Source organism: Lynx rufus, unplaced genomic scaffold (genome assembly GCF_022079265.1).
Source record: "Lynx rufus isolate CCGP_SWC_20201006 ecotype Redwood Valley unplaced genomic scaffold, mLynRuf1.p SCAF_12, whole genome shotgun sequence".
NCBI lineage: Eukaryota > Metazoa > Chordata > Mammalia > Carnivora > Felidae > Lynx > Lynx rufus.
In genome coordinates this window covers 26,823,940-26,896,028 of record NW_025814826.1, presented here as the reverse complement: position 1 = coordinate 26,896,028, position 72,089 = coordinate 26,823,940, and the positions used below count along the sequence as shown (strand labels likewise).

Here is a 72,089-nt window from a genome sequence, read left to right as displayed (position 1 = left end):
CACACACACACACACACACACACACACAGTTAAGTATGCTATGGATGTGTTATTTAATCTATAGTCAAATCATCCCATTGTTTACTTTAAATAGATAAAATTTTATTTGTCAATTATAGCTCAATAAAACTGAAAAATAAAGAAAACTCTATCTGAGTAACATTACCATCCAAAGCAACAAGAGAACACAGGAGACCAGAGATTTTGTAAAGTCATAAACCAATAAATGACCATGGGGCTTCAGAGTAAAAGAAAAATGATCTTTATAGATACTTTTGAATAGCAAAGATTGGGATACATTTTGTCACCAAATAAAAGTTTTTAGCTAGTTGATATCTTTGGAATATCTTACATAACAGAAAGAGTCAATTAAAATTATTATCTACTGAAATATCTCTTGGTTAGCCAATTGATGACACACTGAATCTAAAAATTTTCACCATATACACCCTGCCAACAAAATAACAACAAAAAATTATTCTAACTTCCAAGTTAGCTTACCATTTCTTCTTCTTGGTTTTCTGCTTCCATCCACAAGTTTTAGTTAAGTTCTCAATAAGTTAATAATCTTAGTACATTTACTCCTCTATAGAAATGCAGCCAGCGCGCCTGGGTGGCGCAGTCGGTTAAGCGTCTGACTTCAGCCAGGTCACGATCTCGCGGTCCGTGAGTTCAAGCCCCGCGTCAGGCTCTGGGCTGATGGCTCAGAGCCTGGAGCCTGTTTCCGATTCTGTGTCTCCCTCTCTCTCTGCCCCTCCCCCGTTCATGCTCTGTCTCTCTCTGTCCCAAAAATAAATAAACGTCGAAAAAAAAAAAAAGAAAGAAATGCAGCCACTAAAAGAAAAATTTTTGTTTGCTTTATTTTTGTTTTTGGTAGTTTGGAAACATCTATGAGATATATATAGGGATTCAGTTACTAGATTCAGTCACTAGTCACTAGTCATTAGATGGTAAGCTAATACATCGAAGCTAACTCCAAGTTCCATTAAAAATATATCTAACTCTGAAGAACGTGGTATATTAGGATGGAAGAGTTGCTTCTATGACTAATTTAAAATTCTCTTTACTTGCTTCCCAAAGAATATTTTAAAGTCCTAACTATTTATATAACATTTCTTTGGTTAGTGCTTCCCATGGTAGTTCTTCAAGGGATGTCTAATTAAAGTCTTAATGATCATAAACTGAAAGAAATCCTTACAATGGAAAATTCAAATTAAACAGAGTAACACTCATGCCTTAAGACGTGAGCTAACATAGGGGTGCCTGGATGGCTCAGTCCGTTGAGCATCTGGCGTTGGCTCAGGTCAGGATCTCGCGGTTTGTGAGTTTGAGACCCGCGTCAGGCTCTGTGCTGACAGCTCAGAGACTGGAGCCTAGAGCCTGTTTCAGATTCGGCATCTCCCTCTCTCTGCCCCTTTCCCACTCACACTCTGTCTTTGTCTCTCAAAAATGAATAAACATTTTTTAAAAATAAAAAAAAAAAAAGACTTGCGCTAACACCTGAGATGTTTTTCTCTGTTTCTTAGGTTTGAATTGTTGCCACTCTTAGTTGTTTTCATTGATGTAGTCATTAATTTATCTGTTTTTGAAGGAAAAATAACACTGTGGCAAAGTCATTGAACCCAGCTGATAGACCATTCCATACTGTGAATGCATATCTCAAGTACCTGAACAAATATTGTATGAAGTAGAATTGAAAATAATTTTCTCATTTGTAGTTTTCCACTGTCTTTTCTTATTGGGCATTTTAACATTAATTTCGTGCTTCCCTTTTCTTTGCCCAGGTCTTCTCTGTCTCTCTCTGTCTGTCTCTCATAAAATAATCACAATTACCATTTATACATTGACAGAACCGAATTCACTTAAATATCTACCTGTTATTATATTGTATCCATCTGAGTCCTTAAGCCTTTTTTTTTCTGGTAGGATCAATTGTCATACTTAAGGTATTTTCTCTGCATATTGTTGGAAATAAAATTTTAAGTCTACCTTTATAACCCATTGTTATAATTCGCTCTACTTGTTACTCTACAGTTTAAATCAAAGATTTTTATCTGATATTTCTAAATTTCCTTTCATCACCTAAATTATGTACAAAATTTGGGGTTGTGGTCACATAGTATGGGCCCATTACTTTCATGGGGCTTTAAAAGTTTTTAGTTGGTTGACCTTTTATCAATATCTTATATAACAGGCAGGGACAACTAACAAAATTATAAACTGAAATGGCCTTTGATTAGCCATATGATCACATACTGAATCTAGTAATTTTAATCATACACACTTACCCAAAAAAAAACCCCACAAATTATTATTCTAACATACACATTGTCTCTGTTTCCTCCTATTGATGTTTTCTCTTTAAGAAGTGGAAAACCACAGGTTAGTATGCAGCAAATATTGCTATCAATGATACTGAGTTCTTAAGAAATTACTGAGGATATGGATAATGAAGAAAATAAATAAAAGGAAACAGAAATATTTACTTAATTTTGCTGAGAACTTTTTAATGATTTATATACTACCATAAAAGTTCATTTTGGGGGTCCATGTATGAGCTATTAATGGTTGCCGCATTTTAAAAATATATGACAATCTCATGGACGATGTTATTTCTTCCATTGGAACTCAAACCATTAAATCCATTATCCATTTTTTGTTTCCTTGTCAATGCAATCGGCCTCTTTGCTTTGCCCCTATTAATGCCACATTGAAAAATTGAATCTGTTCCTTAAGTTAGTCTCTAACCTCTTTTATTATTTGAAAGAGAGTTTAGTGCTTGGGAACTTGCTCAGGGAAATAGAATTCCCTTCCTAAAATTTTCCACAGCACAAACATCAGTATTGCAAGCATGTTCACCAGTGAGCCCCTGGCCTGCTTTTGAAGAATTGCTGAACAAAATGACTGAGGTCAATATGGGGCCTCTCAGAGGCTCAACTAACTCATATGTTACAGGTGACAATGATCCCCTCAGACTAAGAGAAAAGCCACTGCTTTCCAAAGTCCATTGTATGTGGGGGGTATAGTAATGGCAGGGGGCAGGCGGAGATTGTTTGTCTGGTTTATGTGCTTTCTGGACCTAAAGAGAAAAAGCCTTAATAAATTCAATGCCAGTTTCAGATACCTTAAAAGCACATTCCTTTTCTAGTCCAAGCTCGATTCTGGGTTTTTGTATTATTTTATGACTTGACAAAATTATTGATGATTATTAAATATACTTTATATATATTGGATTAGCTACAATAATTTGAGTGCTCAGCATTGAACATGTACTGTGCATGAGGTCATCTAAAACCCAAATCAAGGGTTTTTTTCTCAGATGTATGGGGGAAAAGATAAGACTAGCAAATTTCAGCCATCTGAGCTGCCCTGAATTCTGATACCTGCCTTCTGGCCTCCTCAACTCAGTGAGACCACTTTCGTCTGCTTCAGAGTCCTCTCCCTACATCATGGTCTACAGGGATTGGCTGATTTCTCCACGCAAAGAGCCGAGGTAATTGTAGGAATTACATGACTTTTTTTCTTTCTAAGGCATCACAAGCCAGCACTTTCAGCTCTTCAATGTCTAAAAACAGCAGTTGCATTTACTTTGTCCATTGTCTTTTTATTTTATTTATTTCTTTTTTATTTTTTTACAGTTAGGAGAACAAATCCATTCTCAATGACTTCCTCAGGACATGGAACAGAAATCCCTACATCCATTTTTGAATTATAAACTCTTCAATTGCTGAGTAGCCCACATATAAAAAAAAAAGTGCACAAATCGTAAACACATAGACTAATTTCAATGAAAGAAACATCCATGTATATAACACTCAGATTAAAAATAAAACATCACCAATAGCCCAAAGCCTTCTGCATGTCCCTTTTCAACCACTATAACCACTCTTCTGACTTCTAATAGCATTTACTCGACATTATGTTTTTGTGATTAACTGTGTTGTTGCATGTGGTTCACTTATCTTATTGTTGCAGAGTATTGTAGTCTGTTCCATATACATACCACAATTGGCAATCTCTAGCTCGAAGCTATTACTGGTGGTGCTATTACCATTCTTGAAGAGCTTGTTTTAAGAACATATGCACATACCCTGTTAGGTATCTACCTAAAAATTAAATTGTTGGGACATAAGGCATTTGTTCATTTAACAGAAGTATATACTGAAAAATAATTGTCTCTCTCCTCTTTTTCATTCTTTTCCTTCCGCTCTTACTTCTCTTTTGAGTGGTACTGCATTGATATATAGTAGTATGGGAATAATTGAAGTCTTAACACTTTTGGGTCTTCCAATCTTCATGTTGGTGTCTCTTTCCTTTCTACTTTTTCTCACAAATATGTTTAGTACTGATTATATAGGTCTTGCATATTTTTTATGTTTTTCTTAATTAAACTTGGGTATTCCTATAAATGGAATGTTTGTTTTATTTCCCAAATTTTACTTGATATTATACAGGAATTTTTTTGTTTATTTTTATACTGATGTCTGATGACATTTATTTTTAGTTCTAGTAATTTCAGCAATTTCTATGTATGCAATCAAGACATCTGTAAATAATGACTGTCTTCTTTCTTTGTAGTCTTTATGTCATTTTTTTCTCTTTCTTACTTTAATGCATTGGATTTAACTTCCAGTACAATTTTGAATATAAGTGGCAAGAGTGGATATTTTTTACTAGATCCTCAAGAGGAAAACAATGGGTATTTTATTATAGTTTTCAGATTTGAGGAAGTTCCACTCTATTTTTCTGAGAGTTTTGAAATTAATTTTATCAGTTTTTCTCTGTATCTCTTGAGATTATCAGATGAGTTTCCTCCTTTATTCTGTTAATGTGCTGAATTACATTTATTAAATGGTAAAACAACCATTCCTTCCTGGAATAAACTGCTCTTCATCATGATATATTACCTTTTGATATATTGCGGGAGTTTATTTGATATCATTTTGTCAAGGATTTTTGCATCTGTGTTCATGAAAACTATATGTCTGTCAGCTTTTTTTTTTTTTTTCTTTTTTCTTTCTTTTTTTTTTTTTTTTTTTTTTTTTTTTTTTTTTACTTAAACGGTCCTTTTCAAAATTAGGTCTCAGGATTATTCTGCCTTCATAAGGAAGCTGGGAAGCATTTTGTTATTATTCATTTTCTTAAAGTTTTGCACAAAGTCAGTCATATTTCTACTTTAAATGCTTAACAGAATTTGCCACTGAAGCCACCTGGGCCTGGGAGAAGTCTTCACATTAAGAATTCAATCATTAAGAATTCAATCGTTTTGATAAATATATGGTTACTTAAATCTTATAGTTCTTATGACTATTACATATATTTTTAAAAGAAACATTTCTTATAAATTTTTTTATGTTACCATAAAATGTTAATGCTTTTTGCATATTTTAATGTATGAAGAACTTATATTGATAACTATTTGTTCTTTCCTTATGTTGGTAATTGGTGTTTTCTCTCTCTTTTTTTTTTTTTTGTTGATTATTCTCTAGGGGTTTATCAGTTTCATAAATTTTTTCAAGAATAACTTTTTACATATATTATTTTTCTTGAATATTTGTCTCCTCTTATTTCATTTATTTTTCTTCTTCCAATATTTGTTATTTTTTCTAATAATTTTGGGTTTATCTTATGTTTCTAGCTTCTTACAGAGCAAGTGTACATCTTTGATGTTTCTCAACATTTGTTTTATAAAACAAGTATGAAAACTATACATTTTCTTCTAAGCACTGTTTTAGCTACATTCCACAAGTTTGGACATGTTAAGCTTTATCAAATTTCAGCAGAAATGTTTTCTAATTTTCCTTGTGATTTCTTCTTTGACCCAAGGGTTACAGAAGCATGCTGCTTAACTTTAAATATTTGTGACTTCCTAGATATGCTAATTTTATTGGTTTCTAATTTAATTTTGTTGGAGTCAGAAATCATATTCTATATGATTTCAGAAATTTGAAAATTATCAAGACATATTTATGGTACCACATATTTTTTATCTTTGTGAATGGTCCATCTGGTTTGGAAGAGTGCCTAATCTGGTTATTAGGTGTAATACATCTCAATTAAATAAAATTGGATCATAATTTTGTTTATATCTTCTATATCCTCACTCATTTTTGTCTATTTCTCATTTTGTCTCTATAAATTACTAAAAGATGAGTCTAAAACTTCTCTAACTTTGGCTGTGAATTTGTCCATTTCCCTCTTTGGTTATCAATTTATTTCTAGTTTTTAGCTCTATTATTACATAATGCAGAGTTATGATCATTACATTCTTAATGAATTGAGTCTGTTAATATTACAAAATGTCCCTTATATTAACATAGTCAATAATTTTGTTATTGAATTGTTTAAGAATATTTCCATCTTTGGGGCCCCTGGGTGACTCAGTTGTTTGAGTACCCCATTCTTGATTTTAGCTCAGATCATGATCTCACAGTTTGTGAGATCGAGCCCCACATCCAGCTCAGCACTGACAGCGTGGAATCTGCTTAAGATTCTTTCCCTTTCTCTCTCTGTCTCTGTCTCCCTCTTTGCCCGTCCCCTGCTCTCTCTCTCTCTCAAAATAAACACACATTTTTTAAGAAAGAATATTTCTGCCCTTTATTTTTAGTACATCTGTGGCTTTATATTTAAAATATAAACAACATTTAGCTGAATCTTGCTCTATATCCAGTCTGAGTATCTCTGACTTTAAATGTTTAGTTAATTTATATTTAAGGCTATTATTGATGGGTTTGTGTTTAAGTTTACTGTCTTGTATTTGTTTCTTTACTTATCCCTATGTTCTGTTCCCCTCTTTTTCTCATTTCTGCTTTACTATAAGTCAATTTAGCATTTTTAAGGATTCCATTTTCATCTCTATCATTTTACTTACAGCTCTTTGTAGCACTTTCTTTTGGTTGCTCTAGGGATAAAAAGTACTGGCTGTGTACAATTCCTCTGAAGCTGAATGCCTGTCTTTCAGTTAGTTAATGCAACAAATATTTGTCCATGTAAGCTACCTTCTCTGTAACTCTACTAGAACAATGATGAATACATTAGACATGGTTTGTTGCCTCATATAGCTTTCACATTCTAAATGGGAGAGGGGGGAAAGCAGGGAAGACAAATGAACAAATAATAAAATAATTGTTCATGGAGATACATTTTTGGAAGCACTCATTATTCTGATGATAGGGAAGATAACTCAGAGGACAGAGTCAAGGAGAATCTCTCTGAAGAGGTGACATAGGGGCACCTGGGTGGCTGAGGTGGTTGAGTGTCTGACTATTGATTTCGACTCAGGTCATGATCACAGTTTGTGAGATGGAGTCCTGTGTAGGGCTCTGTGCTGACAGTGTGGAGCCTGCTTGGAATTCTCTCTCTCCCTCTATCTCTGCTCCTCCCCCACTTGCTCTCTCTAGCTCTCTCTCAAAATGAATAAATAAATATTTTAAAAAATTGAAGAGGTGACTCAGAGCTGACACAGGAACTATTAATAATATGTTAACCATGTGAAGAGTATTCTGAATAAAGAAAACAGCATGGTCCAAAGCCCTAAATATCACTAATCAAGTGTCCAAGTTTATAATTTGTTGAGGTGTTTTTCTGTGCCAAAAACAACTCTTTCTAAAGCTATTTTAAACAAACCAAAATATCTTCACTTGCATGAATTACAATTACATTTATTAAAATGTAACTGTAAAAAATATAACTGTAACTAATTGTCTTCCTTTTAATACTTATTGCTACTGAAATTTCATGACTTTTTAGCTGCTCAAATGCACAAGTTGAAGAAATAATTTTGCAATTTTTCAGGTGGTTTCCTAGGGGAGGCTGTTCTTTGTATCTGACCTTATCTGGGAGTCAGGAGACAGACTGTCTTGGCCCCAGAGTGAATTGCTGTGAATACTTGGCCAGATCTCAAAATCCACTCTGAGCTTTCTGTAATTATGGAAAATTCTCAGCCTATAGGAATTAACTTAGAGTGATTCTCATTTATAGCTCTCTTGCAATTGCACCTGTGTAATTATTTATGGCACGTAGGGCACCAAGAGCACAGATTATGTCACTCAGACTGTCTGGATCTTAAAGATTGCCACATAAAATTTGAACCCTTGGGGTGTGTACTTGGGGTCATTCTGGCTACCTGGTTCAGGTGCACCATTAATTCCTGGATGAGAATTAACCACTTCCTTGCATGTCTATCATTTCCTTTTCAGCCAGGAGATTCTTATATAATAGAAATATGTATTAAAGTAGATATTATGTATCCCTTTTAAATTATTGTTTATAAAGTCAAAAAGCATTTTGTTATACAATATACAAGCAATTGTTCAATAATTATGTTTCAACTCGTGTTTATAAAATGTTGGTCAGTAAGTTCTTGGCTAGTTTATGTAATTCCTTATTGCAATGCTTTACCACAATATGAAAATAGCATTGTCATATTAGAGTACCATATAAAAAAAGGAATATGTAATATGTTTAAGAACTCCTTGTATATATTCAAGCTATGATAAATACTAGATTACGTGGATCACTTTTAACCTGAGAATTTATTTAACTGGTTAAAAAAATGGATTTATTGGAGCTCCTGAGTGGCTCAGCTAGGTAAGTGTCCTTCTCATGATTTTGGTTCAGGTCATGATCTCATGGTTCATGTGCTGATGGAGTGGAGCTTGCTTGAGACTTTCTCTCTCTCCCTCTCTCTCTTCCTCTCTCTCTGCCCCTCCCCAACTCTCGCACACACTCTCTTTCTCTAAATAAATAAATAAATAAATAAGTATTTTTTAAAAAAGGATTTATTCAGTTAAGCTCTTGAAATTCACATTACAGCATTATTAAGATGATTTACCATAAGTAGTATGAAAAATAACTTCATTATTTTCCAAGACGATATTTTAAAGTGAAATTTCTCCAAAATATGTTCTAAGAAACTATGGGAAGGAATATGTAGATGCTAAAATATACTTAAGAAAATATTTAATACTTGCATTGGATCATGATTTTGAACTAATCATTACAATATTGATAATCAGAAATCATTGATTTTTTTAATCTGTGCTCTCAGACCTTGTGTATACCTTAATAATACTTGCTAGTATTATTTTTTACTGTTTACTAAGCCTCAGATCCCATGATAAGCACATTTCATAAACTTTCTCAATTCATCCTGATCATAGCCTACCTGATGTTAATAGTACAATTACTCTCTTGTATTTGTTGGTATTTGTCTTGTTTTATTTTGTTTAAAGACGAGTAAATTGATACTCAGAAAGAACTTGCAAATAATTTTACAGATATTACACACTAGAATCTAAGCTAAGCCTAAATTCTCCTTCATCTCTATGGTAGACTGCATCCTAACACTTACTGCTTTCTCTGCTATAAGTATTAATAACTTGTCAATCTTCCTCACTAAATTTCAAACCCCTTGAGAACAGAAATGTATTTCCTTCATTTTTGTTATTCTGACTAAATTCAGCTTAGTAAATTAATTCATTTCCTGAACCCGGTATGTCCAAAATAAATATTTGTGAGATATTAAAACGCTTATATGAGGGGCGCCTGGGTGGCGCAGTCGGTTAAGCGTCCGACTTCAGCCAGGTCACGATCTCGCGGTCTGTGAGTTCGAGCCCCGCGTCAGGCTCTGGGCTGATGGCTCAGAGCCTGGAGCCTGTTTCCGATTCTGTGTCTCCCTCTCTCTCTGCCCCTCCCCCGTTCATGTTCTGTCTCTCTCTGTCCCAAAAATAAATAAACGTTGAAAAAAAATTTTTTTAAATGCTTATATGAAAATTCCCTTTAATCTTATTTTAATTCAAGAATTATCATGATATGTTTTATTGTAAAAGTATTTCCTATACATTGATAAAGATCTATTGCAATTCCATAGCATAAACACTTTAATTATGCTGCAGAAATACTGTCATGTTGGGTGTCTTGTGATGCTGTTAGAGGTCATTTCAGATTTTCCTTTTTTAGACCAAGCAATCCAACTCTAGATTAAGATCAGTGTTTTTCTAAACACACACCACTACATGTTTTGATTTGTGTTTCTGATCTTATTTATCTGCCAGATAACTGCTCATTAGATCCTTACATTTATATTTAAATTGAATTATTATACAGTGCAAGGGCACCAATGACTTATAAATAAAATAATCAATAATATAACCTAATTTCATTTCTCTCCTTTACTGTCATTATTTTACTGTATTACATTATTCTCTCCTTTACTGTCATTCACCAATGGGCTTTACATGTTTTTCCTAAGTTATCAGTGTGTTAACTCCACATCATTCTGTAGCTTTAAAAAAAAAATAAACAGGCAATATTGTAACTATCTACTAACCTTCCTGTACCACTAATGTCTAGTATAAGCAGGTAAATGGCTTGTGTAAATTACAATTTAGACTGAATGAGCACAAACTCCCAATGTATTATTTAAAAAAACCTTTTGTGTTTTGGGGCACCTGGGTGACTCAGTTAAGTGTCTGACTTCAGCTCGGATCATGATCTCACGGTTTGTGAGTTCAAGCCCCACACTGAGCTCTTTGCAGACAGCTTGGAGCCTGGGGCCTGCTTCAGATTCTGTGTCTGCCCCTCCCAGGCTCATGATCTGCCGCTCAATAATACACGTTAAAAAAAAAAAAAAAAAACTTTTGTGTCTTGATGCTGTTTTTTGTCCTATAAAATAAGTTTTGTGAGGCAAAAGTTCTTTTTAACAAAGTTTTTGTTATAAAATATGAAAAATAAGTTGTTGAAATCTGTGCTAAAAACATATCTGGGTGAATATTAGGGGAGGAGCCAAGATGGCAGAACAGCATGGAAGCTTTTTGTGTGTCTCGTGTGCATGAAATACAGCCAGACCAACACTAAACCATCCTACACACCTAGAAAACTGACTGGAGGATAAACACAACAATCTGCACAACCTGAACCACAGAATTCAGCATGTATGCGGCACAGAGAACTGAACTTGGGGAGCAAGAAGCCGCGAAAGGTAGAGAACCGCTTTTGAGGGAGGAGAGAGGACAGAGACGGGGGGGAGGGGGGGAGAATATGGGAAAAGCACCCTTCCCCAAAAGCAGCTGGAGAGAAGGTGGAAAATTGGGAACAGCCACAGGGACTAAACTAAAAAGGGAGAAAGGAGAAAGGAGAGAGTTTAAATTCCGTTAAGACTGTAAACAAAGGGAGAACAGAGGCTGCAACTCCGCAGCTCCATACCTGGTGGTGCTCTGGTGGGAAGGGCGAATCCTCAGGAGCAGAGTGGGGTCCGGGAGGTTCTCGGGCCACACGGGGAAAAGCGGTTCCACTGCTGGAAGGACATTTGGTAGAGACTGTTGAAGCCACCTGTTCCCAGCAGACCCCAGAAAACGGCCACATTCGCTGATGCTGGGGTGAGGTCGTTAACGGTGAAGCCTGGTGCCAGATGTGTGTTGTGATTATCCATAATCCCTGAAATGCTGCTGCTACACTGTCTCGCGAACTTTTTCTGGGGCGGCTGGCACCTGGGCGCAGTCTCGGGGCACTGGCAGCAGCAGGCTCCAGAAAGTGTTCCTGGGTGCAGCTGATATTCGGCCATTGCTCAGTGAGACCCTCCCACACAGGGGCGGAACGGGGTCAAAGTGTCAGTCCTTCGGAAGTAAGGAGCCAGGGAAAACAGCCGCATCGGAGACAAAACTTGGGAGAGAGGTATTGCCTGGGGACTGGTCACGGAGAGTGAAAAAGCAGGGAGTGGAGGAGAGCTGAAGACAGAGGGACGGGTGCACGATTGCTGATCCGGAAGAATAGATTGGGAAACTGGCTGGCGCCATTTTCAACAATCCCGCGCATGTGCAAACACACCTGCGAGCCCCGCAACAATCCACCCCAGTAGGCTAGCAGCGCCATCTAGTGGAGAGCGGAGTTATTACACTGAGCTCCGCCCAACTGGGCCAACTTCCCTCTTCAAGAACACAAGTCTCACTGCCCGCTTAACTTATGGACTATAAAGAGCTACATAGACTGACTTCTAGGGGAAAACAGTGATTTCAGTCCTATGTCAATCTGTTAGTAGGTTCATCTATTCAACTTTCTTTCTTTCTTTCTTTCTTTCTTTTTTTTTTTTTTGTTTTCTCTTTTGGGCTTCTTTTCTTTTTCTTGAATAAAGAAAGAGAAAAAATTCATTTTTATTTTCAATTTTTGTTAAAAATATTTTTCTTTAGTTCTTACTACTATCTTTTTACTTTTGTGTAAATTTTTTCAAATTCTATTTTACTTCCATCATTTTATTCTAGTCTATTTCAGTGTATTCACCTTTTCAAAATTTCAAACAATTTCTTTCTTATTTTTTCTTTCTTTTTCTTTTATTCTCTTTTTTGTTTCTTTTCTTTTTCTTGAATGCAGAAAGAGAAAAAATTGATTTTTACTTTCAATTTCTTAAAAATATTTTTATTTAATTTTTTACTATATTTTTGTTTTATGTAAATTTTTTCAAATTCTATTTTACTTGCATCATTTTATTTTATTATACTACAGTGTATTTCCTTTTTCAAATTTTCAAGTGATTTCCTTTTATTCTTTCCTTTTTTAATCTTTTTTCTTTTTTAATTCTTTTCTTTTTTCTTGAATGCAGAAAAAGAAAAAATTCATATTTATTTTTAATTTTTATTGAAAATATTTTTCTTTAATTTTTTTCTACTATATTCTTTACTTTTGTGTATATTTTTTCAAATTATATATTTACCCCCATCATCTCATTTTCGTCTACTTCCGTGTATTAATTTTATCAAATTCTCAAACGATTTCCTTTTTTTTTCTCCCCCCCACCCTTTTTCTTCTCTAATCTGTCAAACCACTTTCAACACCCAGACCAAAACACACCTAGAATCTAGCATCACCTATTTGATTTCTGTGTGTGTGTGTGTGTTTTAATTTTTAGTTTTAATAATTTTTAATTGTAATATTTTTTAATTTCAATTTTTCTACCTCATTAATTCCTTTTCTCCCTTCAAAATGACACAACAAAGGAATTAACCCCAAAAGAAAGAGCACGAAGAAACAACAGCCAGGGATTTAACCAACACAGATAAAAGCAAGATGTCTGAACCAGAGTTTAGAATTACGATAATAAGAATACTAGCTGGAGTCAAGTGTAGATTAGAATTCCTTTCTGCACAGATAAAAGAAGAAATGCCCAAATGAAATTAAAAATGCTATAACTGAGCTGGAATCATGGATGGATGCAGCAGCAGCAAGGATGGATGAGTAAGAACAGGGAATCAGCAATATAGAGTACAAACTTATAGAGAATAATGAAGAAGAAAAAAAGAGGGAGATTAAGGCAAAAGAGCACAATTTAAGAATTAGAGAAATCAGTGACTCATTAAAAAGGAACAACATCAGAATCATAGGGGCCCCAGAAGAGGAAGAGAGAGAAATAAGAGTAGAGGGGTTATGTGAGCAAATCATGGCAGAAAACTGCCCTAACCTGGGGAAAGTCACAGACATCAAAATCCAGGAAGCACAGAGGACCCCCATCAGATTCAGCAAAAACCGACCATCAACAAGGCATATCATAGTCAAATTCACAAAACACTCAGGCAAGGAGAGAATCATGAAAGCAGCAAGGGAAAAAAAGTCCCTAACATACAAGGGAAGACAGATCAGGTTTGCAACAGACCTATCCACAGAAACTTGGCAGGCCAGAAAGGAGTGGCAGGATATATTCAGTGTGCTGAATCAGAAAAATATGCAGCCAAGAATTCTTCATCCAGCAAGGCTGTCGTTCAAAATAGAAGAAGAGATAAAAAGTTTCCCAGACAAACAAAAATTAAAGGAGTTTGTGACCACTAAACGAGCCCTGCAAGAAATTTTAAGGGGGATTCTCTGAGGGGAGAAAATATGAAAATATATATATACATACATATATATAAATACCCAAAGCAACAAGGATTAGAAAGGACCAGAGAACACCACCAGAAACTCCAACTCTACAAGCATCATAATGGCAATAAATTCATATCTTTCAGTACTCACTCTAAACATCAATGGACTCAATGATCCAATCAAAAGACATAGGGTAACAGAATGGATAAGAAAACAAGATCCATCTATATGCTGTTTACAAGAGACCCACTTTAGACCAAAAGATACCTTCAGACTGAAAATAAGGGGATGGAGAACCATCTATCATGCTAATGGTCAACAAAAGAAAGCCAGAGTAGCCATACATATATCAGACAACTTAGACTTTAAAATAAAGACTGTATCAAGAGATGCAGAAGGGCATTATACCATAATCAAGGGGTCTATCCACCAAGAAGACCTAACAATTGTAAACATTTATGTGCCAAATGTAGAGCACAAAAAATATGTAAATCAATGAATCACCAACATAAAGAAACTCATCGATAGTAATACCATAATAGTAGGAGACTTAAACACCCCACCCACAGCAGTGGACGGATCATCTAATAAAAAAATCAACAAGGAAACAATGGCTTTGAATGACACACTGGACCAGATGGACTTAACAGATATATTTAGAACATTTCATCCTAAAGCAGCAGAATACATTCTTCTCCAGTGCACATGGAACGTTCTCCGGAATAGACCATATGCTGGGACACAAATCAGCCTTAAGTAAGTACAAAAAGATCCAGATCATACCGTGAATATTTTCAGACCATAATGCTTTGAAACTCAAAATCAACCACAAGAAAAAATTTGGAAAGAAAACAAATACTTGGAGACTGAAGAACATCCTACTAAAGAATGGATGGGCTAACCAAGCAGTTAAAGAGGAAATTAAAAAGTATATGGAAGTCAATGAAAATGATAACACCACAACCCAAAACCTCTGGGACGCAGCAAAGGCAGTCATAAGAGGAAAATATTAGCAATCCAGGCCTTCCTAAAGAAGAAAGAAAGATCTCAGATACACAACCTAATGTTATGCCTTAAGGAGCTGGAAAAAGAACAGCAAATAAAATGCAAAACCGGCAGAAGACAGGAAATAATAAAGATTAGAGGAGAAATTAATGCTATCAAAACCAAAAAACCAGTAGAACAGATCAATGAAACCAGAAGCTGGTTCTTTGAAAGAGTTAACAAAATTGATAAAGCACTAGCCAGTTTGATCAAAAAGAGAAAGGACCCAAATAAATAAAGCCAAGAATGAAAGAGGAGAGATCACAATCAACACAACAGAAATAAAACCAATAGTAAGAGAATATCATGAGCAATTATATGCCAATAAAATGGGCAATCTGGAAGAAATGGACAAATGCCTAGAAACATATACACCACCAAAACTGAAACAGGAGGAAATATAAAATTTGATTAGACCCATAACCAGTAAGGAAATAGAATTAGTAATTAAAAATCTGCCAAGAAACAAGAGTCCAGGGCCAGATGGCTTTCCAGGGGAATTCTACCAAGCATTTAAGGAAGAGTTAACACCTATTCTCTTGAAGCTGTTCCAAAAAATAGAAATGGAAGGAAAACTTCCAAACTCTTTCTGTGAAGCCAGCATTATCTTGATTCCAAAACCAGAGACCCCACTAAAAAGGAGACCTATAGACCAATTTCCCTAATGAACATGGATGCAAAAATCCTCAAGAAGATATTATCCAACCGGATCCAACAATACATTAAAAAAATTATTCACCATGACCAAGTGGGATTTATACCTGCAATGCAGGGCTGGTTCAGTATCCACAAAGCAATCGATGTGATTCATCGACAAGATGATTCATTCATCGACAAGAACCACATGATCCTCTCAATAGATGTAGACAAAGCATTTGACAAAATACAGCGTCATTTCTTGATAAAAACCTTCAAGAAGTAGGGATAGAAGGATCATACCTCAAGATCATAAGAGCCATATATGAAAGACCCAATGTTAATATCATCCTCAATGGGGAAAAACTAACAGCTTTCCCCCCAAGGTCAGGAGCAAGACAGAGATGTCCACTCTCGCCACTGTTATTCAACGTAGTATTGGAAGTCTTAGCCTCAGCAATCAGACAACACAAAGAAATAAAAGGCATCCAAATCGGCCAGGAGGAAGTCAAACTTTCACTTTGCGCAGATGACATGATACTCTATATGGAAAACCCAAAAGATTCCACCAAAAAATGGCTAAAATTGATTCATGAATTCAGAAAAGTTGCAGGATATAATATCAATGCACAGAAATCAGCTGCATTCCTATACACCAACAATGAACAACAGAAAGAGAAATGAAGGAATTGATCCTGTTTACAGTTGCACCAAAAACCACAAAATACCTAGGAATAAATCTAACCAAAGAGGTGAAAAATCTATACACTGAAAACTATAGAAAGCTTATGAAAGAAATTGAAGAAGACACAAAAAAATGGAAAAAGATTCCATGCTCCTGGATAGGAAGAACAAATATTGTTAAAATGTTGATACTACCCAAAGCAATCTACATATTCAATGCAATCCCTATCAAAGTAACACCAGCATTCTTCACAGAACTAGAACAAATAATCCTAAAATTTGTATGGAAGTATAAGAGACCCTGAATAGCCAAAGCATTCTTGAAAAAGAAAACCAAAGCAGGAGGCATCATAATCCCAGACTTCAAGCTATACTACAAAGCTGTAATCATCATGACAGTGTGGTACTGGCACAAGAACAGACACTCAGATCAATGAAATAGAATAGAGAACCCAGAAATGGACCCACAAACGTATGGCCAATTAATCTTTGACAAAGCAGGAAAGAATATCCAATGGAATAAAGACAGTCTCTTCAGCAAGTGGTGCTGGGAAAATTGGACAGCGACATGCAGAAGAATGAACCTGGATCACTTTCTTACACCATACACAAAAATAAACTCAAAATGGATGAAAGACCTCAATGTAAGACAGGAAGCCATCAAAATCCTTGAGGAGAAAGCAGGCAAAAACTTCTTTGATCTTGGCCGCAGCAACTTCTTACTTAACACGTCTCTGGAGGCAAGGGAAACAAAAGCAAAAATGAACTCCTGGGACCTCATCAAAATAAAAAGCTTCTGCACAGTGAAGGAAACCATCAGCAAAACTAAAAGACAACTGACAGAATGGGAGAAGATATCTGCAAATGACACATCATATAAAGGGTTAGTATCCAAAATCAATAAAGAACTTATCAAACTCAACTCCCAAAAAACAAATAATCCAGTGAAGCAATGGGCAAAAGACATGAATAGACACTTCTCCAAAGAAGACATCCAGATGGCCAACCGACACATGAAAAAATGCTCAACATGACTCATCATCAAGGAGATACAAATCAAAACCACCATGAGATACCACCTTACACCTGTCAGAATGGCTAACATGAACAACTCAGGCAACCACAGATGTTGGCGAGGATGCGGAGAAAGAGGATCTCTTTTCATTGTTGGTGGGAATGCAAGCTGGTGCAGCCACTCTGGAAAACAGTATGGAGGTTCCTCAAAAAACTAAAAATAGAACTACCCTACGACCCAGCAATTGCACTACTAGGCATTTATCCAAGGAATACAGGGGTGCTGTTTCAAAGGGACACATGCACCCCCATGTTTATAGCAGCACTATCAACAATAGCCAAACATGGAAAGAGCCCAAGTGTCCCTCGATGGACGAATGGATAAAGAAGATGTGGTATATATATATATATATATATATATATATATATATATAATGGAGTATTACTCAGCAATCAAAAAGAATGAAATCTTGCCATTTGCAACTACGTGGGTGGAACTGGAGGATGTTATGCTAAGTGACTTTAGTCAGAGAAAGACAAAAATCATATGACTTCACTCATATGAATATTTTAAAGGACAAAACAGATGAACACAAGGAAAGGGAAACAAAAATAATATAAAAACAGGGAAGGGGACAAAACAGAAGAGACTCATAAATAGGGAGAACAAACAGAGTTACTGGAGGGGTTGTGGGAGGGGGGATGGGCTAAATGGGTAAGGGGCACTAAGGAATCTACTCCTGAAATCATTTTTGCACTATATGCTAACTAATTTGGATGTAAATTTTAAAAGATTAAAAAAACATATCTGAGAAAAGATCACAAAATACTACAGACAAGGATTAAGTGATAATGTTTCACTGATAAAAATAATTTGATGTTTTTTTTTACTATTTTTACTTTTACAAATTAATATGATAAACTGTCTTGTAGAAATAGTTACCATTATCTAAAAATAATCCATTGAATAAGAGGTAAATATGCTATTTTTATCTTCAGTTCATTTCCTTCTTCAGCTTTACTAACAAGAATTCATAGTTGTGACTATTCTCTTGTCTAATTTAGAAATCACTATTGATCACCTATTAATTGCTGGGAATTCTGTTGAATCTTTGGAATTCAAAAGGGACCCAACTGGTACCGGCTCTTCTGGGGTTCATTCTGACAATAAGCAATAATTAAAGCATTGAAATAAATGGTAAAATAGCAGTATAAACAACAAATAATAAAACATGTAAGGAAGTCCTTAATTTTACCTGAGAAAGTTTTAAACATGCTCACAGAAGGGTGAAGGTGATATATTAATGACATTTTACAAGACACATGGGAACATGCCAAGAGAGGAAAAAGAAGAAGAAGAAGAAGACCCCAGCAGAAATATAAATAGCCTGTGAAAAAGGCAAAGCTGGAAGTTTGTCATCTGGGACTCCTCTTTTACAAAATCTGTGAGTATAATAACTTTTTCTAATGGAATCTCTGGTCTGGCCAGCCTTTTCATTTTCATGTCTATTTCCATACATCTGTAACTCTACTTCATCAACATCCTTGCCTTAATCGGTGCCTTAATTTATCTGAAGATAAATTAAACTTTCAGAAATGCCTCAGAGTTTTCAGCATTTCAGTGTAACCCTTTTAATTAGGTTATTTTTTGTAATTTGACTTCTGATGATAGTGTAATCGATGCTTCATAAATCTGATTTTCACCAAATTTTTTGATGATATGGTAAGCCATATGGTTGATTAATTTCATTTTACAGTTACCTACATTAGCATATAAGTATAAATGAATTCTATAGGTTGTTTTAGGTGGGTTACCTAGGAATCAGACTCTGAAGTTAGCATGTAGCATACTCAGCAGGGAAGACTTTAAGGGTGCATATCCAAGAGGGAAGATGGAAGCCAACTTTGGCGGAAGTTAAACTATGATGCACATTTGGTGGAGATAGTTCTGCCATTAAGGCTTGATGTTCTGTCTAGCACACTGAAAATCTCGTGCCAAATCTTTCTGGCCTGCCAAGTTTCATAAGAGAGATCAGTCACGAGTCTTATAGGTCTCCCTTTATATGTGAGGGCACGTTTACCCCTTGCTGCTTTCAGAATTTTCTCTTTATCCTTGTATTTTGCCAGTTTCACTATGATAGGTCGTGCAGAAGATCGATTCAAGTTACGTCTGAAGGGAGTTCTCTGTGCCTCTTGGATTTCAATGCCTTTTTCCTTCCCCAGTTCAGGGAAGTTCTCAGCTATTATTTCTTCAAGTACCCCTTCAGCACCTTTCCCTCTCTCTTCCTCCTCTGGGATACCAATTATGCGTATATTATTTCTTTTTAGTGTATCACTTAGTTCTCTAATTTTCCCCTCATACTCCTGGATTTTTTTATCTCTCTTTTTCTCAGCTTCCTCTTTTTCCATAACTTTATCTTCTAGTTCACCTATTCTCTCCTCTGCCTCTTCCATCCGAGCCGTGGTGGTTTGCATTTTGTTTTGCATTTCATTTAAAGTGTTTTTCAGCTCCTCGTGACTGTTCCTTAGTCCCTTGATCTCTGTAGCAAGAGATTCTCTGCTGTCCTGTATACTGTTTTCAAGCCCAGCGATTAATTTTATGACTATTATTCTAAATTCACTTTCTGTTATATTATTTAAATCCTTTTTGATCAGCTCATTAGCTGTTGTTATTTCCTGGAGATTCTTCTGAGGGGAATTCTTCTGCTTGGTCATTTTGGATAGTCCCTGGTGTGGTGAGGACCTGCAGGGCACTTCCCCTGTGCTGTGGTGTATAACTGGAGTTGGTGGGCGGGGCCGCAGTCAGTCCTGATGTCTGCCCCCAGCCCACCGCTGGGGCCACAGTCAGACTGGTGTGTGCCTTCTCTTCCCCTCTCCTAGGGGCGGGATTCACTGTGGGCTGGCGTGGCCCGTCTGGGCTACTTGCACACTGCCAGGCTTGTGATGCTGGGGATCTGGGTATTAGCTGGGGTGGGAAGGCAAGGTGCATGGCGGCAGGGGGGGCAGGCTTAGCTCGCTTCTCCTTAGGTGATCCACTTCAGGAGGGGCCCTGTGGCAGCCGGAGGGAGTCAGATCCGCTGCCGGAGGTTTGGCTCCGCAGAAGCACAGAGTTGGGTGTTTGCGCGGAGCAAGCAATTTCCCTGGCCGGAACCGGTTCCCTTTGGGATTTTGGCTGGGGGATGGGCGGGGGAGATGGCGCTGGCGAGCGCCTTTGTTCCCCGCCAAACTGAGCTCTGTTGTCCGGGGGCTCCGCAGCTCACCCTCCCTTTGTCCTCCAGCCTTCCCGCTTTCTGAGCAGAGCTGTTAACTTATGACCTCCCAGACGCTAAGTCGCGCTTGCTGTCGGAACACAGTCCGTCAGGCCCCTCCGCTTTTGCAAGCCGGACTCGGGGGCTCTGCTTGGCTGGCGAGCCGCCCCTCCGCCCCGGCTCCCTCCCGCCAGTCCGTGGAGCGCGCACCGCCTCGCCGCCCTTCCTACCCTCTTCCGTGGGCCTCTCGTCTGCGCTTGGGTCTGGTGACTCCGTTCTGCTAATCCTCTGGCGGTTTTCTGGGTTATTTAGGCAGGTGTAGGTGGAATCTAAGTGATCAGCAGGACGCGCGGTGAGCCCAGCGTCCTCCTACGCCGCCATCTTCCTGTCAAGGCTTGATGTTCAAATGTTAACCCAGTAATTCATTTTTGGAACAAAAAGCCCACTTGAGTATGTTATGTTATCCTTTCATTATAGCACTAAATTTAATTTTCCAGTATTTTGTCTAGACATTTTGCAGTTATATTCATAAAAATTATTGGCTGGTGGGGCACCTGGGTGGCTCAGTCGTGAAGCCTCCAACTTTTGCTCAGGTCATGATCTCACATCTTGTGAGTTTGAGCCCCACGTCGGGCTCTGTGCTGACAGCTCAGAGCCTGGAGCCTGCTTCAGATTCTATGTCTCCTCTCTCTGCCCCTCCTCCGGCTTGTGCTCTGTCTCTCTCTCTCTCTCTCAAAAATAAATAAACATTAAAAATAATATTTTAAAAAAATTGTTGGCTTGTACATTTCTTTGTACTTGCTCCATTTTCTTTAATCAAAATTTCATGTAATTTATCACTTCAGAGCACTAGTAGCTGGACTTATTACAAATTATATATTTTTTCTATTTCTTAAGTTATATGTTTTTACTTTCTTATTTATATATTATTTTCTACAGCATTATGTTTATTTCTTGCTGTTTTTGTAATTAAAAAAATGTTTTTAAGTTTATTTATTTTGAAGGAGAGAGAGAAAGAGCAATGCACAAGTGGGGGAGGGACAGAGAGAGAGGGAAAGAGAGAATCCCAAGCAGGCTCCACACTGACAGCACAGAGCCAGGCATGGAGCTCAATCTCATGAACTTTGAAATCATGACCTGGATCGAAATTAAGAGTGGGATGCTTAACTGACTGAGATACCCAGAGCCCCTGTAGTTTTTAAATAATACAGTTAGTATATTTTGTTTTTGTGAACTTTATTGAGATATACTTTATATACAGTAAAATACACACATTTAAATGTTAAGCATACAAATATGACCATCACCAAAATAGATATGCAAAGGTATCATTCCCCACCTCCCACCCACAAATTCCCTCCTGCCTCTTTGAAATCAGATTCAAGCCTTGGCAATAATTGATTTGCAGTCTCTCACAATAGACTAGTTTCCTTTTTTTTTTTTTTTTAATTGACAGTATATACTTTTGTGTCAAAAAACTTCACAGGTCCTTATTTGACACATATTTTCTTTCCTTTTTTATGTTTATTTATTTATTTTTAGTAGTGGGTGAGAGGCAGAGAGAGAGAGGGAGAGAGAGAAACCCAAGCAGGCTCCATGCTCAGTGGGGAGCCTGATACAGGGTTTGATCCCACACCTCTGGGATCCCCTGGGATCATGAGTTGAGCTGAAGACAGGAGTCTGATGCTTAACTGACTGTGCCACCCAGGTGCCCCTTGACACAAATTTTCATTTCTTTTGGCTCCTACTGGTAATTGTGTGTTTAACCCCCGTAAGAACATGAACATTCTTTTCAAAGCAACTACACCATCGGATATACCAAATATCAAGTTTGGAAGTTCTATTGTGTCTGCTTCCAAGCGATAGTCATATATATTAGTATATATTTGGTAGCATATATTTGGTACCAAACTTGGTACTCTCATCCTAATCCAAAATACAGACATCTCTTCTTACTTCCTTTTAAGGATGATGTTTCTGCTCCAACTTGACTCATTTCCATTTAGCAGAGGGATCTGTTCCAAAAAATCAAATTGGATCATGTTCCATTCTACTTAAAACCATTTGGTGAATCACATGGATATAGTTAAACTAAAACCTAAAATACCATGGCCCCTGTCATCTGCCTCCTGTCACCTTCATAACCTCAGGTTTTGGCCCTGTTTTGTTCACTGAGCTTTACTTACAGTCTTCTTTCAGTTTTTTTCTGAGAGCTCTTTCCTGATCTAGAAGTAAATTCATCTAGGAAACTCTCAGAACATCTAGTTCTTGGACTAGAAAGTAATCATTGGTTATCTTTAATTATTTGTATGATTATGGCTTAATGTTTTTCTGCCTCAAAATTCCATTAGAAACTTGAGAGCTCCAATGTCTATAAATTTTTGCCAAAGTGTAGAGGTTTAATATATACATATTGGATAATGCATAAATGTCACTTACTGGATTGCTTTGTAAAGATTTATGTACTAAAGAATTATGTAAAGAATTATGTAATAAAAACAGATGAATTTGTATTCTAATCTAATCTAAAAGTAATTATATGGTACTAAGTGATGTTTTTAACTTATAAAAGTTGATGAGATATCTGAGTTTTGTCATATATCTCTCATATTATTTTTAGTTATGTTTCCTTGATAATTTTTCTTTTTTCTTTTTATTAATTTATTTTTGAGAGAGAGAGAGAGACAGAGCATGAGTGGGAGAGGAGCATAGAGAGAAAGAGGGAGACACAGAATCCGAAGCAGGCTCCAGGCTCTGAGCTGTCAGCATAGAGCCTGATGCAGGGCTTGAGTTCAGGAACCGCGAGATCATGACCTGAGCTGAAGTCAGATGCTTAACCAACTGAACCACCCAGGTACCCCGATAATTTCTTTTTTAAAAAAACTACTTGTTCACCAGACTGCTCAATTTTCCTTATTCTTTTTTTTAATAGTGTATTTTTTGAATCTTATTTTTGTTCTATTAATGGTTATCTATAAATTCATTTTTAATTGCATTTATTTTATGAAATATCAAGAGGAAATACACACACACACATATAGTTGTACCTTGTTATTTGCAACCTATGTAAAATTAGAGTCCTGGTATAGTTTCTTCTTCCCTCTCACCTGTCCCTGGACCCTCTTCGAAACACTTACTTTTTGTCTTATAGGGCAAACTTTGCATTTTCTAAATGATTATTTTTCCAGATAAGGGATCAAACTGGATATAAGATAGAGCACTGGCTACTTTTGAAAGATGGTCACAGCAGGAAAGGTTACAGATTTCTTCAGTAACTGCTAATTTTCAGAGTTTCCGTGTCTGAGTAGGTAGATAGAATTGTCTGTCCTTCATCCTATCCAGTTGCATCCTATCCACCCAAGGCATTACCTCTACTTAGATAAGCCTATGTATATCAAAACCTCAGTTATCTGTGTCTATAAGGAGACTCTCGGGGGGTTGACAGGTGGGGGGAAACATGATAGGGAGGAAGTTCACTACTGAATTGAGTACCTTCTTTCACGAGATTATTAGAGTACTCTGAAGTCAGGATCTATCTCTTCTGTAACTGAATCCGACTCTCCTAATTTGGAAATTGTTGTGGCCCCGACCCTCCTTCACTGATCAAGCCATCTGCCTCAAGGGAAATCAGGTGAATCACATAGTGAGTCTTCCACAGTGGGTCACCGCTGTAGCTCCTTACGTCCTTTGATTTGACATTCATTGACTATCACATGCTCTTATCTTGGTCTTAGCCTCTTGTGTTACAACTTTGATATTTGTTTTTAAAAAGAGAAAGAGAGGTTGAGTGCATGCACAAGCTGGGGAGGGTCTGAGGAAGCAGGGAAGAAGCAGAGAGAGAGAGAGAGAGAGAGAGAGAGAGAATCCTAAGCAGGCTCCATGCTCAGCACGGAGCCCAATGGAGGGCTTGCTCCCAAGACCCTGGGCTCATGACCTGAGCTGAAATCAAGAGTCGCACACTCAACCAACTGAGCCACTCTGGTGGCCCTGAAGATTTAGAGGGCTCTATTTGTGGAATTTCATATCACTTTCGCAGCAGCACCATTATACTCATGGTTAATCATGGACAAGTCTGCATTTCTTTTACTCTGATGTCATCTGCCTTATATTTTGCAGAAAAAAAAAATTTTAATTTAGTTTAAAATTTAAGATATAATTTCAGGAGATGTATAGATGGTTCTTATTTTTTAAAAAGTCTTTCTCTGGGCAGTTAGTGAAATCTTGGAGGGAAGGAAGTGACATAAAAAGATCAGCTCAAATGCCCAGGTTGAAATGGATGTCAAATTGCACTTGACTATAGAGTAAAATAAACCTTATTACTAATACATGCAATGTTTTATCTTTATTCTAGGTTGCAATCTTCCTGTGGCCTAGAGCAAGAATTCTTCTTTCTCTATTAAATTAGAGTATATTTCTTGTATTCTCCACAAAGATACAAAAATTACATGCTTTCATATTTTAAAACATGGTAGGCAATTAAATATGAACACAGGACAACGGCAATTAAAACATCTAGGTTAAAAATGTATTGCCAGAGTATATGGATACAACGTTTAAGCCAAGCTAGCTCATTTATTTTAATCACTATCACAAAACTTTAAAGAATAACTACATCATAAAGCTCAAATGTGAGGATTCTCCCTTCAATCAGTAGCCAATTCTATGATTATTTGGAGATGTGCTAATTAATTTTGCTCTGGCCTCTAAAGACCAGTATTAGTGAACTATATATGGATTTAATTAAATGTCCATATAAAATATATTATCCATATCTCTAAAAGTACAAAATCATTTTAAACAATAATGAAGCACCCTACTTCAGTTTTTTTTCTCAATTTTTATTTAGAAAGTTCAGTGAAACAACATATCACAGTTTAGAAATATCTTAATCTCACTATAATTTACACTTAAAAATTTAGTAAGTTTTGATTTTCAACAATAAAATTTATAAAAATAATTTTACATTTATAAAATGAATCATTATTTCACAATAAATTATTCATATTTACCACCTGAAAAAGTTTTGTGCTATATAAAAGCAATAAGTTTCATTATCAATATTTTGAAAATACGCTGAAAACTTCAGTTCCTCTTTGTCCAGCATTTTTGGCAGTTAAGTATACAAAAATATTATATTAAAAATTCCCTGACCATAGTTATTAAAACAAAATCGTTAGCAATAATTTCTAAAACAAAGCTGTTTAGTAAATATATGCAGATAAGTTAAAGGGTTCACTAAAAATGAATTTTTTTAATATCTACTAAAAGAACAGCACAACAAGTAAAACAGAAACCTACAAAAGTATTTGTCATTCATAAAGATCAAAAGCATTCTTATACATGAAATTGAGATGCTAGAGTAAATTTCCAAAAAATAAGAGTGAAGTAAACTTTCCTCTTCCCTCACTCACTCTCAAAGATATATTTTACAGTTTTCAGGTACCAGCTACTGAAGGAATTTTGATTTTATTAAATCCATTATAGCTTCCAATTAACCATTTTTCTACACTGACTTAATAAGTTAGTTAATATTAACAGAACCTTTTTTATTCGTAGGGTGAATGGGGGGTTATGAAATCTTAGAAATTTTGAGAGATTCTGTAAAAATCAGTTAATTTAGTCTCTTACAAGATGGGACACTTTTTTGTATCACTCATAATTACTCAGTGATATTTCCTTGCTTCTGTGTGCGTGTGTGTGTGTGTGTGTGTGTGATAGAGAAAGAGAGTGAGAGAGATCACTATTTCTTGAGGTGGCCCATCATGCATTGTTTTCAAATACACTTCAGCTTTAGATGATATCAAATAGGGCTCCAATGAACTGTACTCCTCAGTCCACTGGAGTTTTGAAAATCCGCTGAGCCAGTGATTTGCATTTGTGTTTTCATCATAACCTACCTGGTATGTCTTTTATTTCCTTTAATTTGTTTTAAGGTTTTGTTTTGTGTTTTTGTCTTGTTTTTTTTGTTTTTTGTTTTGGGGGGAAGACATTAAAGCTACAACAGTGGTTTCTTATTCATGCTGCAACAAATTTACACTCATTGATTACATGTAAATATGTGTTACAGGTAACAAGATGGGCAGGATTCAGTCATCACATCAACTGCATATATTTAAAAACCATAGTAAGAAGCTCACATTTTTCATTCCACACCAGATTTATTCTCCTTAGAGTCAAGCAGATCTGGGCGTCAAGGTGGCTGTCCTGCTCTTCAGGTTTACAAACTTCAGTTATGTACTTCAACCCTCCAAGCAATAGGTTTCTTCATTTATAAGGGAAAGACAATAATACCTCTCTTACGGGGTTGCCGTGAGGATTAAGTGAGACACTGTGTGTGTGACAATGGCCATTTTGTCTCCCAATATCAGCCTCCCAGAGTGGTGCCGTTTTAGTTGGCACAAGGCTTATCACTTAAAGACTGCTCTTGCAGGGTCCCTGGGAACTAGAGGCAGGCATATGCTAAAATTCAAGTCAATGGATGACTACCAGATTGTTTCAGGAGAGAGAAGGCAGGGTTTCTCTTGGTTGAGACACTGTGTTAAGGGTTTCCTTTTTTACCATTTATCCTGTATCTTGATTGGTAAAACAAACATGTTTTATGTTAAAATACATCTTCAAATATAGGCAGGATTACAAGGAATAGCCAGTCAGCCTAGGAATGACTATAATTTTCTAAGCTTAAGATAGAGGTGTATTTAACTGTGGGCCAAAAAGATGCTTCTTAGCCACTGGATATCCACAAGTGATTCTTCAAATAAATATTTCCTATTTTATAGCAACTGCTTTATTTTTCTAACTTGCAAGTTTGAAATTGATAAAAAAAAAATGGTTCAATTCCACTGATCTGGAATTGCTGATCTACCTACCATTCTTAGTCACAAAAGAACACTCAGTTCTGCATCACATCACAATGAAGCAATTATTTACAGATTTAAATTAATATCGAGACAACAAATGAAAGTAGTACATAAGATTCAACTGGTTCCAGAGCAGTGCAAGGGAAGTTGGAAAAATATACTATACAAACATATTGAAACTCAGATATACATTATTTGCATCTGAAAGTTTTACACAATAGCAACAACAAACAAAATGAGCATATAAACAAGAAAAGAGGATACCATCTTACAACAGCACCATGAAGAAGCCTTGGCTAAGAGTTTGCCAAAAGTACTATCCTGAGTTATTTTAAGACCAACAAGTTTTCACATTTACGCAGTGCCATTCAGGAGTAAACATATTCTCACAATTGCTTTTGTTTGGAGAGAGGCTGGTGTGAAATCACTGAAGCTTGGTTTGCGGCTATTTTGTACTGTTCTTGTCCAGAGCCTTGTGGTGGGGAAGGGAGTGGGGTCTCAGGAGTTGCTAAAAAAGAATCAGAGAATTGTATGTGATGGTGACAGTCACCCTGGCCCGGCCTAGTAAGCCCTGCATGACACCCATATGCATTATTCCACTTTGGAGATATTATCATATATATGAAGATCATATATAAAGTATGATTATCTAATCCGTTATGAGCTCACTGAGGTGCTATTGGAGTTGCACTGCCCTCTTCCCTCCCAGATAGCATCCAAACGGAATAGAGATGCTTAAACTTCTTCATAGTCACTCAACAGTCACGTACTGTCTTTCTTAATAGCATTTATGAGCATTTGATTCTCTCACAAACCCAGCAGAAAAAAAGTTAATGAAGAGTATGAACAGAATGCCAGGTTGTTGTTTTTTTTCAAATCTTTGAAAACAACTGTACAATTTTTACAATGAAAAATGCACATAAAATATATTTGGTTTGGATTCCACTGACTCAAACATAATAGACGACATAAAAAGTTAAGACATTTTGCAAGTGCTTTGAAACCTATATCGGAATTAAAAACATCTGAAAAATACTGGCATTTTGCTTCAAAATTATTCTATTACAGTTGAGCTCACCCATCCCTTCCTCATCAAAGAGCAAGCCCAAGTAATTGAAAAAAGAAGTTACAGTGTGAATACTTCATTGTCTAGAATAGTATTTCCTCCTATTGCAAACTTTTACTATATTATAAAATAATCTGGGAGCTATCTTAGATTTTTAATTTTTTAAAACTTGAAATATTTTAATATTCACATTGATTTTAATTCCATATTTAACAGAACGAATAGAAAATGTTTGATAATCAGCCTGAGGCACTGCAAACTGTATAGACTTTTTTTTCAAAATAGCTTTTAAAAATTGATACAAAAATAAGAACACTTCCTTTTTGCCTGATCTTTCACATATTGACTTTATATTATTAAATATGGTTGGAAACAACATATTTACATACAGTTTAATTAACAAAAGAATAACCATATTTGCTTTAAAATTTTTTTCTGGATATTTGGGATGAATCTAAGACTGCCAGGACCTGCTCTAAAAGGCCAGGAAAATACACATGAACTTAAATTTATTTTGTGTGTATGTGTAATGTTTTGTTTTGCATAAAATATAAACTATTCCAAATAGGTGCTAACAGAGGAAATTTTTCCTTTACAAATGGATTCTCATAAATATTGTGTTGAAAGAGGTAAAATAAAAATGAAAAATGTGATGTGATTTTAAATAGATTAGGGTCAGCAAATATGCTTTTAAAAGTACTAGAAAACTGGGGCGCCTGGGTGGCGCAGTCGGTTAAGCGTCCGACTTCAGCCAGGTCACGATCTCGCGGTCCGTGAGTTCGAGCCCCGCGTCAGGCTCTGGGCTGATGGCTCGGAGCCTGGAGCCTGTTTCCGATTCTGTGTCTCCCTCTCTCTCTGCCCCTCCCCCGTTCATGCTCTGTCTCTCTCTGTCCCAAAATAAAAAAAAAAAAAAAAAAAAAACGTTGAAAAGGAAAAAAAAAGTACTAGAAAACTAACATTTAAAAAGTACAAGATTCAACCACGAGCAGAATTGTTAAACGTTCTTGCCAGCCAATGCCTATAATGTTTAATATGTTGTTAAAGTGTTTTGTTTTCTGGGTTTATGAATAACTAATCCCTAAGAGAGATGACGTTGGACTCGCCCTGTCTGCTCTTGACTATGAAAGGAACATGGTAACATTTGCTTTGCAAGGATGGTCCCAAATTGATGTCTTTCAAACACATTTCAAGTTCTGTTTCCATAATATGAGTTATGTTTTAACAATTATATTTCTGCCTTTATCATGTAGTCAAAGAACTTTGTGTTTCGGACACTATTTACACATAGGTTTACCAGGGGCTGTATCTAAAAGGCAACAGGGATAATACCCATTTCTGTGGCCTCCACTTTCCCTACACCACTAGGTAGCAGTCAGGTGGTACTCACTAAATTGTCACATTTGTTTGAACATTTCCATGAAACCACACTGTAATTAGTTACTGAGGGCTACTGTAAATTCAGTAGGTAATACAGACACACATAATAATTATATCACAATAACTCAAGGAATCTCAGTGAGTTAGCTGGTTTAGTGTTAAGAGGAGATAGATCAAAGGTAAATGTGGGAATACTAAGTATAAACTCAGAAACAATCCTAGGTATTTTGTCAAATACAGATTTTTATCTCTGGAGTAGCTTATGAAAAATAGAATTTTTGTTAAATCTGCAATATTATCATATTAACTTTGCTACTAACCCCTACTATTTATGTAATCATTTTAGTTCCAAAGTGTTTTCCCAGTGGCCCTCACTTTGCACAAATCTGACATGCATGGATTTCAGTTATTACAGCTTGGATAAATAGCACCAGTCTGGCAAAAACATGGCTCAAATTTCATTTAGCATGGTAACTCACAATTAACTGTGAGTAACTGCATAAATACAAACTTCACTGCTAACTCTTCGGTCTACATGAATCACCTCAGTAACAGATGTGTATTGTGATCAGTAACCAATCACATCACATCTTTAAGTCTGTCTGGGATGTCACTGAACATATTTTATTCAGTTCATGTACTGACAACTAAGTGTGTAGTTGTGTTGCCTCCTCATCTCCTAGTGATAAATTCTCATGACATTTTGCAAAAAAATGGACAATTAAAACAGAATTGGCAAAAAATAAATAAAAGAAAAGAAGCAAAAAGTGACAATGCAGGAAGTGAATGGAACATGGATGGAGCTGCAGAAGAAATAGTTCCCCTGGGAATGCAGACACTGCTGCTCTTTGAGTCTCTAAATCTGCATTCTGTGAAATCTTGCTGTTTGCAATAACATGGATGGAGCTAGAGTGTGTTATGCTAAGTGAAATAAGCCAATCAGAGAAAGACAAATACCATATGATTTCATTCATATGTGGAGTTTGCGAAACAAAACAGATGAACATATAACATGGGAAAGTGGGGGGAAGAGAAGAGAGGGAAACAAATCACAGGAGACTCTTAATGATAGAGAACAAACTGAGGGTTGATGGGGGGTGGGGACATGGCTAGAAGGGTGATGGGTACTAAAAAGGGCACTTGTGATGAGCACTGGGTTTTGTGTGTAAGTGAGGAATTACTGAATTCTACTCCTGAAACCAATACTGCACTGTATGTTCACTGAAATTTAAATTAAAACAATAAAAATAAATCTGCATTCTGGGTCTTAGTGAAGGTAAAGTGATGGACATTAGTGAAAAAACTTCATATTAAATAATTTCTCAGAGATATTTCAGACATGGAAATTGAGAAGGGTAAAATCTTGGAAGCTGATCCAAACTTCCCAAAAGAGTAAAATTCATCAAGGCATAGAAAAGATGCTCACTTCCACTTGCAATTTAGAACAGAGGAAAGCAGGACGCACTGTTGAAACTATACTTCATAATTTTTTTACAGATTTTTAAAAAATGTTTTTTTATTTATTCTTTTTTTTTTAAATTTTTTTTCAACGTTTTTTATTTATTTTTGGGACAGAGAGAGACAGAGCATGAACGGGGGAGGGGCAGAGAGAGAGGGAGACACAGAATCGGAAACAGGCTCCAGGCTCCGAGCCATCAGCCCAGAGCCTGACGCGGGGCTCGAACTCACGGACCGCGAGATCGTGACCTGGCTGAAGTCGGACGCTTAACCGACTGCGCCACCCAGGCGCCCCTTTTTATTTATTCTGAGAGAGAAAGAGGGGACACAAAAGGGGAGGGGCAGAGAGAGAGGGAGAGGGAGAATCCCAAGCAGGCTTCATGCTGTCAGCACAGAGCCTGACGTGGGGCTCAAGAGTCAGACGCTTAACCAACTGAGCCATCCAGGCACTCCTTCTTGATAATTTTTTAACAAACAAACAAACAAACAAACAAAAACATGTGAATTCTCATTGTATCTAATGCTTACATTACAGTGTCTTAAATAGATATTAGGATTATTATTATTCAGCTTCACTATAGAGTTACAACCTGTAGTTAGGAGAGTTCTTAATGTCTCATCAAACACTTTTATTTATTCATTTTTAAATGTTTGTTTTAAGATAGAGAAAGGGAGAAAGCATGAGCACTCACACACACACAGACACACACACACACACACACACACACACACACACACACGTGAGAACAGGGTAGGGACAGAGAGAGAGAGGGAGAGAGAGGATCCCAAGCAGGCTCCGTGCTGTCAGTGCAGAGTCCAACATGGGGCTTGATCTCACAAACCATGAGATCGTGACCTGAGCTGAAACCAAGAGTCTGATGCTTAACCAACTGAGCCACCCAGCCACCCCGGCAAACATTTTTAAAGGTCACAATCAACTATAATTTTCCTATTGATTATTAAGATTTCCTTGCACACTTCCGGCTTGCACAGTCCTCTTCACAGCCCTGCACTACCAGGCCAAACCAGGACTGCCTGTACATTCTGTTTTATGCACTCACATCCAATTTTAGGGAGCAAACCCATGATCCCTAGGAGAACAAGGAGTTGCTGAATATCACAATCTCCCATAGTGGAGTCCTACAGAGGAAACTGCGCCTAAATTTTGCTACTGCTGGGTACTGATAGATTCTTTCCCCAAATTCCACTTTTTCTTAATTAAGTTTAAAAAATATTATGGTTGGCAAAATACTTACAGATCTGGTCTGTATGAACCAGTGTTGACATGGGACCTAAAAGTATAGTTTGTCCAGTTAATGGATCTTGAGACAAATGTGGGTGCACCGGATGATGGAGATGGCTGGCGTCATTGGAAGCACCTACAGAAGATAAAAAGATGCTTGCGTTAGTGACATTTAATCAGCGACAGCAAGTTTACCTTGCAACGCATGCTTTGATTGACAGCTGGAATATTGCTATTTTTGCAAAGTGCTTTTTGGGATTTCAAAAATAAATTAATAGAACTGCTGCCATATTAAGGACAATGTCAGCTTTCACTGTGCATTGGCTAGATTAATGTTGTATCATGTTATGTTGTATATTAATAATGGACCTTGTGTGCTGTTTCCTGGAATCATTAGGTTTGCTGCCTGTTGTTAAGGCAATTCCAAGAATCACTTACCTCAAGTTTATAGTATTTGGGATCACACTAATAGCATAAACAACTTTTATTTCAGAAAGATGTCATTAGAAACACATTAAGCACCAGAAAACTAAAACTAAAATAAAATAAAATAAAGTGATTTTACAAGGAAATTTAATTTAGATCAGAACACAAAATAAATGATTTCTTAACTTATTCCTGACATTTATTGCAGCAATGAAATCTCATTTTTCCCTTCTCATTGTGTTATGTCAATTAATTATTTCAGGAGCAAAGTGTTTAGTTTTAAGGTATTTACTAGAAATATTTTTAGGTTCTGTTGCAATGCTGGTATCCTTGAGCTTTTAAAGGAGTCATGGCATAGAAAAATAGAATACACCCCTAGGAGTCCTAAAAATAGAAAATCCATTTCTATTCACCATATTTGAAAGGACAGAAACTGAGGCAAGAAGAACTGCATGGGACAAAGACGGCAGAGACTAGTAAGAATGAGGATTTCAATATGTTCAAGTATTTTTGTCTCCATCAAATGGGTTTTGCAGACTTTCTAAATGTTAAAAAAAAAAAAATGAATCCACTATGTCACAGACAAAAAATAAATAGATTCTGCTCCAGAAACCAATACTACCTATGTATGCTAACTAACTTGAATTCAAATAAATAAAATAAAATAGAAAAACTTGGAAGAAGATAAACAAACAAACAAACAGGCCAACCTATTACAGACTGCAATGCTAATAAATAATAAATTCTTAAATGTACTCACCACCCAGTAACATTTCCTGAAGTAAGTTGTCAATTTTAACCATCCCAAAAAGTTTAACGAATTGTATTTGCTCAATCATTTGCCAGGTGATGCTCTGCAGCGTGGGCAGGAGCAAGAGCAGCTCTCCAAACCTCCCCCGGGAGTCATATTGCCTGTCATTGATGTAGTCCTCCAAACTCAGCTGCACTTGGAACCGCATGTTCTTAATCTTTACCGGGTCGCTTAGCCCTTTTGCATCTAAGAAAGGAAGAAAAGGGGCAATCTAAGAGATCGCATCTTGCTAGAGTGTGAGAGAAAATATTCCAATATTAAATAATGGTTAATTTTCATTTTAATTGTTGTTTAATGGAAATCTGAAAACAAACCTGGATCAAAAAATACAATTGCCTTCAAACAAGCATATTCATTGTCATCAATCTGAATTTCTTGAAATGGTCGTACCAACTCGTCTAGAACCCGGTTGGCCACGCGGCTGATCTCAATTTCACTGCTGTTGCGGTGAATTACGTAGTTGTTTCCTAGGAGGAAAAAAAAAAAAGATCAGCGCACCCCAACAAAAGATTGTCGGATATGATTTAAGTTTTCACAAATAAATATTTTAAACGGTTCTTCCCTTGAAGGAATAGGAATAGTACTTTCTTTCAGTAGTGGATTGGAAGAATAAATATTGTTAAAATGTCAATACTGCAAAGCTCTCTACACATTCAATGCAATCCCAATCAAAATTGCACCAGCATTCTTCTTGAAGCTAGAACAAGCAATCCTAAAATTTGTATGGAACCACAAAAGACCCCGAATAGCCAAAGTAATTTTGAAGAAGAAGACCAAAGCTGGAGGCATCACAATCCCAGACTTTAGCCTCTACTACAAAGCTGTAATCATCAAGACAGCATGGTATTGGCACAAAAACAGACACACAGACCAATGGAATAGAATAGAAACCCCAGAATTAGACCCACAAAAGTATGGCCAACTAATCTTTGACAAAGCAGGAAGGAATATCCAATGGAAAAAAAGACAGTCTCTTTAACAAATGGTGCTGGGAGAACTGGACAGCAACATGCAGAAGGATGAAACTAGACCACTTTCTTACACCATTCACAAAAATAAACTCAAAATGGATAAAGGACCTGAATGTGAGACAGGAAATCATCAAAACCCTAGAGAAGAAAGCAGGAAAAAACCTCTCTGACCTCAGCCACAGCAATTTCTTACTTGACACATCCCCAAAGGCAAGGGAATTAAAAGCAAAAATGAACTATTGGGACCTCATCAAGACGAAAAGCTTCTGCACTGCCAAGGAAACAATGAAGAAAACTAAAAGGCAACCGACGGAATGGGGAAAGATATTTGCAAATGACATATCAGGCAAAGGGCCAGTATCCAAAATCTATAAAGAACCCACAAAACTCCACATCCAAAAAACAAATAATCCAGTGAAGAAATGGGCAGAAGACATGAATAGACACTTCTCTAAAGAAGACATCCAGATGGCCAACAGGCACATAACAAGATGCTCAACATCACTTGTCATCAGGGAAATACAAATCAAAACCATACTCAGATACCACCTCACGCCAGTCAGAGTGGCTAAAATGAACAAATCAGGAGACTTATAGATGCTGGAGAGGATGTGGAGAAACGGGAACCCTCTTGCACTGTTGGTGGGAATGCAAACTGGTGCAGCCGCTCTGGAAAACAGTGTGGAGGTTCCTCAAAAAATTAAAAATAGATCTACCCTATGACCCAGCAATAGCACTGCTAGGAATTTACCCAGGGGATACAGGAGTGCTGATGCATAGGGGCACTTGTACCCCAATGTTTATAACAGCACTTTCAACAATAGCCAAATTATGGAAAGAGCCTAAATATCCATCGACTGATGAATGGGTAAAGAAATTGTGGTTTATATACACAATGGAATACTACGTGGCAATGAGAAAGAATGAAATATGGCCTTTTGTAGCAACGTGGATGGAACTGGAGAGTGTTATGCTGAGTGAAATAAGCCATACAGAGAAAGACAGATACCATATGTTTTCACTCTTATATGGATCCTGAGAAACTTAACAGAAGACCATGGGGGAGGGGAAGGAAAAAAAAAAAAAAGGTTAGAGAGGGAGGGAGCCAAAATATAAGAGACTCTTAAAAACTGAGAACAATCTGAGGGTTGATGGGGGGTGGGAGGGAGGGGATGGTGGGTGATGGGTATTGAGGAGGGCACCTGTTGGGATGAGCACTGGGTGTTGTATGGAAAACAGTTTGACAATAAATTTCATATTAAAAAAAAAAAGAAAGAAAAACTTAAGAACACGTCAAGGATAAATGACATTGATAATATGATCACATGCATTTTAACAGACTCAGTCACTAGTGATAACACGAAAGTGCAGACTAATAACAAGCTAATAATTGACAGGAGAGAAACAAAATATAATGATTACCCTTCCACTATGTCAGTTATCTATTAGTGTCTTAATCATTAATGAGTGTAACACAAAACCTAAAGAAACTTTCTTGCTTACAGTGGATAAAAAGAGGACTCCTTTAGTGGTCTAGGTATATGTAGGTGTAACAACTTTTGAAACACAACTTTAACAGGCCTAAGTAGATGAATTCAAGAAAGTTCAGAAATTGAACAGAGACTAGACTCCCTAATCCCTAAGGACGCTCCAATTTAGAATGTCTCTGGCTGTAAGTGACAAATAGTATAGCTTTGAAAATATTAGAAACTAGAAGTTATTAGAGCTCCTAAGATAACAGCTAAATTGTTATTTTCTGATTTTATAAGAAGTCAATATTCTGAATTCTTTCATTGCAGGCAAAGACAATCTTCAGTGTAACAACATGTAAAAAGATCTAAAAAAATATAGTCTTGCTCTTATGAAAAGTTAGTTTACCTAATTATTCAGGGTAAAACAATTTACAAATAGGTAGCAAATACATTTGAGTTTTTAAGTATACTGTATTCAATCTATAATGAGAGCAGTATTATAGCAGTCTTATAAATGCAGGAGAGTGTTTAATAGAATCTAAGAGCATTGTCTCTGCAGTCACATTATGTGGTTTAGAATCCTGGCTCTATCCCTTACTAGCTTTGTGACCTTAAGTTAACTTTCTCTGCCTGCATTTCTTCACCTGCAGAATAAAAGTACGTACCTATCCCTTAGGGTTATCATGAGGATTAAATGAGATAGCATGTATTTATATGTAAAGCACTTAGAGAATGCATCTTGCATAGTAAGTCCTCAATAGATATTAGCTATATCTATTATATTAGCTATATCATATTATATGTGAAAAATATATCATATTTTATTTATTCCTATAATTGGGTTAAAATATCTAACACAAAGACATATTGAGCAATCTAGTCATCATTTCACACAGCCAGAGAGAAGTGGAGATAATAATCATTACAGCTATCTCAACTCTCTCAACAGGAAAACTAATTTTAAAAGGTAAGTAAGGTGGGTGGATGGAAGCAATTGCTTAAGGAAGACAAAAGCTTTCCCTTGTGTCTTCTTCTCCCATTCAACCTGCCATCCTACTTTGTCTCTTCCAGCATTACTACTTAACTATCAGGATTTTCAGACATAGTCACCAAATAATTTTTTTAACTTGGGATTTTGCATCATATCATAGGCAATGAGATCATAGGAAATAGACATGTTCCTTGGAAGTGTATAAAACAAGTTACAAGTATTAAGCAGCCACTGAAGGAGTTGGAAACAACACTGAGACTCCAATAAAGTGGTCACATAAATCACCAGTTATCTGTCCTGATAGGATTTAAAGATACTTCATTATTATGTTTATTGAGCAACATTTCTCTTTTATTTTTAAATCTTTTCCCTCCAGTTTTATTGAGAAATAATTGACATACATCACTGTATAAGTTTAAGAAGGACAGCATGACGGTTTGATTTACATATATTGTGAGATGATTACCATGGTAGGTTCAATTAATGTCCATCTTCTCATGGATACAACGAAAACAGAAGGAAAAAAATCCCCTTGTAATGAAAATGCTTAGAATTTACACTCTTAACAATGTCCACACATATTATACTGCAAGTGTTAGCTCTAGTCATCATGTTGTACATCATATCCATAGTATTTATTTGACTTGTAACTGGAAGTTTGTACCTTTTATTTTTTTAATTTTTTTTAACGTTTTATTTATTTTTGAGACAGAGAGAGACAGAGCATGAACGGGGGAGGGGCAGAGAGAGAGGGAGACACAGAATCGGAAGCAGGCTGCAGGCTCCAAGCTCTGAGCCATCAGCCCAGAGCCCAACGCGGGGCTCGAACTCATGGACCGCGAGATTGTGACCTGAGCTGAAGTCGGACGCTTAACTGACTGAGCCACCCAGGCACCCCAAGGAAGTTTGTACCTTTTGACCACCATCTCCAACTTATATTTTTAAAAATTTTTCATGTTTATTTATGAGAGAGAGAGTCAAAGTGTGAGAGAGGAAGGGGAAGAGAGAGAGGGAGACACAAAATCTGAAGCCGGCTCCAGGCTCTGAGCTGTCAGCACAGAGCCCAATGTGGGGCTTGAACTCTCAGACCACAAGATCATGACCTGAGCCAAAGTCAGATGCTTACCAACTGACCCAACCAGGTGCCCCTCTCCAACTCTTATTTTTAAATGTTAATGCACCCGAAACATCTCAATGCCCTCTGAACTTCGCTGCAATGAAGTCAAGGAAACATAGGGTCTTGAATGAGGATACAATTAATTAAATCCAATTTGTGAAATGAGAATACCATTTGACAGTGTCTTGAATGCTTGCTACATACAGAATAGATCCTGTGTAAAGATGAAGCATGCATAATTTCTTCTTAAATTAAAAAAAAAAAAAAAACTTACCCAAAAGCAAAATATCTTTATACACCATGGATCTCTTTGTCGCTCCAAGCAGTAAATGTTCCCCTGCGTGAGCTCTCAACAGTGCCACCTTAATGAAAAATTTCAAGTTTAACAATTAATTATAAAATATAATGATTAAAAGATGGTATAATATGTATCTGATTAATTCAGTGCTCTTTAAGCCTGGGACCTTTTTTTTTGGTTTTAATAAACTATAATATTCATAGATGCTTGCCATCATTAAGCCTTCTATTTTTCTATTTCAGCATGTCAATAGAGTTTTACTTTTCATAATTTCTAAAGCTTAGAAGTCAATACAAGCAAACAAAATAGATCTGGAGTGAAATAGAATCAAACAGAGTTCAAATGCTGCCTAGTCATACCTGTTGAATCTTAGATAAGTTAACCAGTATGTTTGGGACTCAATTGTTTTCATCTGTCAAATGGAGGTAGTGATAAAAATCTCAAAGGTAGTCATGAGGACCAAATAAGAAAACATATGTAAAAAACACTCTGTTATTACACATAATAGGCTGAATAAACAAAAGCAAAGCAAGGACTTGTGGCAAACTAAGAAGAGGATGGATAACCTCATTGCTGACACTTTGTAGACTGAAGCTAATTGCACTAAGCTTTCAACTGAGCTTTATGCATATGTTCAACTGTCTACTTGCCATCACCTCTAGGAAGACTAGGAAGCATTCCAAATATAAAACATCAAAGTAACGTTTCTCCAATATCTTCATCATTTTACTAAATGGTCTGCTCATCCAAAATGCTTGTTCACGTCAGAACCCAAAGCCCATTTTGATTCCTTTCTAGTTGTACAGCAAATCCGGGTACTGCTTCTCCATAGCTACCACCCCAGCCCGAGCCTTTGCCATTCTTCATCTTGCCTGCCACAATGCGCTCCACAGAGCTAATAGGTTGATTCTTGCTTCCCTTCTGGTTCCTCCATCCTAAATCCTTCTTGACAGAGCTTCCCAGATAACTTTTATGAAACAATAGTCACTTACTATCATCCCTCTCCTGAAAACTCCTCACTGGTTTCTAATTGCCTTTACAATAAAACCCAAAGTCGTTAACAATGGCCTCCTAGGTAACAGCACAATGGTTTGTCCTCCCCCGCTCCTTCCCCTCCCCCCTTCCCCTCCCCCCTCCCCCTCCCCTCCCCCCTTCCCCTCCCCCCTCCCCCCCCCCCCCCCGCCTTCTCTGATCTCAGCTTATGATATCCCTTGTTCTCTTGTTCTCTTTTCTCTGCACTCATTATCTCAACTTGCCTCAGAGCATTTGAACATGCTGTTCCTATCCCTGGAATGTCTTGTCCTCAGATGTTGGTATGTTTGGTCCCTTGTCATTCAGGTCTCAGGAAAAGTCGCTGATCCCCAATTTAAAGTATGTCTTGCCATTCCAACACAGTCATTCTACAACTCACCCCATTCCATTTTATAGAACTTATCCCCACCTAGAATTAACTTACTCATAATCTGTATCTTTTTTATTGTCTGTCTCTCCCAAATAGAGTGCAGACTTTATGAGAATCATGATGAGTCTGTATTTTTACTGCCAGATCGTCACAGAACCTAAAATGGAACTGTAGTCCCAATAAATATTCGTTTGATGAATTTTCTGAGTGAATTTAACTGATCTAGGATCAGTTTTAAAAATTGTTAAGTGGAGATAATAACATTTATGTCAGAGGTCCTGAGGGGATTCAATAAAATAATGTAATATTTAATGCAACTGAAAGCTACTTCTCTAATGCCTTAACCACACTGGACATTTGCCCGTCCAAGGCTAGTAATGTTATATTGTTAGTATTCAAGCGTCATTTAGCAAATAAAAACCATTTTTGACAGGTTACTAGATTTTAATTTTCCAATTTTTAAATCATTGCCTTCACACATAAGTCAGCAACTTTTAAAGAGGAGTGATAATAAAAATATAAAACTGATAAATAACGTAACCTACTTATATGGCTTGGGGTGAGACACGTATGTTTTAGCAATTTAGCATTATTCACTCTGAAATAACCTTCTGAGCTTAGCTATCTTTATGACATGTCAATAACCATGACTCATACCAGGAAGGCAGTTACAGAACATTTTAAGAATGATTTCAGAATTCATAGTACTTTTTTATTTTTTTATCTTTTGGTCACCAGGATTTCACCTGTCCTAGAAATATAACTTCTGACTTCCTATGATCACTTTTTGTTCTGGTTGTATAAATATTTTGCCCTTCTCTGATTTTTAAACAATCAAAATGCACCTTTCCCTTTAATTGTTTGTTTTTGTATATCAGTGATAAAGAACATGGCCAGAGGGTATAAAAATATACACTGGGCATAATACATATCATGGTTTACTCAGTGTGGGGAATTAAAAATTTTCAAATTATATGCATCTACAAAATATTATAAACTATTTAAATGGAGGCATTAAAAATGAATCTGAAGCTAATAATCTAATTTTCACAGACTAGGAAATTAAAATTCTTAACTATTCATTAAAATGTCTTAATGTATATATGACAAAATACCAAAATATATGTATTAGGAAAAGTTTGTTGTGTCTGAAATACTATTGAAATCTGTAGACTTCAGAGCATGATTCTAGAGATGTTTTTGCCGAACCCATATTTTTATACAGTAAATGCTAGGATAGAATTGACAACATGAAAGGCAAAATTTTATGTTAATTGCATAGAGTTCCTACCAAGACACCAACACAACCTGTGAGGTTTCTGTCTAGGAGTGGCCTGGTATTTCCATGGAATTTTATATGGCGCCTTCCAAGATACACCAAGACAGGAGAGTATACCTTTTCCCTCCCAGACATTTGTCTCACAATGGCAGTTACTTGCTATCCTGTTTTTCTTCTTCACTTAAGCTTTTTCAACTCCAAGAGGGAAGATCAGTGTCTTCCTCAACTTCACCCAATCAATAAATTTGCAAGACCCCTAACACAGAAGTTAAACAGTTGTGCCTCTTAATAGAACAAGGTGACTGAACAAGAAAGCCAATCTTTCCCTCACAAGATAATTTAACTTGTCAACTATGGTAAACCTATTTTAAATATAATTTAAAAAACACATAAACTGGGCAAAGTTCAAAAATCATTTCTGAAAGCATTCGTAAAATCTTTAACTTATACCTGGTCATCCAGCGGTAACTCACAGAAGGCGGGGATATATTTAGCCCATTCCACCAAGACTAAGAGCTGCTGCTTCATAGATTCGCAGACATCACTGATACTTGCAATTTTCTTAACATTTATGTCAGTGCTTGCTCCAGGGCTTGAGACTGAGATCTGGCATTAAGAAGATTACATTAATTTATCATTTCAAATAACACCTGAGTACCATTTCTCTTTTTTCTATGATTCCAATAAGTAAACACCTTTGAAGTGGACACTATCATTGCCACAGTATCTTGAAATATATGAAACATTTTAAAATTGAGAAAAAAAAATACCAACCAGTACAAGTTAAATTGAAAACACAGTACCATGGCTCTGGGAGCACTACCTTCTTTTACTGGCACACCCATAAAATAAGTTACTCAACTTTCAGGGAGTTTCCTAATTCAAAATGACTATACAGGAAGATATGCAGCATTCACCTGAAATACACTCTGCGATTTTATTTTTAATTAAAAAATGATATTTCCACTAAGAAAGCCCACCTTTAACTTTTAAAAATATCCGAAGAAAACGTTTCCAGTGGATACAGTTTACCAAACTGAGGAGAAAAGATTTAGACGAGAAGCCAGAACTGCAGTAAATAAAAGCCCATCAACATAAAACTAAGAAACCAACTTTTGACTCAGCAACATTGAAAAGCTTAACATGGAATGAAAAAGTTTTCGAACTATATATAATTTTGAACTATATAAAATATAAGTGGCTTCAAAATGCTTTTCTACTAAAGAAAATCTCTTTCTAAAAGTCCTTATAAACTTAATTTTTGAATATGTGTCTCTGTGGTACACATGTCTTTCTATGTGTATGTTTATTTCCTCCCAGCTTCCCTTTAAGCCATTTCATAAATGCTCTATACGACTATCAAGTAATCTTCAAATACTGATGATAATGGTGATGTTAGCCTGATCATACTACTCTCATGCTATTAAAAACGAAAGTAGTTGCACTGACTCGTTATAGGACCCGATTAATAGTTAGCTATTTCATAATTTGCTTTACAATAGAAAAATACCATTAACTTTTCTAATGCAGCAATGCCAAAATAAACTGTCTTCAAAAGGTTTCTTCATCTTAATTTTAAACGATTTATTTTTATGTATATAACTAATGACAGACATTTTTTAAACTTTGGAACTGATATTCTCATTCTAGAAGTTTAAAATAATAAACTCTTTCTCCATTGGCTTCTGAATTCTGGCTCTTCTCTTAAATACTTGTTTCCAAAGCTGATGCCAAGATGAGTTCTTGAGTCCAGAAACCATTTTCAAGGAAGCAAGCTCTGATGATAGGTCTCAACCAAACTCCCAAAAAGCCACAGTAACCAATTTTACAGATTTAATCAGTGAAACAAGACAGTGCCCCCAGAACACTGTGCTCCTCATTCAGAATTTTAAATCAATCTCATAAGCTAACTTTTACTGAACAATAGTGCACTGAAATGCATTTTGGTTTTTCTTTTTTTTCTGTTTAAAAACAGGAAGTTGTCCAGGGAAAGTCAAAATTAAGTCAACAGTCCACCTAATACTTTCAAAGTAAAACTGCAACTGATTTAAGTAGTGAGCACATGTAAAGGAACGTGGATTATTTTAGAATTATGCCTAAACAGACATTTGATTCTTTTAAACAGGATTGAGTACCGGTGTGCATTGCATACCTGGCGAGACCGAATTTCTGCCTGTGCCAGTGTGTTAATGGAGGGGATGTTGCTGCCATCAAATGTGCTCCTTCTGGTGCTTATTCGATCACGTTCATTTTGCACAGCTAGGGAAGAAAATCACAGTATTCACTGGTCAGTTCTCTTCAGTCCACGTCAGGACATACAGTTTAAAGATTAAAAAATAGTAATAAAAAGTAAAAATGGATATTTCTTAAAGACCGGGGAAGGGGTTAAGACAGAGGGGGAAGTATGACTGAAAATATGTTTCATTCTGTACTGCTTTCAAAAAAATAGAAAGCCAGGCCTGTCAATAGAGCTCATAAAATACTGCCTTTTGAAACTTCATGGTTGCATGCGTGTCACAAAGTGTTGGGTCAGCCAGTTAGCCACGCTGTATAACAGGATGACTTTCCATTCTCTCAAAGTTAATAAAACCATAAGATAAGTAGATGAAGAGTATCGCCATAAGATTGACCAAGTCAGAGAGTGTATCCACTGTTAGAAGATATGAGTCATAGATTTTGAAACTTCCATATTCGTTTTTTTTCCTTAAACACTAGCCAAAATGGAAATTAAATTTATTTAGTGAAGGTGAATTTAAGCTTGCAGTCTTACAATCTCTTGTGAAACCATGTCCTTGGGACAGTTTACTAACATTAATAAAGCAAAAGTTGCAGTAAGGGGTCTCTCCCGAGAAGAATGAGGTTTTGAACATCAGCATTTTGGAAAGATGAAGACTTCTTAAGTATTATACAAAAAGCTTCTAAGAGAGAGCCAAATTCCTTATTGAAAACTACATTTTAAACATAAGGAAGAGTGAACAAGGGAGTATTACCTTGTATACGTGTCATACAAAGAAAAATACAAGTCAAATATCAAAGTTAGTGTTTAAAACTTAGTAGATAAATTTATCTTCTGTTAACCAAAAAGAACAAAAACAAGGCCTATAGTCCTTAAATCTTTTTAGATCAATATGCTACTCTGTATTGCTGGAGAGCTAAGACATTAAACTATTCGAATTTTTTATGCAATTATTCTCCTTAATACTAAAGAGATTCATCAGTTCCTATGCCAAAATCTACTATCTACCCAAACGTACTATTAACCACCAACTCATTAATTTGGAAGAGAATATACTGGACTTTTGCCTTTAAGAGTGAGTAGTGTTTAAGTTGGAGTGAATCATTAATATTTTATTTTAAAATCATATTTACTGGTAGCTTACTCCTTTTTTTCTCCCACAGAAATTGTCATTGATTTGTAGCCCAGACTGACTCATGTGGAAATGCATATGTGGAGATAAAAAATTAAAATGTAAGCTATGATTTTATGAATTTCATTTACATGATCAACCCATGGAAACATGCCAAAAGAAATTCTGAACATTTGTCATCTTCTTACTGCTATCATTTTTGACATAAAACCATGTTTATATATGTTTCCATCTAACTAACTTTGATATTATGCTATTACTGTAAAGAAGAGAAATATATCTACTTTGAAACCCAAAAGTTACTTCCTAGTCTATTTAGGAAAAAAAAAAACAACAATGCATTATTCTATGAGCAATAGAAGACATGATTTAACTATTTTTGAAAGTAATTTTATTTCAAAACCTGTACACTCTTAAAGGAAATACAGGATGGAGACTTGCTTATACTTTTGTAGGAGTAATGCTAGGGTTCATGTAGAAATAGGTGAAGTTGACTGACAGAGTATATAATTAATCCCATAAACTACTGAATATGCCATTAGAAATAAGTCATTTTGTAATGACAAAGTGCTTCTCCCTTAGTTCTGTAAACTTTACTTTGCCTTTTTTTTGAGATTAGCAGTCTGAATGAAACTAATGGAATTTTTTGTCTCTTTAAAATATTGTGACAAAGAAAAAATGAGTTATGTTCAAGATAGGTATACTTCTGTAGTGTATTAACCTGATTTAATTTTTATGGTTTGTAAAATAGTTCTGAAAAATATTTCTTCGTCTATGATAGGCATAAGCCTGTGACAAAACTGAATAAGCATAAAATCTTGCAGAGGCTCATCCCAACAAATCCCCCAGATTTGTTTCTGAATTAACCATATTTAGGGGGTGTGCCTGGGTGGCTCAGTCGGTTAAGCACTGGACTCTTGATCTCTGCTCAAGTCTATCTCACAGTTGGTGAGTTCAAGACCCATGTTGGGCTCTGTGCTAAGGGAGGCTGCTTGGGGATTCTCTCTCTTTCCCTCTCCCTCTGCCACTCCCCCATTTGTGCTTGCTCTCGCTGTCTGTCTCTTCTCGAAATAAATAAACATAAAAAATAAATAACCATATTTAGGATGTAGGATAGTATAATCAGATTATTTACTATGTTTGAAATGCAATTAATGCACACTAAAATAGAGTGTCTACTCCATTGTCTCTGTTCCTCAATAGAATGTAAGCTCCCTGAGAGGAAGGACTCTTTTTTTCTGTTATGTTCACCGCTGCAGCCTTAACGCCATGAACAATTTTTAGAAAGAAGTGCTCAATAAATATCTCTTAAATAAACAAACGAATGAGCAAAAAGCTCATGTTTAGTCAATGTTGATGAAATGAATAAAGATATTCAGTTGCTATTGACAATAAATATGTGTTTAAAAATACATTTGTAACTTCAACCTATTAATCAATTTTGACATTTATCTTTGGAACGTGGTATTCGAATATTATTTAGATGATAATTTTGTTTCCAGGGATAAGACAGTAATAGAGATAATAGTTTCTAGAATCAGACAGCCATCAGAGACTAGGTGTCAGTGTTCTTGGGTAAATTCTTACACTCAAGGAATTATAGATTCTTCATTTAGGCAATTCAGAACACAGGTGAAAAGGTTATTGTGATTAAATGAAGATGTATATTTTTCAACACTTTTGCTTAAATAATTGTCATTATATATGTTATTACATATATATTATATGTATATATATATTATTACCTTCTTTTTTCATTCCTGCTCTAAAACACTTTCTTAATCGACAATATCTACATTGATTCCTTTTGTCCTTGTCAACAACACATTGCCGACTGAACCTATAACGTCAAACAAAGAAAGATTAGCTTGCAGACAACTATTTATTTATTAAAAAAACACACAAATAAACAGATAAATAAAACTTGAATAAGTATGGTCAAGTGTGGCCCAAAAGGAAGAATGTATAAGAACAATTACCTGCGACATTTCCAGTCAGTGATCAGCATGCGCATGGAAATGCCCACCAGCTGATGAACAGATCAATAAAATGTGGAAATAAAGGCCTCACCTCTCATGCAGTCTTTACAGTAAAATAAAACCGAATGATATCTCACTTCTCCCCGGTATACATTATCACTTCAATCATGAGTCATGAAAGCCATCTGGTTTTAAAATCTTTGACATGTGAATTCTAATTGCTTATTACTAAATGGTTTCAGTGTAATGGAGAATATATCAGGACTTCATTCCTCTGCTCCTTTCATGCTTTGCTCTCTTTAAATATTTTCCTATTAATTTTAAATGTGCCTCACATGCAATTGAAATTGCTGTAACTGCTCAGTTACGTAACCAGAGGCACAGCATTGAGCGTAGTCTCTGTATAATTGGGTACTACCTCACACTCACTAAAATGGCTATAATGGGGGAAAAAAATGAAAAAACAGACAATAACAAGTGTTGATGAAGATGTGGGGAAAACTGGAGCCCTCATACTTTGCTTTTTTTTTAATACATTGCTTTTTGTAATATAAAATGATGGAGCTGCTTGGGAAGAAAGTTGGGTAGTTTTTTGAGAAAAGTTAAATGTTAGAGTTACTCTATGACCCAGCAATTACACTCCTGGGTATATACACAAAAGAATGAAAGCATATGTTCACACAAAAACTTGTACATAAATGTCCACACCACCATTATTCATAATAGCCGAAGTGCAGGGACAGACCAAATGCCCATCAGCCGATGAACAGATCAATAAGATGTGGTACACAGACACGATACCTATTATTGTTCAGCAATAAACAGGAATGGAGGACTGATGTATGTTACGACACAGATGAACTTTGAAAACACTATGCTAAGAGAAAGAAGTCAGACACAAAGGCTACATATTGTACCCAGGCATACATGAGACAGGCTGCTGTTTCATACCACCACAATAAAGCAAGTATCATAATAAAGTGAGTCAAATGAAATTTCTTGCTTTCCCAGTGCATATAAGAGTTATGTTTACACTATACTGTAGTCTGTAAAGTGTGCCACAGCATTGTCTAAAATAGCGATGTAGTACCTTAATTAACAATACTTTATTGCTGAGGCGCCTTGGTGGCTCAGTCGGTTAGGCGACTGACTCTTGATTTCAGCCAAGGTTGTGATCTCATGATCCGTGAGATTGAGCCCCGCATCAGGCTCTGCACTGACAGTGTGGAGCCTGCTTGGGACTCTCTCTTTCCCTCTCTCTCTGCCCCTCTCCCACTTGCACTCTCTCTTCCTCTCAAATAAATAAACCTAAAAAAAAAATACTTTATTGATAAACACTGCTAAGCATTATCTGAACTTTCAATGAGTTGTAATCACTGATCACCATAACAAATGTAATAATCATGAAAAAGTTTGAAATATTGTGAAGAATTACCCAAATGCGACACACAGACACAAAGTTGGGAAAATGGTGCCAACAGACTTACTCAACACAGGGTTGCCACAAACCTTCGATTTGTAAAAAACACAGTATCTGTGTAGCACAATACAGTGAGGTGTGTCTGTAATTTAATTTATATCAAATGTCCAGAAAAGGCAAATCTATACAAATAGAAAGTGGATTAGTAGTTGCCTATCATTGGAGGGGAGGGAGTTAGGGAAATGGGGGGGGGGGGTGACTGCTGAAGGGTATATTGTCTCTTTGCATGGTGACAAAAAGTGTTCTAAGTTGGTTGAAGTGATGGTTACACAACTCTGGGAACATACTCAAAACTGTGTTGTACACTTGAAAAAAGAGAAAAATACAGTCTCTGGAATTAGATGTGAGCTTGATTCTCAGGTCCATCATTCACTCTCTTTTTTTTCTTCAAGTTTATTTATTTATTTTGAGAGAGAGACAGAGATAGTGAGTGGAAGAGGGACAGAGAAAGAGGGAGAGAGGATCCCAAGCAGGCTCTGTGCTGTCAGCGTAGAGACCGACTCAGGCCTCGAACTCACAAAGAGTGAGATCATGACCTGAGCTGAACCAAGAGTCAGACGCTCAACTGACTGAACCACCCATGTGCACCCACCATTCGCTCTTGGTAGGACTTGGGGATATTATTTAACATTCCCAAATTAATTTACAGTTGTCCAATAGGAAGGAGCTACAGTAAAAAGTTGTTGTGAGAAGGTATTTTTAAGGCTTTGGGACAAATATCAATCATATAGTAAAATAATAACGTTTTCTAATAATAATAACAAAATGATAAAATAATAACAAAATTCTATCATAAAATTGCCCACATGTATTGGTATATCACTGATTATTTGTGGCTGTTTATTAATGATGGGAATAAAAGAACTATTTTGTGATCAATAAAAGAAGATATTGCTTCTGAAAATGATGGGTAGCTACTTTAAACCGAATGAATATAAAGCCTACTATAAATGAATTGAGTCAGAAGACAGATATTTTCAGAGTGAGAAGAAAAGAATTGTTCACTTGGGAATGCATGGCTGAGGAGGCTTCAGGAGAGGGAACTGGATTAGCAATAAATACAAGAGGAAAACACACCCAATTAACATTAGTGAAAAAATTGAATAAACATTTTTATTAAACACCTGTACAAGATCCTGGTGTAGGGAGTTTAAAAAAAGGAATATTACCTGTCTCCTCTATTCAGGGAAACTAGAGTCTAACAGAGTATACATACAAATTTGCAAATAGCCATAATAAAACAAAACAAAAAATTAAAAAAAAAAAACCAAAACAACCATAATGTGAGAAGTATTGAAACAGTAATTTAAAGTGCTTTGGGAGGGGAGTGCCTGAATGGTTCAGTCGATTAAGCATCTGATTCTTGATCTACCTCAAGTCTTGACCTCAGGGTTGTGAGTTCAAGCCCATATTGGGCTCCATGCTGGACGTGGAGCCTAATTAAAAAAAACAAAACAAAACAGGGGTGCCTGGGTGGCTCAGTCAGTTAAGCCTCTGACTTGGGGTCAGGTCATGATCTTGCAGTTTGTAAGCACCAGCCCCGCGTTGGGCTCTGTGCTGACAGCTCAGAGCCTGGATCCTGCTTCAGATTCTGTTTTTCTGTCTCTGCCCCTCCCTCGTTCACACACTCTCTCTCTCTCTCAAAATAAATAAACATTTATACACACACACACACACACACACACACACCCATATATATATATATATATATATACAAAACAAAACAAAAACAAAGTGCTTTGGGAGGGAAAGCCCAACTTTAATGTAAAGAAGAGTTAAGAGTGGAAATGAAATTTGCACATCTGAGGAAACGGATAAATTTGAGACCAGCAAAATCTGAGCTTAAGAAACCTTCATGGTCCTACACTTTCATCATTATAATAATAACTATTTTCCAAATGGAAAATCACAGCATTTGCTTAATGCCAAAATATGTAAAGAAGGCTAAGTTGGCAGCAATACTCATGTTGGGAAGGTGTGAGGAGTTAAACTCTATATGTGGTGGGAATATTTTTTTAAATTCCAAAAGTTGCTACGGGAACACTCCTTTCTCACTTTTCCCGTCCAATAAGGGAGGGAATCTTGGAAGCCCGTGGTGCTGATGTTCTTTGATTCCTACAAGTCTGTTGGATCACACCATTTTTCATATGTATGTATTACACCTTTAACAGAACACATGACTCAAAATATATTGTAATTTTGATTACAATACGTGTAATTTTGTATTTATTTTAGCTGTTAATTTTGTAAAAGCACTCAATATTTAATGTAATCAGAGAAAAACATTTTAATGAAGGAAATTTACTTGGTCTGCTTTTTACCTCTAGAGTTTTGAAATATATAAAAGCAAGAGTCATCTAACTATGTATATATTTTTGTTTATCAAGAAGATTTTAAAGTAGGGTATTCACATTTTTTAAACCAACTTTAAGCCCTCCTGGAAAAATTACTGGAGAATACTAGTTAGCTATTCAGAGAGTTATTAACTTTTTCCAGATCCCTAGAAATCAGGTTGCACCATATTGTGAGAGAGTTAATTTTTTCCTAAAGGTCTAATTTTTCCTAAAGTAACATAGCTTTTCTATACAAGCTTTTCATCAACAGAGCAAGCATTGATATTTTTCTCTTACCATCAGCCATTCTTTAATAGTTCACATTTAAGAGACCTAATCTGCACTCAAGAACTGTCATTCTTGGGGTGCCTGCATGGCTTAGTGGGTTAACCATGGCCGACGTCAGCCCAGGTCATGACCTCACAGGTTGTGAGTTTGAGCCCCACATTAGGCTCTGTGCTGACAGCTCAGAGCCTGGAGCTTGTTTCAGAGTCTGTGTCTCCCTTTCTCTCTCGCCACCCCTCCCAGTTGTGCTCTCTCTTTCTCTCTCAAGAATAAATAATAAACATTAAAAAAAAAAAAAGAACTGTCATTCTGAACACTCAAGGTGGAACATCTAACCCTAACTTGTACTATGATGTTAACTAGATATTACTTTTTTAAAAGCCTACTAGAAATATGTGACATATACAGTACAGTTAAATATGTTTTAGACAAAACATTAAATTCAATGGCAAAATTGTGGCATGACAAATATATTTAAAATTTTGGGACTGAAAATTTAATTTCATTCACTGACATCAACAAACTACCAAAATCATCTGCACTTTTATAATTTTGTTTTAAAAGACTCAGGCTGTGAGATGTTGAAAATAAAATTATTACGCAGAAAAATACACAGATTGGGAATCCATTTACATATAGATTTAAATATGTCTATTGGTATGTGAACATGTGGTAAAACAATAAAGAAACACAAAGAAAAGCCAAACACCAAATTTCAGACAGTAGTCACCTCTGGGAGAGAGGAGAGAAAGAGAAAGTGATAGGGGAGGTCGGTTCAATAGATGCTTCAACTATATTGATCTAGGTTGGGTGGTAAGTATGTGGGTTTTTTTAATACATTTGTGTCTAAATAATGTTTCATAAAAAAGATCCACGCTGTAGGAACGCATCCTGCACAGGCACCCACATATCCTCTTTTCTTAATGAATTCTTAAAAAAAATTTTTTTTAATGTTTTGTTTATTTTTGAGACAGAAAGAGAGAGAGACAGAGTAGGAGCAGGGGAGGGGCAGAGAGAGAGGGAGACGCAGAATCCGAAGCAGGCTCCAGGCTCCGAGCTGTCAGCACAGAGCCTGACACGGAGCTCGAACTCACGGACCGAGATCATGACCTGAGCCGAAGTCGGACGCTTAACCAACCGAGTCACCCAGGCGCCCCAAGAATTCTTTTTTTTTTAAATGTTCATTTATTTTTGTGGGAGAGAGAGAGCATGGGAGCATGCACGTGCATGAATTGGGGAGGGGCAGAGAGAGGGAGACAGAGGATCTGAGGCTGGCTCTGTGCTGACAGCAGAGATCCCAATGCAGGGCTGGAATTCATGAACCATGAGATCATGACGGTGAAATCAAGAGTCAGAAGATTAACAACTGAGCCACTCAGGTGCCCCCACATATTACTCTTAATGTAGCTTACAGATTTTGTTTGTAGAGTTACAGAAATATGAAAGGACTCATCTTCTTCCCTTCCTTCTTGCACACCATTTTGAAACGCCTCTAAAGATAACTTTCTTAAAAGGAGCATCTCAAGTACCTGCAGGAATAAACGTGACTCTTGCGTATGCTGCGTCTGAAGAAGCCCTTGCACCCATCACAGCTTGACGCTCCATAATGCTTTCCTGTCGCTCTGTCCCCACATATAGCACATAGACAGTTGACACCATTGTCTGTGGTATTCATACTTGTTGTCTCTGGAGCAGAGCTCTCTGTTGAAGAAAAAGCAGAGTAGCCTTCAAGTTAATACTAAGTATTTCTTTGTTTAAATTACCCTACTAATGATTCACAGGCTCAAAACAGTCCATTCCTTGGCTTCTTGGAGTGCACCAGGGGTGTCCTTTTAACTGCTGACCACTTCTGCCAGTCTCCATTCCAGTTTCCCTTCTCATATTTCTGAACAGTAAGCTTTGGGATACCAGAGGTCTCAGTCCCTCCAAATATACTCTTTCCCAAGGAAAGCTCATCCAGTCACATGATGTCAAATATGTGTATGATGAAAAATCCCCAGATTTTATCTCTAGCCTTGATGCCTTCTGTGAGTATCAGTCTGAAATGCCCAAATACCTATTTAACAACTTCACTTTGAAGTTTAATAGGAATTGCAAATTAATGTATCAAAAAGACAACTCTTTGTTTTTCCCCTGAACTTGTTCTTTTTCAGTCTTCCTTATGTCAGTTAATGGTACCCAGTACTTGGGATCAATGACATGGTAGTCTTCATTGGATTCTCTCCTTCATTGTTCGTATCCAATCTAATAGTCCATGTTTGGAACACATATCAAATCCACGACTTTTCGTCCTTTCACCAAGGCAAGTCGTAAGCGATCGACGATCATCCTTCACTTGGATTACTGCAATAGCCTCTTATCTAATTTTTCTATTTCCACCCTTGCTCCCTCCTCTACTGTTTGTTACCCCAAAGTGCTCTTGGAATGAGAAATTTGCCTCCTATTAGCCTTCTGCACCCAACCCTCAGAAACAGAATAAAGTTTATACATCATGTAAAGCCCTGCATGGTAAAGCCCCCTCCTACCTCTCTGATCCCATTACTTGGTACTACTTTTCATCCTGTTCACTGTTCTCCAACAATGTTGCCTTTTTTACTCCCTTGAAGTCTGTTCCCATCTCAGTCTTTACATTTGCTGTTCCTTCTGCCGCCAAGAAACGTTCTTCCCCAAGGATGCCTGTGAGCTGCTCCAATCTCACACTTTTCTGTGAAATAGTCTCTGAACACCCATCTAAAAGAGTTAGCTCTAATCTGCCCTTCAAGTAGAATCTAGAACCATGCTTATTTTTTTAAATAGCTGCTTCGTTTTTTAAAACTATATTACGTATGGGTCTCTTCATTTATCGCCCCTCTTTAACTACAGAATATAAACTTCATGATGTTAGAGAATGCAGATCTGTTGTAGGCACACACCCCCATCTTCCAGCTCTCAGAACTGTGCCTGGTGTAAAGTGAACACTTAATGCATAGTTTTGAAGGAAAAGACTTAAAAACCTCCACATAAGTGTTTTCATTTAAGTATTTCTTAAATAAATCAACATAAAATTGTATGAAAATATCAACATAGTAACAGCTCATCATGTTTTGAATATAACAAAAGGTAAAATTAAAGGTTGTGACATCCGATTATATTCTGTGAAAATACATATATTCTACTTACTGATACTTTTGAGTAGAAAGACATCACCATATATAATTCCCACCAATGAGAATAGGTTTAAGGGTTAATCATGTGACATTACAGAGTTTAAATCTAGGAACTTTTCTTTTGGTAACATAAATAAAATAGATATTAGGAATATGGCAGCTAGAAGTATCAGGATTGATTATATTCTAGGAAGCTTTTGGAAGTAGGAAAAAATTCAACTCTTGTTTCCAGTTTAATGCTATACTTAATATATTGTTAACAACATTATTCTAAAACAAACAACATAGACAACACTTGGAAAAGTCAGTACTGTTAAATATTTAGGGTAAACCTGCCCTTACTATTTAGTAATCTACGGTCTTTTAAAAAAATCATGATTAATCTGACAAACCCATTATTAAATGTCTCTAATCAAATCTAAACATAAGGAAGAAAAATAGTGACTTCCTAAGATTTGAACCTAAGATTACATGTTCTTTTTAATTCTCTTTGTGCTAAAATTTCAGAATTCCTTTTCTGGTGGTTTAAAAAAAATTTTCCAACTAATAAACTATTGTTTATTTAAATATAGCAAGAATAGCAGTTGTAAACTTGAGGAGCATAGCAGAACATTACCATATCCTGAGTACAAGATACATTCTCAATCCTGAAGTACACACACACACACACACACACACACACACACACACACCCCTTTCAAAGTATACATAATTACCGGATTTTAGTAGTTCTAACAATTACAGCTAATCTTGGACAAGATTTTTACTTGAGTTAAAGTCTAAATACAAAGTCAACAGTAAACTGTTGTATTTATTATTCAAATCCGCGAACTCTAGACAATTCATGCCTTCTTTAAAGTTAAAATGTTACAGTAGATAAATACCAAGGGCTCTGTGAGGCTAAACATTAGCCTGTCAAGTAGTAAGGTTATAATATAAGCCTTTATTTCCTTTCATATTGTGTTCAGTGTTAAAACTTGATAGTCATTTTAAATGCAGTTTCTCATCAGTAGTCACTGAGAACTGAAATGACAGGGGGAGGCAGCCAGTAAAGCCTCCTGCCTTCCGTATGTCATTTTAAATACTGCATAGAAAATGTACTTCACAGCCAATCTGCCAATATTACCTACTGCTGTAATTTACAGTAAATAAAGTAATGCTGAAACTGTTCTTTTTACTCTGACAGGCCCATGACAGAATTCTGAGGTCACTTTATTACACATAGCTTGACTCTTTAAAAGCCTCCACATAAAATAGCCATAGCATTCTTAATTTAAATTTTGTGATGAAATGCAAAAGCTCAGATTTGTGGTCTTAAAAAACAAGCTCCGAATTCTTCAGCAAGAAAACTCAGAGCTACCTCCTGAGCGGTAGCTCACTTTTAACCCTCCCGTTATACCTACTTTTCTCTATATCTACAAGCAGATGAGAACTCACCGTTTGAATTATATAGAATCTGCATAGTTTCAAACTCCAAGGTTGTATACGTTGGGTCCAAAACTTCACTGTAATTTGCCATATCCATGTCCAGTATTGGTTCCGATACCCTCATCATTGACTTAGGAACACACATACAAGTGGCGCCACAGGCCAGCGTGTGTGATGGCTGTTGGGCTTTCAATCTGTGAGTGATAATCCAAAGTTAACTGTAACTGAGTGACTTATGCGCTGCCGTGGGAGGAGCTGTAAAACTGTAAACTCCTCAGCAGGCCATATTCTGCTCATTTCTTTCTCTTTTATGGCACACGAAAGCAATTCCTTGTGATAATCTTGGAATGCTTCGTGGAATCACCTTATCTGAAGTGCTTAGTGGACTAACATGATTTCCTAAATTGATTCCCAGTAGACAATAAATGATGTCATTAAGTAGTTAAAAATAGAAAAGAGAATCTCTCAGTCTTCAACAATTTATAACAGGATTTATCCCAGGTAAGGGGCTGAAATCACATACCACGGATTCTAAAAGATGGGACTTTACTGTGTCAAGACTATAAGTTAACACTTAACATAAGCTCTTAATTTCAATTTTTCTTACTGTACAATAGAGCTAACTGTGTTTATGTTGTAATTTGAAGTGACAGGGATTTATGATATGCTCAGTAGCAGCCTGGGCATTACCCTAATATGGTTTAACATATCCTCCTTAACTATCTACTTATGAATCTGTGTCCTTTGAATGTTTGTAAACTGCCCAAGGACAGAACTAGTAAAGTGGCTAGTATATTGTGGGCATTCTGTGACTAAGAGCTACATGATTAAGGTATCATTTCTTCTGACTTCTGACAGCTATTACATTCTAAGCCTTACACGGAAATAAACCTATCCTTAACGTGTGCGTCTACACATTCCCATCATCCACCTTCTAATATCTAGCATCCACATGGCACACTATGACTTTTGCAAGCACATGTGACAAGGAGAATTTAGAATTCAGGGAACATTTAGAAGATACTAGCCAATGATTATATTTTACTTCTGAGAATACGTCTATTGATTTTATCTTCCAAGAAAGAATTCCAGCCACATTTACATTATAAACACAGAATCTCATTTCCTACATTTGTTAAAGATTCCTGCAAAGTAATATTTCTTATTCCATTTCTTAATACCATAAGCCTTGTGAATATTGCATCTTAAAAATTATTATCTTTTCCTCTGGGAAGGCTGGCCTCTTAAACTCAAAACTATGTGAAGCATTTGTTGATGAAAACAACAGAGTCACGTTAGCAACCAAATTCATTAAATCAAACAGCAATCACTGGAATTGTCTACGTGCCTTCATATTCTGTAGCACTCTTAATTGTGAGGATGATATCTGAGGGATACATTTAAGTGACTGAGTCTCTTTAGTAAGAGCTATTGGTAGTTATTCAGTTTTTGGAGAAGTGGACAGCAAGCGAATCCCGTGGTTTTCATTCTCATGAGGCAGTTCCCACTTGTGGTGAAGTAACACAGACATGTTTCCTGTGTCAACCAAAGCAGTGAACTGTGCATAGCCCACCATCTTTCCCGTCTACGTAGTAACTAAACAACGATGAGGAATGTCACCCGTGAAAGTGTACCGACAGAAGGAAAAGAAGAAAAGAAAAGGGTAGAGAGTTATTCATATATAAGATTCAAATCACTAAAAGAAATGTGACTACAGCTCAGGAAAACAATACTATCCTAATTTATTGTTCTACTCCATCTTGTGCCTAGGGGTGCCGTCGCTATTGGATCAGTGTTATTTCCTCAAAGGGGAAAGGAGCTACACATTCATCTCAGCACAGATCCTCAAGTAGTCACTAGCAATTAATCAGAGCTAGCTTTCAAGACGAAACCTGTTTCTCATCCATGTTATTGTAAATCATTTTCTTCATTTTATAGAGTAAAAACTTGAGAATTTCCAGAAAATATAGCAGATTCAAATAGCAAGCATATCTCCTCAAATGGGCAGTTTGTCTTCCTAATGATATTCAGATGTGGAAACACCCACAGAGTCCAGTCAGCCTCAGTCTAGTAAAGGACAGACTCTCTTTAGGTTTTTTTTTTGTTTGTTTGTTTGCTTTTTTTGTTTTGTTATTCTCAAAGAAATCACAAAGTACAGAAGTCTTCTTTTCTTCAATGCGAGGATTGGTAACTGGATGGCAAATAAAATAATTAAAACAGAATTCTGAAAATGGGTATCCATACTTAATAGCATATTTGACTTGAATATGTAAATTGCTCTTTTCAACACATTTTTACATTTTTAAAATGTTTATTTATTTTGAGAGAGAGAGAAAGAGCGTGCGAACAGGGGAGGGGCAGAGAGAAAGAATCCTAAGCAGGCTGTGAGCTGTCAGTGGAGATAATGTGAGGTCATAAGATCATGACCTGAGCCAAAATCAAGACTTGTACACTTAACTGACTGAGCCACCCAAGCTCCCCTAAATTGCTAGTGTTTTGTTGGAAAACCAAGAGTTTTTGTCTGAATAAGAACCCACTGCTTGTGATTCTTTATTAATTTTTTGTTTGTATAAATCTCTGTCTTTGATGTCTAGTTTTTTTGTCTTAATGGAGGAAAAAAGTCAAAGCTATATGTAAACACGAAGTGCAGAAGCCTTTTAGAATTTTATACTTTTTCAAAAATATTTTATATGTTTTAATCAACTTGCTTTTATCCACTTCCAAAGTATTTCCCTAGGTTTTTATTGGGGAAAAAAAATCTCTTTTTAATACTCACGTTTCATCAGATTATGCAATGTTTAACTAAAGCATGATGAAATAATACGCATAAATGATATAACCATGCTATGTAACAAATACAGTTGACCTTTGATAACTATATATAGTTGGTGAGATGGTCAGGGAACATTGCAACACTCTTCACAACAGCCAAGGTGGAGACAATAGAAATGTCCATTACTGGATGGATGGATAAAGAAAGTATGCTATACAATAAAATACCATTCAGCCACAAAAAGGAATAAACTATTGATGCATACTACACCAAGGATACACCTTAAGAACATTATGCTAGGTAAAATAAACCAGTCACAGAAAGGCAGGAACTACATGATTACACTAATATAAGAAATCTAGAGTCAAACTCATAGATTCAAAAAAATGAATGGTGGTTGCCAGGGACCAGGGAAGGGAGAAATGGGGAGTTGATAATAAAAAAGTATAAAATTCCAGCTAAGCAAGATGAATAAACTATAGATAATCTGCTGTACAGCATTGCGACTGTCAATAACATTGTACACTTAACAATTTGTTAAAAGAGTAGATCTCATGTTAAGTGTTCTTAGTAAAATAAAATAAAACAGATTTATGAAAAAAATCTAAACTACATCATGGGAAAAAGATCAACCTTATTAGTAATTAGAAAAATGTAAGATAAAACAATGCTATTAAAACAAACAAAAAAAGTGTCTACTACTTAAGGAAGTTAGCCCATCCTACAAACTAATTAGTGTGTTCCACAAAGGAAGTTGAAAACCTGAGTTAACTCAGGGAGTTGGCTAAATGGAGATTAAAGTTTTTGTCGTATTGATTTTAACATGAGATAACTTGTTAAGTAATTTCTATTCCTCCTTATGACCAATCCCTTTTCTCTACTTCTAAAATTAATTAGGCTAAATTCAGAATATTTTTATTTGCTTTAAGAAGAATAGGGAAAGACAATCAGATGGATGAGAAAGAAAAGAAAAAAAGAAAGAAAAAGAAGAAAGTGTCACAGAGAAACATTTAGTCATGGTTACTTTTAGAGTTTTAATTATGCATCACAATCTAAGCAAGTATCACATTCTTTAGTATTTTTTGTGTTTTCCACTCAATAGTGATTGTGGAATTTTCATAATTCAGTAAATGTGATTTTTGGAAACACATCCATGGCATAATTGAACAAAATAAAACATAATTTAATTGTATAAACTTTAGATACATAAAACAGTTATGGTATTTGTATATTTTCACATTAACATTCATTTATTTTCAGGAAAAAGACAAATGGACATCACACAGGGAGTCTTTAATTCTTGTTTCCCCAAGCCCTTCTTATGGGTAACATTCATTAAGGCTACATTAGATTAAAAGCTTAAATCGTTATTAAAAAACTGTATTAATTTTATGTCTAGGTGACATAGAAACAATTACCCTACATAAATGGGTTTAGTAACCCTATATTCAGCATAAATTTATGAGTACTTTCAAGCTTACTTTTAAAGGTTTAATTGGGGAAAACATCAAATATTCATGCTAATTCCTAAGGCAGTAATTTAGAGTAAGTAGCATACATTTTCTAAAGTAGAAATATATTAACTTAATCTAGGCCTAAAAATATAAATATATATGGTAAACTATGACCTACTGAAAATCTCTCTTAACAGAGGTCACTTTGTAGTAACGTTCTATAAGCTGAGCAAAATGTTACTGTTCTTTAGTGCGATATCATGGTTTGTAGGCAAAGATGGATCTTCTTAGTCCTAGTCAAGGCAAATACCCCAGACGGAAAGAGAATATTACTTGTAGCTAAAAGGCTGATTTTAAAAAGCACAACTAATGTTCTTGAGAAAGGTTTCTCTCTTAGCAATGGTTTTCTAAACTGACATATGAAATATGGTATTTAAATTTCTTTAGAGCAACATAATGAGATGAAAACTACAGGGTGTTTAAAGGAGTGTTATGCTAAGTGAAATAAGTCACACAGAGAAAGACAGATACCGTATGTTTTCACTCTTATGTGGATCCTGAGAAACTTAACAGAAGACCATGGGGCAGGGGAAGGAAAAAAAAAAAAGAGACAGGGAGGGAGCCAAACCATAAAAGACTCTTAAAAACTGAGAATAAACTGAGGGTTGATGGGGGGTGGGAGGGAGGGGTGGGTGGGTGATAGGCATTGAGGAGGGCACCTGTTGGGATGAGCACTGGGTGTTATATGGAAACCAGTTTGACAATAAATTTCATATTAAAAAAAAAAAGAAGAAGACATCAACTCAATTCACTATTGACTCAAGATACTAGTAGAAACATTTCTATCTTATCTGGAAGACTATTAAGCCTGTTAAATTGTTCTATACTTCATATTTGATTTAATCATCCCTTCATAGCATGATTTAAACTAGAACACAGCTAATAAAAATCAAGGTTATTTTCATAAAAGAATTTTCATGAAAATGATTTTGATTTTTATTCGCCTGTGTTCTAGTTTACATTCCATAAACAATCTTCATGAGAATAATTTGGGATGTTAATATCAATATTAAAACAGTTTATTTTGAAGTCAGAGTTAATAAAATTTGTTCCGTGATCATATTTCTTTGAGGTTACTTTTCATTACCAAAAATACTATATTAATCCCCAAAGCACATTAGTAGTCCCTCCTGTTTCCATATTCCACCTTTTCAAGTAGGAAGATTACACAAATGCGATCACAAACATGAATAACCATCCACATCAGCTCAGTGTGGTTTTCAATGGAAGGACACCATTATTAAATGGAGGATCTGCCCAGGAAAATGACTTATTAAGCTACTTTTCACATCTCAAAAATCACTTCATTAAAAAAATCATTATTTTCCTTGCTGCCACTGTCTTGACCTGTGATTGCTCTTTTGAAATAGAAATTTTGTGTCTTCTCTCTACTTTAGTGACAAAAAACAGGCGTTAAAAAATTAAAACAAACAAAATAGACATTTGAATCTTCAAAGCAAGCTGTTATCACCGACATGCAAAGAAAGAAGTTTGGAATTGACTGTAATGATGGGATTCTATTTTCAAAGAGCTTCATAAATCCTCTCTTAAAGTCCAGATTATATACCATTTTTATATAAACAAAAGCTTTTTGTCTTTTTTGGCCTTGTTTTTTTTCTTTCTTCTTAGATCTAGCTGACGACCATGCAATGAGCAGCAGAGCCAAATAACTCATTTAATCAAAGCCACTCCCAACATTAAAAAATGCCTATTATTATTATTTTTGAAGCACACTTGTATCTTAAAATTGCCAAAAAATTTTAAAATTTAAACTGAACTTCTATAGATTTTGTTTACATATTTTTATAAATCTCTCTTTAATTATCCATGGCTCAATTTCTGTTGCTTTTTAAAAAATGTTTTATTTATTTTTGAGAGTGAGAGAGAGACAGAACATGAGCAGGGGAAGGGCAGAGAGAGAGAGAGGGAGACAGAATCCAAAGCAGGCTCCAGGCTCTGAGCTGTCAGCACAGAACCCAATGCAGGGTTTGAACTCATGAACCATGTGATCATGACCTGAACCCGGAAGATCATGACCTGAGCTGAAGTCGGACGCTTAACCAACTGAGCCACCCAGGCGCCCCAAATTTCTGCTGCTTTTTAATTCATGACTGTAGCCCAAGGAAACAATTGTAAATCCTTATTTTAGATCCATCTTGTATCTGATCAATGAAAATAGCTCACATCACTACTAAAAGATGCCATTTGATAGTAAAATCTAAATACATTGCACAAAGATACACAACACCTTATGAAATAGCTGACTTAGGTTAAAAATATGTTGCTACTCTTTATAATATTAGCAATTGCCTCAACTATTCATATTTTTTCCTCTAAACTATTCTCTCAACTGTTCATATTTTCTCACTAAAACATCAGCTTATGATTTAAAAGTAGTTACACAAATAAATGTAAAACCCCAACTAAAGAAGAGTGGAAGCTGTATTAGAATGAAATCAGTTACTGTTAGGATAGACAAAGGGGCACTGCACATCTGAGACCTAAATGTAACCAAGAAAACACTCTGAGTAACAGTGTAGAGGTGATAGGAGAAATCTGCATATATTAAACCTAGCCTCAAGGTCAGTTGCCTTGTGATTCAAAACAGACTCTCCTTTTCAAAAGATAAGGAGCTGATTAGTACTAAATTATTAACTGGAATATAGATTATACTGGCAAGGAAAATAAAAAAAGCCAGGGTATAAGCAACGTTAGGATTCGATAGTCACTACTTCTGCATTTCCTTTTTACAATGGGTATTATCATTGTTGCCACTGCAAACTCAGCAAAGTTGGTCAGAATATTTAAGATTGTGGTGGCATTCTGATACCAAAGTTGCTGCATTATGCAAAATGAAGGGAAGGAAGTTATCAGTTTGGGCCAGTACCTATTTCAAATATGTTCTGAAGAGGTATAATGTTAAATAAAAATAGCAGCAGTTTTAGTATGCTGACTGCACAGTTAGACTTGAACATTTTGAACAAATGTATTGTGATCATAAACTTTAGCATCTGGGAGCCAAATCTATCCATCCACCCACCCATACACACATACACACATAAGAGTTACTGTTTCTTCATGTAAAAGATGTAGTAACAGACTATCCCCACAGTCATAGAGTCAAGAACTCAACCTTCCTCCTTAAAGCTTTTTTTTATCTACATGGAAAAACAACATATCAATGTGATATTTTATGTAGATAAAACTAAACAACATTTGCATCTCCATTTAGTAAAGGTAGGTATATGATTGACTCATTTGAAATGTTAAATATTTCACTTCCTTTTATATAGATTTCTTTTTGAAAAAGCAATTGTTTTTTTGAAAATACCATAATGAAGTGTTTCTTTTAGAATAAAAATACAGAACAAAATTAAAGTGATATTAATAGCAAACAAATATTAACTTAACTTGAACTACACATCGTAGGTAAGGTTGTGGCTTTTGGCAATGTGTTAAGTTTCAAAGTTAACACAAGTTACTATCACTCTCAAGTAAGTAATTTGTAATTGTTTAATATTTAACCTATACATTAGGCTAGTGATTCACAAAATCTGCTGAAAATTAGAATCATCTGGAAAACTTTTAAAGACCTCAAGGCCCGAGTTGCATCATATTCTAATTTAATTAGAATGTCTGGGAGTGGAATCAGGTGTCAGTCTTTTAAGCAATTTGTAGGTGATTCCCATGTGCCACAGAGTCTAAAAGTTCCTGAAGGCATAGACCTTATATTCTTTATTCACTACTGTATCTCCAGGGCCTAGAATATTATCTGCCACATGGCAAACACTCTCCAAATACTTACTGAATATATGAATAAAATAAAGAGGCAAATAATTAACTTTGACACAAGACAGCATTCCTATTGAGCATATAAGTACATTTTGTAGGTCAAGCACTTTTGTAATCACTGAGTAATTTTATATGAACCAATAGAGAAAGTCCCTACTCTCATGAAACTTATAATCAAGTAATAATACTAATTATTATTATAATAAATAATAATTACATATTTTTTCATAAAGAGATAATTAAACCATTGTCTTTCCAGTGGATCCACAAAACTGGAATGAAAAATATAATTAGTATTTTATACATTTAGACCTTGAAATGGCTAACTTACTGGTTTGCAGGTAAATACAAATAGGTATAAGTAAACCCTCTTATTCAGTGACTCCCCACTGACTGTCTTAATTTACATTGTTGTTTATCCTTAGGTATTTCAGAGGGACAATGCTGCAAAAACTGAATTGGCAAATAGAACCATTGCTCCTAGGGGAAATGGGGTTAAATTCCTGTGAGCTTCTGGTCACAATTTTATCAACCAATCAATTTGCAACCTCGCTTTATGTGAGTTTCTGTCCAAAGATCACTTATGTAATATATATATACATATATATATATGTATATATATATACACATATATATGTGTGTGTGTGTATACACATATATATCCCTTATGTAATATATATATATGTATATATATATGTATATATTGTTGATCCAGTAACACTGAACTCACAGCCAAAAGCATTGTAACTCATGCTTGAACAAAGCTCATCTAAAATGTACTTTCGCTGCAAGGCACATCATAGCCTTCTTGCAATTTGTAATACTAGACAGTACTTCAGTAGTACATTTGGGGATCATTTTAAATAGCCAAACCACCAACAAAAAGCACAAACATGAGAAAAGCGTGGCATGAAAGATGTGAAAAGGATACTTTTTGGTACAAGAGCGGAAACAAGAAGGCAGAGCATTGTCTTGCATGATCTCAACTGAGAACACGCTTCTGGAGCAATTCAAACTTTTCACCAGTCAGCAGACCCACAAATGACTGCGGATGTACCTTGAGTATTGATTTTGAGGTCAGAAATAAATTTTAGCAAGTAGGCTTATCTGCAAGCATGGAACCCACAAATGATGAAGATCCGCTATATATATACAGATATGCAATTATTACTGAGGTTTTTAATATGCAGCAAAAAGAAAACTATTCATTGGTTGTGTAACATATTAATTATATATTGAAATAAAACTTCCTGAGATTTGCCAAGTCCTTTGTAGTCTTTAAATTAAATATTTAAAAAGCTATGTTTCTGTTACTAGTATTTGGGTTTCAAATGTAAAGAAAAATTTTACATATATATATATATATATAAACTTTTCCCCTTTGAGGTTTGTCCATTTTTGTTGATCCAACCTCCTAATGTTTATTTCTTATTTATCTTGTTTATTTATTATTTATTCATTTATTATTTATTTATTTATTTTTCAGAGAGAGAGTGAGATCGTGCACATGTACATGCTGAGGAGGGGCTTAGGGAGAGAGAGAGAATCTTAAGGAGGTCCACACCCAGCGTGGAGCCCATCTTGAAGCTTGATCTCATGATCATGAGATCATGATCTGGGCCAAAATCAAGAGTCAGACGCTTAACTGACAGATATCCAGACCCCCTATAAGTCATTTTATTCAATATAAGAAACCAAACAGTAAGTTTTCAATTTGAAGCCCCTAAAATTAAAAACTGTATTTCTAAATTTATAATAAAAAAAAATCAGCCAGTAATTTCACTGTGATGTTAGGTTATGATAGTAAATGGAACATTTGTTCAGGCAAACACTGTTACAGTCGCATTAATTAGGGTAACTTAATTTTTCAGTGATAAATATTCACCATGATAGCAGAAATAATGTTCTTCCTACTGTTCTCCCTTTAGCTGTGGTTAAAAAGGAAAAGAAAAGAAAATGAAAAGAACAACTTAGGTTAGAAATATGGACCTCTGGAAAAGTTTAAGCCATGAATATGTACTATTTAAATACATATTTGTATCGAATACTAGGAGCAAAAATTGTTTTGCTTAAGTGTTAAGAGCACATCATAATAATTTTTATGGTATTACTACTATATTTTAAAGTGATTAAAAATTAATAGAATAATTTCACTAGTATAGTCTCTTTCAAGTAGAAAAAACTAGTAAACTATATACTAAAAAACTATATAGTAAAACTATACAGTACCTGATATATTTTTCACAGAGCTGAAGCTTAAACAGTTTTGAGGGGACTCTTGAAGAGAAATTAAATTTCTAGAAACACACTGCCAAGGCCCTGACAGGGTCCAAAAGGGGCTCATACAACAGATGTGCCTTGAAATTGAAGTTTCATTAGCTTCCCTTGAAATCTAACCCTGACTTACTAAATACAACTGAAAAAGAGGCAACTCCTTTTTCTCTTCCTCATAATACTCATTTTTTTTTCAGTTTGCTGCTATTTTATTTTGGAGTCTCATGCATTTAAAATTACCATCACTATTTAGAAATATGATTCTAAATTTTCATTGCAATGACTCCTCCATTTTAAAATATGATTTTAGATCCTCAATTTTTTTTAAGTAAGAGCTACACCCAATGTGGGGCTTGAACTCATGACCCTCAGACCAACAGTCACATGCTTTACCGACTGAGCCAGACAGGTGTCCCTGCATCTTTAACTTTTTAATTAATCCTTTTCACCCTAGAATGTTTTTCTGTCACATAGAATAAAACTTTTCCATAGTATTATAAGTGGGGACCAAAAACTTCAATCTGGTACTATGAGGTCAATAAAATTACCCAGGTGAGCCTCGTTGGCTTAGAGGTGAAATGTCAGGTGCCTTAATCCAAGTCTTTTCAGGTTTCAGAGGTAGTTTGGACATGATAACATCTGACCATCAAGGCTGAAATATTAATGGAGAAGACTCTGGATATTGTCATTGGTTAGAATGACACCAAGAATACTAGAATGGTCAAAAACATCTCCAAACTCTCAATATTATGAAATAGGTCATTGCATATTATATACATATATATAAATATATACAAAGACTTTTATATATAAAATGAAACTCATTTACCCACAGAAAACAAAAAGCTTTCTTTTCTGATTTTCCTAACTTTATCTTGGTGAAATTGTTCTTCTAGTAATAAACACACACACACACACACACACACACACACACACACACACATTTAACAATGACAGCAAATTCAGCCCACTTTAATCTTACTGATTCAATGACCAAATCAGATTTATCCTAAATAACACATTTTTCATTTATCCGTACCTATTCATCCCCACAGTCTTCCTAATTCAAGATGGAATCACTTCCTGTGTGAACTATTGCAACAGCCTCCCAATCTTTTCACTTGCTCCTTCCTCTCCCTCGTCCATTTCATTATGTGTATTCTATTCTGTATACAGGCTACTATTCTTAAGATACATATTTTATGTTATTGTTCTGATAAAAAAATGTAATGACTCCAACAACTTAAAAAGCATATGATATGGACATAAATACATAAAGTATGTTTTCAAGACTACTTATGATACAACCCTAAATGATGAAATATTTCTCAAGACAATCATTTTAATCAGACAGACTGATCTTGTAATTTCTTGAGTCATTGCTCCTTACTGAGGAAGATGAGGTTGAATATGTAATTACAGAATGTTTTGAAATGGTGACTGAAGTTTCCTTTTACTTGTCTCCAAATTTACAGCAATTCTTTCCAGAGTTATAATCTTACCTATTCATATTCCTTATTGTGCCTAACACAATACTATGCATATGTGTAGCATAAATTTTTATTTAGTAAATATATTAATAGGAAGTCAACCCACATGAAATGTGTGTATGTTATAGGTCTCTAAAAGGTGCTCATATCTCTATGTTCAAATTCTAATCTGTGGATTCATGGGAGTGTATAGTTGCAAAACGTTATCAAGCTGTACACTTATGTATCTGTATTATACTTCAATAAAGAGTATAAAAATTAATCTGCTGTAAGATTGTATCTTAAGGAAGTGTTACTATTTCTAGCAGTTTAAGGTAGCCCATATAAAGTATCTTCTATTAAATGTTTTCATTATACAGCACACAGCAGCCCATTAGGAATATTCTTAGAAAAGTAACAGTTATTGACAGTCTCATGAAAATTACAGACAAGCAAATACATAGTTATTTTTTCTGGTCAGTTATAATCAATTAATTTTGTTAATGAAATGTAACCTTTTTACTAAGCTCAATAGTCTAATCAGTATTATGGATTTTAGAGAAGTTTTTAAAAATCCATTGAATCTCTTTCCCGTAAAAAAATCTTCAGGGGTACCTGGGTGGCTCAGTTGGTTAAGCCTCTGACTTTGGGTCAGGTCATGATCTACAGTTTGTGGGCTTGAGCCCCACATCGGGGTCTCTGCTATCAGCACAGAGACTGCTTCGGATTCTCTACCCCGCCCCCGCCCCTACGCCGCTCATGCCTGCGTGAGCGCTCTCACTCTCTCTCTCAAAAATAAACATTTTACAAAAACATCAATAATTCGCTAACTCCTCATATACTACTAGTTTCTTATATACTGCTATTGTATATACCAGCTTCCCCATTAATGTACTCAAAGAAGATTCACACAGATAATTTTCCACTTCTTCATTTATTGCTCATCACTGGGGTCCAAAATATTAGGATAATTAATTTATTATATATCTAGTAGTGGGATCAATGTGTTTTGCTTATATAATTGAGGGAAGAAGAAAATGAATTTTTTTTTTCGATAGGAAGAAGTGATTGCAGCAATGGGACTTAGGGGCTACTTAGAGAGCCTACCAGAGAATGATGGAGGTATAATGTTCAAATCCTTGATTCTAGAAGGCTGAAATAGCATCTAGGAAAAGCAGGAGGGAGAAGAAATTCATCATCCTGGATTCAAGGAGGTTACCATTCCTTTGCATCTTTGACAGAAAGCTGGAGTTCAAAACAAGTCTTTACAGTTCCAAAGGCTTTCCTTTTTTATGCCCTCTGTTTCATGGTATGCTTCAATTCACCTGTCTACCTATTTAAAGGTAAATAACCAAACTCCTTGAAAGTATTTCCATTATATAGGCATGGCGTAATTACACATCTATATTAACTTATATGAAATATTACTCCTGAAATAGCACTTCACTAAAGCTTAGGTGGCATATTAGGATATATATAGCAGGGATTCCCATGAGTGGTGATTTTCCCTGCCCAGGGAAAATGTGAAGATGTCTGGGGACATTTTTTGGTTATGACAACTGATGGGAATAGTGATACTGATACCTAGTTGGTATAGGTCAGAGATGCTGCAAACATCTTACAGTGACAGAGCGATGGCTCAGAGCAAAGAATTACCAGGCCGAATGTCAATAATGCTGAGGTTAGGAAACTTTGACCTACACCTGAGTTATGTGTCCTCACTTAAAATTCAAAAATTTTATTTTATTTTATTTGATTGTTTTATTTTATTTTATTTTATTTTATTTTATTTTATTTTATTTTATTTATTTTATTATTTTCGAGAAAGCCAGAGAGCACAGGGGAGGGGCAGAGGGAGACAGGAAGAGAATCTTAACCAGGTTCCCCCAAATCAAGAGTTGGATGCTTAACTGACTGAGCGACCCAGACACTCCCAAATTCAAAATATTTTAAATGAGAATCAATAAGAATAATGTATTTAAGCATTCTGAAAATTACAAGAATCAGCTGTGATCATATACTTGAGCCTTTTGGAAATTATAAAGGACTGTTTAATCATTTATTTAAATTTATTATTATGAAATAAAAGTTTATATGAATATATTGTGGTATACTCTAAGCTATATAGTCACAGCCTCTTATACATTATCATAATCCCAGTATCTCCATAGTCAGGCAGTACATTAAAAAGTTTGTTTAATAAATGAATTATTGTATTAGCATAACAATTGTAATTCCTGGGCAGAATCTTTTACATAGAAATCTAAAAAAACACAGCTTTCTTGGTTTTCACTGAAAAAGGACTTTGTTGTCTCCAAAGTTAATTTAATTTTATTTTTTTAGTGTTTATTTATTTTTGAGAGAGAGAAAGCACACACTAGCGGGGGAGGGAAAGAGAGAGAGGGAGACAGAATCCAAAGCAGGCTCTGTGCTATCAGTGCAAAGCTTGATGTGGGGCTCTAACTCACAAACTGTGAGATCATGACCTAAGGTGAAGTTGGATGCTCAACCAACTGAGCCATCCAGACACCCTCAAAGTCAATTATAATAAAGAAGTACTGGGAAGGGAGACGTACAACAGCTAGGAGACAGGGAGTGAACTGTAACTTAATAATAGCTGTCCGACAGGCATTTTATTTATTTTTTAAAAAATTTTTGTTACCGTTTATTTTTGAGAGACAGAGACAGACAGAGCACAGGCAGGGGACGGGCAGAGAGAGGGAGGGAGACACAGAATCTGAACCAGGCTCTAGGCTCTGAGCTGTCAGCACAGAGCCTGACACGGGGCTCGAACCCAACAACTGTGAGATCATGACCCGAACTGATGTCAGATGCTTAAGCAACTGAGCCACCCAGTTGCCCCAGGAGAATGCGTTTTCTCATCTCTAGAAGAGATTCTCCATCTGGTCTATTTGTTAAAATATTCTGTGTATTCCTACCACTAGCATCATCATTGTAGCCTTATAATAACATTGTTTAATATCAATCTGGTTAGTCTCCATTCATTTTTGTCCTTTTTTCAAAATTACTACTTCATTCTGTTTATAATGTTATAATGTTAACTTTAGAATCCTTGGGACAAGTTTTACCCAAACCTGTAAATAAATTCAAAAGCTTCTCAATTCTTTACACATTTTAGATTTCCTACCCCAATACCTGGTAATTCCATTTACTACTTTTTATGTTTTCTTTTAAAGCACATAAGTATCAAATCATCTTAAACTTGACATCTCTGTTCACAATTATTTCCAAACACTATGTATTTTGAAAACATATTACTAAATTTTAATGGAATTAGTTAACACTTTTTGAACTGGTTTTGAAACTTTATTATAAATAATAGTTTTATAAAATAGATTTGTAAAAAAATGCTTATTTTCCTTGTATCTTTAATTATGAAACTTAGAAGACTGACTTGTAAAAAAAAAAAACAAAGCAAATTTTACAATGTATGTAAATTAAAATTTAAAAGTTGATCCTTCCCCTTCCCAATTTCACTCCCCAGTTACAGAAGTATTAGAGAAAGATTTTAATAAAATGGGTAGAGAGGCAAGTAGATGGGCTATAAATAAAAAAAGGTAATTATTTCGATAGATAAGCTTTATATAAATAAATAACATGTGACATGAACACTCACTGACATACACAACATGCACACACACATGTAGAATTTTTTACACATATAAGCTTTTCATATGTTTATAGAAATTTTCAGCCCAATAGAACTGCAATGTTCAACTATTGAGACATGAATATCCACATTGATACATAGAGATCTATGTCATTTTTAATCACTGAATAAAATTACTTTTGCCAAAAGGATATTTCAGTGGTTCCCACCTAAACTTTTGTGTGGATTTGTACCCATCAAAAAAAAAAAAATGGCAGAATTGGAAGGGGAAAATAATCCTTACAAGATTACCTCTTGATATTTTAAAGGAGGAGAAAAGTAGAATTTGGGAAAAGCCAGTGCGTAATAAGAAACATATTCAGAAATATTTAGGAACTATACTTAATTGTTAGTGAGCCAGTTCAATCACGAAATCTACTAAACTTTGAATTACAAAGGAGGTCAAAGGAAATGATATTCTAGTAATCAAGATATATGCTACCTTGTAGGAATTAAGGGACATGAGAATGAGGTGGCTTGTTAATTATTTTCTCTGATTAGGTTACCTATTTATCCCCATGTACATTTAAATATTAATCAGAGATCCACTTTAGCACAGTGTTATTCAAAAGGATAAAATGAGGGAAGAGTTCAAGTACATGATAAACAGGCACTTAAAATGGAAGATAAGAGTTCCCTGCTTACTAAACCTAGTATTTAATAACTACTAAAGCTGCTTGTAAATTTTATGATAGATTTTATTTTTGCTATCTATAACTTTTATGTTTGTGAAATTAGTATTTGTTTGAACTTTCAAACTCAGATTCTTATACAAAAATCACTAAATCTGCTTTCAGACCTATTTAGCTTATAGACTCTACAGTTTGTGATACACTAGATGTGTATGCTGTGGTAGCAAGAAAGGGTACAACAGTCTATAATATACACCTGATCTTGAATTACTTACATAATCATTTTTAAAAGCATGCTCACATTTTTAGAACGCAGGCACTTCCATTTTCATTAAAAGAGAAATATCATTACTAATTTTGAAAGTACAATTTTACCTCCGAGAATCTCAGACTCTGGGGATATCTTTTCCCAATTAAAAATAAATAATTAAAATGCATCGTGTTAGTTATTACAAACAGGCTGTCAAGGGTCATTCCACTTAAATCATTGAGTAGCAAGCAGAGTTAATTATTCAGAGTCTGTGTATCTACAAAATATTTAAAATGTAACAGAGTTTAATGAATTCACCACATTCTTCTTCAGACGATTTTTAAACTAGCTGAACAAGTGGCAAGAAACCCCAAATATATTTATTTGCAACTCTTGTATCATGTATTTTTCCCAACTTTTGTATTATGGAGATTAGAGTATAACTCTCTCCAGC

At 35.7% G+C, this 72,089-nt stretch overlaps 1 protein-coding gene across 1 annotated transcript; it reads right to left on the bottom strand.

Moving 5' to 3' along the window:
* Window positions 1-27,717: 27,717 nt before the first annotated feature.
* On the bottom strand, window positions 27,718-55,406 carry HNF4G (hepatocyte nuclear factor 4 gamma). Its single transcript, XM_047073768.1, has 10 exons — window positions 55,271-55,406; window positions 52,217-52,388; window positions 46,356-46,450; window positions 43,395-43,501; window positions 41,693-41,848; window positions 38,538-38,625; window positions 34,027-34,179; window positions 33,662-33,898; window positions 32,489-32,611; window positions 27,718-27,839 (listed from the first exon to the last, which is right to left on the bottom strand). The coding sequence occupies exons 1-10, from the start codon at window positions 55,404-55,406 to the stop codon at window positions 27,718-27,720; spliced, it is 1,389 nt and encodes a 462-aa protein (XP_046929724.1).
* Window positions 55,407-72,089: the final 16,683 nt, after the last annotated feature.

Bases quoted from the DNA above. Each gene is read 5' to 3' on its own strand.
- HNF4G (XM_047073768.1), bottom strand. From the start codon at position 55,406: ATGTGTGTTCCTAAGTCAATGATGAGGGTATCGGAACCAATACTGGAC. The intron at 43,502-46,355 runs GTAATAATATAT...TTTCTTCCCTAG, and splicing joins AGCAGGAATGAAAAAAGAAG to CTGTGCAAAATGAACGTGAT. The intron at 38,626-41,692 runs GTATAAGTTAAA...TTTTTCATTAAG, and splicing joins AGTTACCGCTGGATGACCAG to GTGGCACTGTTGAGAGCTCA.